This window comes from Podarcis bocagei (genome assembly GCF_964188305.1).
Source record: "Podarcis bocagei genome assembly, chromosome: 7".
NCBI lineage: Eukaryota > Metazoa > Chordata > Lepidosauria > Squamata > Lacertidae > Podarcis > Podarcis bocagei.
The window spans coordinates 69217946-69272450 of NC_138132.1; the positions used below are offsets into that span (position 1 = coordinate 69217946).

Sequence of the window (54505 nt, forward strand, 5' to 3'; positions counted from 1 at the left end):
AATTTATTGGTTGATAACAGTAAGGATATGTATAATTTTATAACATGCAGAGAATAATATGTGTTGAGAAATCAGAGAGAGGACCTGAGGGAAGTCTCGGGGGGGGGGAATAATGAATATGATATGTTTTGATAATTTGTTATGTTGAAATTATTAATAAAAACATTTTTTTTAAAAAGAAAACCTGTAGTTAAAAATATACATTATCCAAAGAAGAAAATAACATTTGAAAATGCATGCCGGCTTAATCCATTTGAGTAATTGTGATGGGTCTAGTTTGAGTGGGACTGAGTTGGATATGGCCCATTTTGCGTTATTGTAACCCACTTTGGGATTATTTTACAATCATGGAGTCGGAAGGGACCACCAAGGTCATCTAGTCCAACCTCCTGTAATGCTGAAATCTTCTGCCCAGCGTGGGGCTCGATTCCGTGACCCTGACACAAAGTCTCATGCCCTACTGACTGAGCTATCCCAGACGAAAAGTGGGAAACAAACAAACAAACAAATAAATAAATAAAACCAAGCAAGATAAAAGGTCAGTTTAAAGAATTATGAAGTGTTTATGGATATACAAGCAAATTAGTCCATTCATTTGCTGCATTTGTTGCAGCAGTTAAGAACCCACAGTTCCCACAAAGTAGCAATCTTACTCATCCTATTAATCACTGGTTTTAATTGCATTTCCCAATGCTAGTCCCACATATGTTTCCCAAACAATGGTGCAACTAATTTAATTTGCAAACAAATCAGGCGTTTGTTTCTTCACACTGTTGTCTGAAAGTAGAAAGGTTCACAGAATTGCAGACCCTGAGAGTCATCTAGTCCAAGTCCCTGTAATGCAGGAATGAAAGGATTACATCACTGGTCCTCAGACATTTTTCTCTGGGTCGCACTTTCAGAATAAGAATTTGCTCATGCAAAACCAATTTTTTAATTGGTAAGAAATATCCTGGAAACAAAAAGAAAAATCTCCTAGCAGTATTTGATTTCGAAAAGATACAGCATCTCTCCATATTCTTCAGCTAAACTAAATTATTTTGACACTACACTATATTACAATGAAATCTTTAAATGTTTCTTTGATCGTTCTTCACCCCTATTATTCTGCCCAGACACTGAGGTCCAGCACCGAGGGCCTTCTGGTGGTTCCCTTGCTGTGAGAAGCCAAGTTACAGGGAACCAGGCAGAGGGCCTTCTCGGTAGTGGCACCCACCCTGTGGAACGCTCTCCCACAAGATGTCAAAGAGAAAAACAACTACCAGACTTTTAGAAGACATCTGAAGGCAGTCCTGATTAGGGAAGCTTTTAATGTTTAACAGACTATTGTATTTAAATATTTTGTTGGAAGCTGCCCAGAGTGGCTGGGGAAACCCAGCCAGATGGGCGGGGTATAAATAATAAATTATTGTTGTTATTATTATTCCTGCCACACTTGCCATCCTCTCTTGCCACACCAGTGTGGTATACCACACACTTTGAGAACTACTGGATTATACATTAGCGTTTGCAGGTAGGCTCTGATGCTCAAGGCAGGCTTAGGACTGATGGATGAATAGCTTATCCCATGCTACCTTAAAGATTCCCTGTATGAACCTGCCCAGGTGATCACCTTTTTTTAGTCCAGTCAACATCAGAGGCACAGTGGGTGGTGACACAAAGGAAAGCTTTTTCTGAGGCCACTCCTGTGTTGCAGAATCCCCTCCCCGAAACGCTCTTAGACCAGTTTGCTCATTGTTATTCTTCTGCTGGCAGGCTTAGACCTCCTTGTTCCAAGAAGCCTTTGGAAACTAAGGAGCAGACAATGCTAACTGCCAGGCTGCTGTCAGGGCAAGTTATAATTTGATTGCTGGTTCTAAATGTGTTCTTTATGTACATTATTTTAATTATTGCTTATAACTAGCTTGTTTTTATTGCTTTGTATTTTATAATGTTTCTCATATGTTGGAAGCTTCCTTGAATCCCAGTTTGGGAGAAAGGCAGATAGGAATATGTTAAAGAAATAAATCGGTGGCATAACTAAGGGGATTTTAGCCAGGAATTTTGCCCGGAGTGAAGCCTTCAGAAGGCGCCATAGCTGCTTTCAGCCTCCCAACTATCTTACTGTCTGGGCTCCTCTTCTGCCCTGTCCTCCCTTCCCAGGCACCCTCCCCTGCGACTCCTATTCACCCCCAAATATCCTGTTGGATATTTTGTTGCTTAAATTATGTTGGAAACCAATAAAAATTGTGTGTGTTTGTGTGTATTCAAATATCATATTACCTACTTTTTATGCCCTTCAAGAACAAACTTGTTGAGCTGTGTGTGTGTGTGTGTGTGTACATGTGCATGCAATCACACATGGGATGGTGCTGATCTGAGTTTTTGACCTGGGTGAAAGAAATCCTTGTTTTGTCCCTGAATAAATAATGCATTGTTTGGTTTATATTATGTTAGCTCAGAGTAGGCAAGATGGTAGACAAATTTGTCTAGCCGGGTTCCACCATAACCAGCAACCTCTCCATCGATGCTTAGCTGGACAAGCATATTGGCAAGGCAATTATGGCACCTCTCCAAAAGGGTATGGGGGAATATGATACTAACATCCAATATCAAGATGAAGGTCTACCAAGCTAATAATAATAATAATAATAATAATAATAATAATAATAATAATAATTTATTAACCCGCCCATATGGCTGAGTTTCCCCAGCCACTCTGAGCAGCTCCCAACCGAGTGTTAAAAACATTAAAGCATTAAATATTAAAAACTTCCCTAAACGGGGCTGCCTTCAGATGTCTTTTAAAAACAGGATAGCTGCTTATTTCCTTCACATCTGATGGGAGGGCGTTCCACAGGGTGGGTGCCACTACCGAGAAGGCCCTCTGCCTGGTTCCCTGTAACCTCACTTCTCACAATGAGGGAACTGCCAGAAGTCCCTCGGTGCTGGATCTCAGTGTCCAGGCTGAATGATGGGAGTGGAGACGCTCCTTCACGTATACAAGACCGCTTGTGTGTTGAGCATGCTGCTTTATGGAAGTGAGTCAAGCAATGCCACAACACCTTCCACATGCACTGTCTCAGGAGGATTTGGGGTATCACATGGCAGGACAGTCCCAAACAAAGTTGTGAAGGTTGGCAACATCAACCCAGCCATGTGATAATCCCTTGCAGACAACCACAGTGCCTGGAGACAGACAGTCAGGTTGTGTCCATAGCAGTGACCAGAGGATGAATGTTCCCTGGGAGGAGCTCAGAGAGAAGAAACACCATGGTGTATCTACAGCAGCACAACCGGATGCCTCCATCTGCCCCAGATGGAACAAAACATGTCTCTCCTGCATCGGTCCCTACAGCCACAGCAGGCACTGCGACCTTCCAACAGTTTGACCTCACAATCAAAGGCACACTCTTCCATTGTCTCCCGAGACAGATGTATGCCAACAATTTGGTTTCTATTATGATAGCCCTACTCGGAGTAGACACACTGAAATTGGTGAGCATGACTAACTTAGGTACATTCATCTCAATAGGTCTACTCTGTGTTGGATTTAATGGGATGCAACCATTTGTAGTACACCATTTGTTTAGGGGGGGGTTGGTGAGTGGCAGGGGGCCTTAGCCAACACCATTTCTTTAGAGATGTAATGTGGGCTCAACATTTCAGGAGAGGGTGGGACAAGACAATTTGTTTCCTTGTCCCTTTGCCTTATAAAGATTTGACAAATTCCACTACACTTTCCGCAATCTGATCTGCCGTCGGAAATGACAGCTTCCCATAGCCGAAACAAGTGACCACCGCATGAAAGCCATTTGCAAGATGGACCCATTTTACAGACACACCATTGTCCTCTAACCGCTTCTTGTACAGAAGCCCGTCATCCCTAAGCACATCAAACTCACAGGTCAAAATGTATGTCTGTGGAAGCTTGCAGATGACAGCATCTTCAGCAAAAAGTGGTGAAAATGTCAACTCCAATAGTTGTTTCATTTCTTCATACACCTTAGGTTTAAATTTACATATTTTGGGGTCTTGCGGTTTGTAGCCCCTGACTTTGAATTCTTCAGGAATGAGGTCTCCATTTACCCATTTCTGGTACTTCAGTCTGATATGCTCAGGAACATGGCAGCCTTCCAGGATGTCATTCACAAGGGAAGTATTCTTATTCAGGTAAAGGCATACAAAATGGCCTACCATCTGCCTGAACAAGATAGGCACCTGGCTGTTCTGCTGATAGGAAGGCAGGTTGAAGTCCATTCCCTGCAGTGCTGGATAAATCAACACCTGGGCACGAACCTTGGGGAGATCTTTTCTGTCCACCAGCAACTGGCAAAGCCAGGCGGCAAAATTGGCCCCACAGCTGTCCCCCCCAACAATAATACGGGAGGAGTCCACATGATAATCAGCAACATTCCTCATGAAGTAGACAAGGGCCCTGAGACATTCTACATACTGGTTTGGGTAAGCGTTCTCTGGACCAAGCCCATACCTGGAGAGAAGAAAAAGGGGTGTCATTGCTTCTTATCATATGTGCAGAAGAATTATTATCCTGTTTTCAATTGGTGGTAAAGGTAAAGGGACCCCTGACCATTAGGTCCAGTTGTGGCCGACTCTGGGGTTGCGGTGCTCATCTCGCTTTATTGGCCGAGGGAGCCGGCGTACAGCTTCCGGGTCATGTGGCCAGCATGACTAAGCCACTTCTGGCGAACCAGAGCACGGAAATGCCATTTACCTTCCCGCCGGAGTGGTACCTATTTATCTACTTGCACTTTGATGTGCTTTTGAACTGCTAGGTTGGCAGGAGCAGGGACCGAGCAACGGGAGCTCACCCTGTTGTGGGGATTCGAACCACTGACCTTCTGATCGGCAAGTCTTAGGCTCTGTGGTTTAACCCACAGTGCCACCTGCATGCCTTTCAATTGGTGGTAGAGGTACTGAACTTAGAACTAGGGGCTGATCCTCCAAGAGCAGTGCAGCCATGGGCATGGAGGTGATCTTGAGTACTCAGAAACATTTGGTCTCTCTTTTAAATAAACATCCTGGTTCAGAAAACATACCATGAACCCAGTAAAGGGGGGGGAGGTAAAGTACCCCTGAATGGTTAAGTCCAATCAAAGGCAACTGTGGGGTGCGACGCTCATCTCTGCTTTCAGGCTGAGGGAGCTGGCGTTTGTCCACAGACAGCCTTTGGGGTAATGTGTCCCGCATGACTAAACTGCTTCTGGTGGAACGGAACACTGTGATGGAAACCAGAGGGCACGGAAATGCCCTTTACTTTCCCGCCACAGCGGTACTTATTTATTTACTTTCACTGGTGTGCTTTTGAACTGCTAGGTTGGCAGGAACTGGGATAGAGCAATAGGAGCTCACTCTGCCAAGGGGATTCAAACTGCCGACCTTCCAATCGGCAAGCCCAAGAGGCTCAGTGGTTTGGACCACAGCACCACCCGCATCCCTAGTAAGGTCTGGCGAAGGCACACATGTTCCATTTTTAAGCTATGAAATAGCAAACCTTGGTGTGAGGAGGGAGATGCAGAAGGCTAGAGAGCGAGTTTGATGGTCACAGCTGGCTCTTACAAGGTAAGAGGTAAAACATGGAGAAAGGTTTTTCTCCCTCTCTTGTGACGCTAGAACTCGTAGACATTCAATGAAACTGAATGTTGGAAGGGCTTTTCACGCAGTGCATAGTTAATCTACGGAGGCAGTGATGGCCACCATCTTGGATGGCTGATCGGCCACCTCACCAGAGTCAACCTACACATGAGGCTGGGTGAGATGGCTGCCTCAGGCGGCAACCCTGAAGGGGCAGCAAACCCATTCCTGCATGCAGCTTTGCCGCTGGTCTCCCTTGTCTCTAGGGGGACTAGCAACAGATGCCTCTGGAACGCTTCCCCTATTGCTGAGGAGAGCAGGGGAGACTCCTTTAGCAGCTTGCATTCCCATTGCAGGTGCAGCAATGGGTGTTTCGCCACAAGTGCTGCAATGCCTTGGGTTTTAAGAGCGTAATCAGGGAGCAATGGCAAGATGGAAATGGCACTTACCTAACAGCTACAACCACCACTCCACATTCCTTGGCAATATGCCGCAATAATCTCTCGTAGCCCTCTAAAAGTGAGACAGTTGCAATACATACAAGGTCAGTCAAACCAACTATAGCCCCTTAAAGAGTTTTCAGAGAGATGCCCAGGTGATCTCCTAAAGTGAGGGGTAGGGGGGTCTTTTATTCTCAGCCCAGGTCCTAGATTCCCTCTTAGGAAACTTTCTAGGAGGCAGCCCTGTTTAGGGAACTTTTTAATGACTCATGTTTTAATGTATGTTTAATCTTTGTTGGAAGCTGCCCAGAGTGGCTGGGTAATTATTATTAGAGGGCACAGGCTAAGGGTGGTGGGGAGGGCCTGATGCAAACATCCAACAACCAGACAAACAAACAAATTAGGTGGAGCAATGGACAAAGATCTTACATTTGTACTGCTGTAGGCTAACACTGACTGGAATGTAGCCTACAGACTTAGAGGTCCGTGCAGATAGTCAAGCAGAAAGCTTCATCACAGTTCAGGACACTTAGGATCATGGAACTGTGCAGCTGGAAGGGACCATGAGTGTCATCTAGTCCAACTCACTGCCCAACATGGGACGTGAACCTGTGACCTTGAGCTTAAGAGTCTCATGCTCTACTGAGTGAGCTATCCCCGTATATTTGAGGAGAGCATGGAGCAGAGCAAGGGAAAGATGTGGCCTAAGGAGAATGGGTGTGGGTTAGGGATAGGCAGTCGATAAGTAATATGCTTCTACAAAAGCAGGGCAGACAAGCAGAATATGCAGGGTGTGAATGAATCATAGAATCATGGAGCGGGAAGGGATCCCAGGGATCAACTAGTTCAACCCCCTGCAAAGCTGGAATCACAGCTAAAGAATCCCTGACAGATGGCCATCTAACCTCTGTTTAAAAACCTCCAGTGGAGAGAAAGAAAGAGTTGGACCTTAAGGGTAGGTCACAACTTTTTCAGCACACCTCTGCAGCCCCCCCCCAACTGAAAAAACTAAATCACCCAAAAATGTAGCACAGCACTGATGGGGTTTCATTTTCGTTTTGACCTAAAAAGAACACTCTGTAATTTTGTTTGCTCAGTTGGCATATAAAGAAGCCTTTTTTTCTTACCAGGACTTCCAAAGACACCAGACCCTCCATGAATATAAACAAAAGCTTTCCTTTTCCCAGTAGTTGTTTTCTTAGGCTGATAAACCCTGACCGGCACCTCGTCAAACTGCTGGTTCTGAATTAGAAGGGATGCATCTGGGGAGAGTGAGGTTCCATTTGCTATAAGTCTCCAAAGATCCAAAACAGAGAACAGTCCCAGTTTCTTCCCAATTGCTCCCTGTTTGCAAAAAGAAAAAGAAAGAAAAAGATGTGAACTATTTGTTTGAGAAGGTCAGATGACTATAGAGTTGCAATAAATGGAACCGCCGCTGCTGCAACATCTACATGGAAAGTTGGGAGAGACTCTGGAAGGAAGACATCAAAATTACAGCATGTTATGATTTAACATGCAGGTGGCGCTGTGGGTTAAACCACAGAGCCTAGGAATTGCCGATCAGAAGGCCGGCGGTTCGAATCCCCGCGACAGGGTGAGCTCCCGTTGCTCAATCCCTGCTCCTGCCAACCTAGCAGTTCGAAAGCACGTCAAAGTGCAAGTAGATAAATAGGTACTGCTCTGGCAGGAAGGTAAATGGTGTTTCCATGCGCTCCTCTGGTTCACCAGAAGCGGCTTAGTCATTCTGGCCACATGACCCAGAAGCTGTATGCCGGCTCCCTCGGCCAATAAAGCAAGATGAGCGCCACAACCCGAGAGTCAGCTATGACTGGACCCAATGGTCAGGGGTCCCTTTACCTTTACCCTTCTATGATTTTAAAGAAAATTGCATGAAAATGCTTTCCAGGTGGCATCTAATGCCTGTTAAGCTTGCCAAAATGTTCAGATCTAAGACAAATGCTTGCTGGAAATGCAGGGAGGCTGAAGGCACATGGATCCACATGTGGTGGAACTGTAAAAAGATCAGACAATTTTGGGAAATGATTTATTTTTTTTATAATGCATTTTTATTGAAGTTATACACAAAAAACAAATATATATGAAAATACAGAGAAAAAATTACAAAGAAAAAAAAGAGAAGAAAAAAAAACCACACATCCGAAAAAAGAAAGACACACAATCTGAACTTCCCTCCATCCTTTTGATAAGTATCAAATATCTCCTTCCATTACGTATTTGATTTTCAATGTATAGTCTTAAATTCACTCGCTGGTCGTATTGTTCTAACCCCGTCAATTCACTTTAAGCATTTATTCCAATATATTTCCAAAATTTACTCCAATTTTTCAGAAATTTCTGTTCATCCTGATCTCTTATTTTACCTGTTAGTTTGTCAAGCTCAGCATAGTTTACCATTCTAATCTGCCAGTCCTTTATGTTGGGGATGGTTTCCACTTTCCAATATTGTGCCAACATAATTCTCGCTGCTGTGGTGGCGTAGAGGAATATCGTCCTATCTTCCTTTTTAATTTCTTTATCCATCATTCCCAACAGGAAGGCTTCAGGCCTCTTGGGAAAGGTATACTTAAATATTTTTTTAAGTTCATTATAAATTAATTCCCAAAAGCCTTTCACCTTTTTACATGTCCACCATAAATGATATAGGTCACCCTCCACCTCGCCACATTTCCAGCATCTCTTATCCTTTAATCTATACATTTTGGCCAATTTCACAGGGGTGTGGTACCATCTATATAGCATCTTCCAGATATTTTCTCTCAATGCCATACATGCTGTGAACTTTATGTTACAATTCCAAACTTCTATCCACCTTTCAAAATCAATGTTATAACCAAAGTCAATTGCCCATTTAATCATTGCCTCCTTCACCTCCTCATCTTTTGTGTACCACTCTAGTAATATATCATAAATTCTGGACAGGGTTTTATTTTTGCCTTCTATTACTTCTATACTAAATTTTGATTTTTTATCATCAAAACCCGCCTTCCTCTTATCCTCTTTTAACAAATCATTCACCTGGTGGTATTGCAGCCAACCAGTGAATAAATTTTTTATTTCTTCATAAGGTCTGAGTTTGGGCCCTTGGTCAGTTTTTCTTAACATTTCTTCATAGGTGGCGTTTATCTCCTCCATATTTATTTTCTTAATCGTTAAGGCCTCTATTGGTGAAATCCACCATGGGGTCTTTCTTTCGAGGAGGTTTTTGTTCCTTTCCCATGCTTGATATAATGGTCCCCTAAAAATATGATCTAAGAAACTCTTGTGAACTTTCACTTTCCCATACCAAAGGTACGAATGCCATCCGTACCAATTATTAAAGCCTTCCAGGTCCAGTAGCTCTCTATTCTCCAGTTTTATCCAATCTTTTACCCAATATATACAAGCCGCTTCATAGTATAAACTTAGGTCCGGGAGAGAAAAACCCCCTCTTTCTTTTTTGTCTATCAAAATTTTCATTTTTATCCGTGGCCTTTTCCCCTGCCAAATATACTTTGCCAAGGCTCTCTGCCACTCTTTACATTGTTTTAGGCCTTTAAGTATGGGGATGGTTTGGAATAAAAATAACATTCTAGGCAGAATGTTCATTTTAACAACAGCTATCCTCCCCAAAAAGGAGAGTTTCATCCTCCCCCAAATTTCCATGTCTTTCTTTATACTCCTCCAGGTGGCATCGTAATTATCCTTGTATAAATTTATGTTCTTAGCTGTAACCCAGATCCCAAGATATTCACTTTCTTAGCTACCACAATTTTGGTCTTTCTTTCTAGATCTATCACTTCTTCCTTTGTTAAATTTTTAACTAACATTTTGGTTTTGTTTTTATTTACCTTAAGTCCTGCCACGGCTCCAAATTCGTCAATTTTTTGTAAAGCTTCTTTTACGCTGTTTTTTGGGTCTTCTAAGGTTAGTACAATGTCATCTGCGAAGGCCTTGATTTTGTATTCCCTCTTTCCTACCCTGACTCCTGTGACTTCTGTTGCCCCCCTCAGTCTCTCGTTTAGTATTTCTAATACTGTTATAAACAATAGAGGGGACAGGGGGCAGCCTTGTCTAGTTCCTTTATATATACTAAAATATTCTGTTGTGGTGTTGTTTATTACCAATTTTGCCTTCTGTTCCTTATATATAGCTTCTATGCCTTTTCTAAATTTCTCTCCCATTCCCATCATTTCCAAACTTTTCTTCAAGAAATCCCACGAGATGTTATCAAACGCTTTCTCAGCATCTATGAATACCAAGGCCGCTTGTCTATCTATACTCATATCCAAATATTCAATAATGTCTATCAAGTTCCTTACATTGTCCCTTAGTTGTCTCCCTGGGAGGAAGCCCGTTTGATCTTTATGTATTCTGTTGTTCAAAACCTTTTTTAGTCTTTCTGCCATTATATCTGCAAATAGCTTGTAATCATTATTTAGTAGTGAAATTGGCCTATAGTTATTCACTTCCAAAGTATCTGCCTCTTTTTTGGGAATCAAAGTAATATATGCTTCCTTCCAGGTATTCGGGATCCTTCCTTCCTTTAATATATTATTCATCACTTCGCCTAACACTGGGGATATTTGGTTACTTAGTGTTTTATAATATTTGGCTGAGAGCCCATCTGGGCCTGGCACTTTCCCGTTTTTCATCTTTTTAATCGCCTTCTTTATCTCTTCTTGGGTAATTTCCTGGTCTAATATCTCTTTTTCTTCTTTTGGGATTTGTTTTAAATGATGTTCTTGCAAAAACTGCTCTATTTCTTGTTTTGTTTCCTTTCCTCTTTTATATAAGTCCTTATAATATTTTTGAAATATCTTCCTTATTTCTTTTGGCTCTTCCACAATCCTTTCTCCTTCCCTTATCTTACTAATCGTATTTTGTTTTCTTCTTTCTCTTATTTGCCACGCCAAATATTTGCCTATCTTGTTTGCGGATTCAAATGTCCTCTGGTTCATCATTTTAATTTTCCATTCTACCTCTTGATCAATTATTGTAGAAAGTTTAGCTTGTAATATCTTTATATTCTGTTTTGCGATCTCCTCACTGGGGTTGATGGTTAATTTTTTTTCATTTTCCATAATCTGTGTTAGGATCTGTTCCTTCTTTAACTCTTTTTCTTTTCTTACTTGGCTGTTTTTCTGTATTAAAAAGCCCCTCATAACTGCCTTTCCTGCGTCCCACACCGTCTCTATAGCAGTTTCCCCGTTTAGATTCCATTTAAAGTAATCTTCTATTGTCTCTATTGCCTTATTTACAATCTTCTGATCATTAAATAGAAATTCATTCATTCTCCATCTAGTTGTTTTAATATCCTTGCCTTTCAGCTCACTGTAAACCGCATTATGATCGGATATAATTCTTGGGAGAATTTCTGATTTAATTAAATTCTGGGTTAATTCCTTCGAGATCCAAATGCTATCTATTCGCCCCCAGCTCTGATTTGGGTTTGAGAAAAAAGTGTATTGTTTTGTAGTGGGGTTTTTGAGTCTCCATGCATCAATTAATCCCAGATTATTTACCATGTCAAAAAAAGATCGCGGTAATTTACCTTCCTTCTTTTCTTGTTTTTTTGTTAGCTTATCTAAATTTGGAGACACCACCCCATTAAAGTCACCCATTAAAATCATTTTTTGATCCATCCATTCCATCAATTTATCTCTTAATTCAGAATAGAAAGCAGATTTTTTATCGTTTGGAGCATATATTCCAATTATTTTTTCTCCCTGAAACACCATCTGAACAATGATTACTCTCCCTTGATCATCTTTATATAATAGTTGTGGCTCATATTTTTCCTTAATATATAGTACCACCCCTCTTTTCTTCACTCTATCTGATGTCACAAAGTCTGCTCCCAGTCTCTTATTACATAATAGTCTCTTATGCTTATTTATTATATGCGTCTCTTGGAGGCATATTAAGTCATAATTCTTTTTCAATAATACATGTGTAATCTGGTTCCTTTTGTTTTTATTGTTCAGTCCATTCACATTCCAGTTTAGTATTTTTAACGTCATCTGTTCTGTAATATAAGTTAACTTATCAAACCTATGCGCAATCTACTGTTCTTTGTCTCCTTTCTCTAGTTCTTCTCCTTCTCCTTTTGAGCTCTCCTCTCTTTCTTCTTCTTCACTCCCCCCATTTTCTTCCCCCTGCTGGTTCCCCACCTCCTCCTCTCCCATCATTTTCCCCAGATCCTTCTCATATCTCCTTGCGAATTTTTGTAGTTCTGAGATGGTAGACAGTTTGAACTTTTTTTCTTTGAAATAGAATGAAATGCCTTCCGGAAACTCCCATCTGTACAGGATCCCATTTTTCTTCAATTGATTTGTTAATTTTTTATATGGGTCCCTCCTTCGAAGAAATCTCGAAGGAATCTCTTTATAAATAATAATTGGGTTTCCTCCAATATATAACCTTTTAACATAATTCTGTTTCAAAATTTCATTTCTTATCTCCAATGAATTAAACATGGCTATTACATCTCCTGGCAATTTTTTCCCTCTGGCTTTTGCCGATTTTATTCTTATTCGGAATATGTTTACCAGACCATGGTTTATCTCTTCTTCTTTTCTATCTAACCATATTGCCAGCTCTTTCACCACTTTAGCTCGGATATTCTCATTTAAGTCCTCTGCTATTCCTCTAAATTTTAAGTTAGATTGATTCTGGCGCATCTGTGTCATAGCCATGTTGTCCAACAACTCTTCCTGTGTTGCTCCTATCTCTTTAACTTCTAGTCTAATCCTGTCCATCTCTTTCTTACTGTCTTTCGCGTCCTTTTGCACCCTCTTCACTGAATCCTCCAAACCCTTAGTTCTTACCGAGAGATCCTTAACCTTTCCTGTCAATTCTCCCACCACTTCCCCCAGTTTCTTATCTAGGGTATCTTGAACCTCTATCAATTTTCTCTCAATATACTGTTCATTATTTTTAAATTCCTTTCTTATTTCGGCCATCAAGCTATCGTAATCTCTGATTTCTCTTGCCTCCTTCCCCTCTTCTTGTCTTGAAGGCCTCCTTTCCGCTGGTGTTGCCACCCCCTTCTTAGAGCCGTTCGGCATTTGTATATTTGAGTTTAAGTCTTCCTAATATACTATAGGGGTAAGGTATAGAGGTAACCAGGCTAGCGTCCCTCGGATAATTGCAGCGAGGGTCCAAAATTAATTAGATTGATACAGTGCAAAAGTTAACTCTTATATAAGGTCAGGTAATAATAATACAATACAATAATAGTACTATTTTGACTGGACCTAAGTCAAAACAGGTGTTTGAGTCCTCAAAGTCTTATGATTAGATATGGTAAGCACCTGGACCACCAAAGCACGATTCAGGGGATTCTCATGGGTAGGGGTTCTGCAAGGACATATTCTTTAACTTTGCATTCCGGGGTGTATGTCTCTTTAAGTCCCAAAAAGAGACAAGAGAGTCACAGCCGTCTCTGAAGACCAAGAGCGTAATAATAGTACGATTTTGACTGAGTCTAAGTCAAGACAGATGTTTGAATCCTCAAAACCTTATAATTAAATATAGGAAGCACCTGAACCACCAAAACGTCTCCAGATTCAGATGCTTCTCATGGGTAGGGTCCTGCAAAGGCGTAGTCTTTAACTTTGCCTCCCGGAGTGTATGTCTCTTTAAATCCCAAGGAGAGACAAGAGAGTCACAGCCGTCTCTGAAGATCAAGAGCGCTCTTGGGAAATGATTTATAATGAGCTCAAGAAAATGTTCAATTGCTCCTTCCCTAAAAAACCTGAAGCCTTCCTGCTAGAAATTATGGGTAATGAAATCCCCCAAAAGTTCAGGAGAGTCTTTATGTATGTTATAGTTGCTGCTAGTATGCTAATTGCAAAAGGCTGGAAGGAAGAGATTCCATCTAAATTAGAATGGCAAAACAAAATAAGAGAGTACACTGAGCTGGTGAGATCAGAAAGGTTAAGAGATGTTACAGATGAAAAATGTATCCAAGAGTGGGATACATACAGAGTATATGTAAAAGAACACTGTCAAAAAATCAGTTGGCAGGTCTTGTTTGAGCTTTGGGGTGTAACTAGGTTAATTTTATAAAATAAATTTTATAGTAAGTCAAATAACATAGAGAAAATAAAGTTTAAGTGCGTATTTAAGGAACTTAATTTGGGAACGCAAGGGGAAGATTGGAGGTCTTGTCAAATCTACAAAGCAAATATTAGTTAAAGAATGAATAATTGTTTATTTGTATTTCTCATTTTGCCTGTAACATCTATTGCATGTTTCCATTATAAAGTTTTCAACCAATAAAGCATAAAAAAGAGTTGCAATAAATGGAAAACTGAAACAAGCAGAATCCTGTTTGTGTTTTGCCATCAACTTGCACTCCCTTTCATTTCCATTATACAAATCAAATTTGGGGAGCCAGTGGCAGGATTTCAACTCAGATCAGTTGCAGCCAGCATGGCTGAAGGTTGCAGATGATAGGGGTTGTACTAAACAGGTAAGGTGACAGGTAAGGACACAAGAAGACTAGCTCGCTGGTTCATCCGGTCCTCTGTCTTGTACTGGAGAGTTGTAGTGGGACCACAATACGTGGTCAGAGGGAGAAGAGGGAGCAGAAGAGGTTGGGAGCTGAAGAGGTAACAGGGTTTGGTGAGCAGGAAGAGTCCAGAAGCAGAGGTAGAAGCAAAGGCTACAAGGGAGGGAGGCCAAGCAGGCTGCTGAAGAAGACAGCGAGTCTTCTCCTCCTGCTGCAATCAGCTTCCTTCTCTCCTGGTTTCCCAGGACCAGAAGAGGTATGAAGGGAGCAGAGCAGAGACAGATAAGGCAATGGAGTCTCAGATTGCTTGAGAAGGACCTGGGTGGGGGAAGAGACTTAGGGATCTGTGGGAAGGCAGGGACCTTCAGTCCTCACAACAGCTTCATTGGGGCAAGAACTTCCCCTCTTTGGGGAAGAGTTGCTGTGCTCACTTGGCCTCCTGAGCTTCTTTGAATAAAGAGGATTAACTTCACTGACACTAAGAATGAGCAAATGAGCTAAAAAAATATGCATGAAGTTTTTTGAAAACATTTCTAAAAAGAACAAGCAAACATGCACCAGAAACTGAGGCAAAAGTAGAGTGAAGTTAAGATTGGAAAGGTGAGGGAAAAAAATTGACAGTTCCTCCCATTCCAGTTCAGACCAAGAGTACATCTAGTTCAACCCTACCCTGCTAATGTTCTCAAATAGTTAATAGGCACTGCTAGACTTTCCCTGACCCTGGAGGCTGTAATACCATTCCGCAATAGGCTTAGGAGTGCAGGAATGTTTTGCCCAACATGGGGCTTGAACCTATAACTCTGAGATTAAGAGCTTCTGAGTACTCAGAATTAAGGAACACTTACCAGAGGGAACAAGGAGATGAATATAATATGACAAAGACGGAGCTTTAATGGCTGGTCAATTCCAGGAGGCAAGACAGCTTGGGCAAAGTGGGTGACAGTGGAGACCAGAAACAAGGCTGGATAGATGCAAACTGTAACAAGAGCAGATGCTACGAACCTGCCAAAGGACATCCTTCCACTTTGCTGTGGACAAAGCAAATGCTGTGGTTATGGCAGCTCCTCCTGCCGTGTCAACCAGTTGTTTCTTTATGTAGGCGATGAAAGAGCTCCGACACATATTTGTCATAGGGCAAAAGGTCTGGTGGACAAATTAGAATAGACAGTATCAGCCTGGCTCCACCTCTGCCCATGATGCAAAACACCCATATGACAACAAAGAGTTACTCATCAATAAATCAAAGGAGGTTGCAATGGGGAGCAAGTTAGATAGGAAAAATGGACTTCATTTCTAAGGAAATTAATATCCCAACTTTATTATTTATTAAATTTGCACTCATATGTTTATATAGAGAAATAGACAGAGTTATGAAGAGGGCAGGGATGGGGAACCTGTGGCCCTCCAGATGTTTTTGGACTACAACTCCCATCGCTCTTGGCCATGCTGGCTGGGGCTCATGGGAGCTGAAGTCCAAAATCATCTGCAGGGACACAGATATTGCTCATCCCTGCTTAGTCTAGAAGAGTGTTTCCCAGACTTGGGTCTCCAGCTTTTTTGGGGATACAATTCCATCATCCTTAGTCACTGGTCTTGCTAGCTAGGGATGATGGAAGTTGTAGTCCAAAAACAGCTGGAGACCCAGGTTTGGGAAACACAGGTCTAGAAAGTGTGTGTCTCTCTGTATTTATACATGGACATCACCATTAGTGTGCAGGTTGCTTTATAGAAGACAAGAGAACAGATCCTTCTCATGAGGTCATTTCAGCATAATAGGTTGCAGCCAACATTAGTCCTATTCAGAGTAGACCTAGTGAAGTCAAGTGAGATCTAAGGAGGAATTAGTAGGATCCCAACCTAAAATGGGCACTGTCGTGCTGTTTAGATCCATTCCAATCCAGCCTGGCCATAGAACTGAATTGGCCTTGGTCACCCTGATGCAGAGAGCGGGACTACTGGAGTGCAACCTTGCTCCTGCTTCTTACTCTCTCATCAGCATTCAATATCATCGACCATGGTATCTTGCCTACGCAGGATGCACCCACCTGAAGGAGCAGGTTCACAGTTTGGGGTGCTTCTGCATCCAGCTCTGTCACTGGAAGCTCAGGTAGTCTCCGTGGCTAGAAGTGCCTTTGACCAAGTGTGGATGGTTTGACAGCTTCAGCCATTCCTGGACCTGTAAAGCCTTGCCACAGGAGTTCACACACTGGTTACAAAAGGACCGGATTCCTGCATGCCCTGAACCCCAGCGTACCTGGCAACCAGTCCCACTGATGTACACAGTCCCAAGAGCAAATGCTAGTGAGTGGTCCAGCAGTCTAGCAGGTCCAGGTTCAATACAGCCAGCCACGTCAGGCCAGGTACCCGCCTCTGCAGCCAATCCAGGATCAGGGAACCTGGAGTTCAGTCCCCCAAAGCACAGTCCCATAGAATTTTTAGGCCTGAGAAAGAGGACGTCTCTGGGAAAATCTGGACGTATGGCAACCCCACACCACTTTGGGGGTGACATAATACCCAGTCTGCAATTGTTTGTTTGTTTTTTAATATTTTTTATTACATTTTCAGGTACAAAAAACAGAAAAGAAGAAAGAAAAAAAGAACTCCAACATTTCAAAACATTTTTTCATAACCGACCGGACTTCCCCACATCTCCCTCACCCTGCATTCTTTACAATAAAGATATCAGCAAATTATTACCTTGTTTCCAACATTCTTTTGTACTTTTCGAATATTATATTTTGGGTTTTTAATACTTATTATCAATTTACTTATACCTTAAATTGAATATAATATTACTTTAAACTTTAATCCTTTCATACTCATAACCTAGGTTCCTATATCTCTAAATCCTGGTTGCGGAAGCTAGATTTTCCAAATCATGCAGATTCTTAAGATTCATATAGCTTATAATATTTTTGTAAATAGTCCTTAAATTTTTTCCAGTTCTCCTCCGTTGTCTCCTCTCCCAAGTCTCGGATTCTGCCAGTCATTTCGGCCAATTCAATGTAGTCCATCAATTGCATCTGCCATTCTTCCAGTGTGGGCAAATCTTGTGTCTTCCAGTGCTTTGCGATGAGTATTCTTGCTGCTGTTGTTGCATACATAAAAAACGTTCTGTCCTTCTTTAACACTTTCTGGCCGACAATGCCCAAGAGGAAGGCCTCTGGTTTCTTAGGGAAGGTATACTTAAATACCTTTTTTAGCTCATTATAGATCATTTCCCAGAAGGCCTTCACCCTCGGACAGGTCCACCAGAGGTGAAAGAATGTCCCTTCAGCCTCTTTACATTTCCAACATTTGTTATCAGACAGGTGATATATTTTTGCAAGCTTGACTGGGGTCATGTACCACCTATATATCATTTTCATAATGTTCTCCTTTAAGGCATTACATGCCGTAAACTTCATTCCGGTGGTCCATAACCTTTCCCAGTCCTCAAACATAATGTTATACCCAATATCCTGCGCCCATTTTATCATGGCTGATTTAACTGTCTCATCCTGGGTATTCCATTTAAGCAGCAAGTTGTACATTCTCGAAAGTACCTTAGTCTTTGGTTCAAGCAATTCTGTCTCTAACTTAGATTTCTCCACCTGGAATCCAATTTTTTTGTCCATTTTAAAAACCTCTTGAATTTGAGCATAATGTAACCAATCTCACACCTTATTCTTTAATTTGTCCAGGCTCTGCAACCTCCAATTGTCTCCAATTTTTTCTATTATTTCCCAATATTTCGGCCAACCGGCTTCCATATTGGGTTTTTTCCGGGCCTTAGCCTCCATTGGTGATAACCATCTCGGGGTCTTGTTTTCTAATAAGTCTTTATATTTTGTCCAGACAATAAATATTGCTTTTCTGACAATATGGTTTTTAAACATTTTATGAGTCTTTACCTTGTCGTACCACAGATATGCATGCCATCCTAGAGAGTTATTAAACCCTTCCAGATCTAGGACATCAGTGTTCTCTAAAAGTATCCAATCCTTCATCCAACAGAAGGCTGCTGCTTCATTATATATCCTTAAGTCCGGCAGGGCAAATCCCCCTCTTTCTTTTGCATCTGTTAGAATTTTAAACTTAATCCTGGGCTTTTTGCCCTCCCAGACATACTTAGAAATATCCTTCTGCCATTTTCCAAAACATTCCACTCTGTCCACAATCTGTAGGGTTTGAAACAAAAACAACATCTTTGGCAATACATTCATTTTTATAGCTGCAATTCTACCCAACAAGGAAAGTTTCAATCCTGACCAAATTTCTAAATCCTTTTTAACTTCTGACCAACATTTTTCATAGTTATCTTTAAATAAATTCAAATTTTTGGAAGACAAATTGACCCCTAGGTATTTCACTTTTTTAACCACGTTTAACTCTGTCTCTTTCTGAAACCCATCTGTTTCTAAAGGTGTCAGATTTTTTCCCAAAACCTTGGTTTTTTGTTTGTTCAACTTAAATCCTGCCACCCGACCAAACTCATGAATCAGTTCTAAAACTCTTTTTGTACTAGATTCTGGCTCCTGTAATGTTAAAACCAAATCACCCCCCACACCACTTTGGGGGTGACATAATACCCAGTCTGCAATTGTTGAGTGTCGCAGCACCTGCACTTTGGAACTCCCTGTCTATTGAGATTATAGGTGCCTTCACTGTACTATTTCAGTTGCCTTCTTCTTTAGACAAGCCTGCCTAGATGCTTAGGAAGTTGAGGTAATTTTAATCTGTTTTAGTATATTAACTATTGTATTTAAACCACGGCATTGTTTTAAAATATTAGGTACCCCCCTCCACGCCTTGATTTTCTTCTTTTATCTTTTTGCAAACTGCTTTGAGGTTGGTGTGTGTGTTTAAAACACAACAATACAAGCATTTTCTGAAAGAAACGATAAATAAATACTGCCTGTGTGGCAGTGTTCGTTGTTTACAACAAGAAAGTAATAATAGTAGACCTGTGCTAGTGAGCTAATGGATTCTCCATAGAATGTAGGACAAGTCAGATCAAAGGAGCATTTCTGTAGTATTAGAGCAGTTGGCTTATTTCTCCTAACTACAACCTGCTTCTGGATGTGGAATGACCAGGTGATGAGTCCTGTCCACCCACCACATAATTACCATGACAAAGAGCAGGCTCTGTTGGTGGAATGTTCCTTGGCTCAACAGTGCCAGGAATGGAGCCCATCTGATATAGCTACAGCATAATGTTTGATAGAGCTGGCTGTAAACATTCAGAAACATCTGGATGTTGGAAAATACTGTCTGGATTAAAAGATTTCCTTCTTCATGCTGTGCTTAGTTATGTCAGTTTGCATGTCTTAATACAGAAAGTATTGATCTGATGTGTAGAGATCTTTCCTATTCTAATTAATTCAAGAGGGTTCTAGAAGCCTCTGGAAGCTTCTCTGTGTGAAAGAAGCAGGCAGAAGGTTTGTGATGTTTGGTTTATTCCTTCAGAGAAGCTGAGTACAGCTGGCTTAAACTGGTTCCCTTATCTCTTTCTGTCAAGGTCATGCTGACTATAAAAGGAAGGCCAGAAGGAGCCTGGGTTTCACTTTCTCATTCTATCTCTTTTCCTTCTGGTGTGGCATTCTGTACATAGTATGCTTAGTGTTAGGGTTTAGACTTATTATAAGTTATTGTAAGTTTAAGTTAAGTCTGCTGCAACTGGATTTCTTATGGACAGTGCCAATCCTGAATGTATTGGATTTGTGACCATTATGCTCATTTGCCTTCAGTGGGAGTAAAGCTCTCCTGGATGAAATGCAATTGCCTCTGGTCTATAGTTTGGGAATCCTTTAACATGGTTAGGTTGTTATTCTGCTAACTATACATTGGAATCTACTCTGGATCAATATTGAGTAGAATTCCACAAGAAGTTAAATCATGGAACTCGCTCCCTCAGGAGGCAGGGATAGCTGTAAAAGAGAATTAGGCAAATCCATGGAGGAGAAGACTAACAACCACTACTAGCCACATTGGCTGTGCTTTGCCTCCATAGCTGGCGTCAGCAATGGCCTGAATGCTAGCTGCTGGAAGCCACAAGAAGGGAGACTGCTTTTGGACTACAATTTCCATCATCCTTGACCACTGGTGCTGCTAGCTAGGGAGGGTGGGAGTTGTAGTCCAACAACAGCTGAAGACCCAAGTCTGGGAAACTGTGGTGTACCTGAAGATGCTGGGGATCGAACCTGGGACCTTCTATATACAAAGCAGATGTTCTGCAACTGTACTACTGCCCTCCTCCTGAACGGTACATGTGAAGACTAATATCATGCTCCCATTAGATGACAAGAAGTCCTAGATTGCAAAACACACCAAGCCATGTCATTATCAGGCCAAACAGTCTTAGAAAGGTGTTGTATTTGCATATGTGCCTATCAGTTCTTAATCAATGAGGCCATGCGTAAACCAAGCCAAGGATGAACTACAGTCCTATGAACATGTCCTCTCTCAAAAGCCACAATGAGTTCAAGCGTGTTCTACAAACCAGTGAGTGTCTTTAAGTCAGGGGTCAGAAACCTGTGGCTCTCCAGATAATAATAATAATAATAATAATAATAATAATAATAATAATAATAATAATAATAATAATAATATCTTTATTGTCATTGCCCCCTTCGGGGACAACGAAATTTCTTGACTGCTCCATAAAAACACTAATTAAACAATACAGTATAATACAGCAAGGGAGATTAGATGACTTTCAAAGTCCGGGCTTCCCATTCAGGGCCAAGATCGCTCTGGAGAAGAAGCTGTTCTTAAGACGGCTCGTTCTTGTCTTCATCGTCCTGTATCTCCGTCCCGACGGCAGGAGCTCGAAGAGACAGTGACCAGGATGCGATGGATCTTTTACTATGTCCAGTGCCTTCCTATGGCACCTTGTGGCATAAATCTGCTCTAAGGTGGAGAGTGGGCAGCCAACAATGCTCTCTGCTGCCTTAACAACCCTGCACAACCCCATCCTGTCCTGGGTAGTACATCTTCCGTACCACACACATAAGCCATAGGTGAGCACGCTCTCAATGGCACAGTGATAGAAGGCAAGCAGCAGTTTCTGCGGAAGATGGTTTTTCCTTAGTATTCTCAAAAAGTACAGTCTCTGCTGCGCCTTCTTCACAAGCCCCCTTGTGTTGACACTCCAGGACAGATCCTCTTGTAATTCAATGCCCAAAAATCTGAACATTGTTACCCTCTCCACACAGACCCCATCAATCAAAAGTGGCTGGACGTTGCTCTTCTGTCTCCTGAAGTCCACCACAAGCTCCTTTGTCTTCCTTGTATTTATGAGCAAGTTGTTAGCTCTGCACCACTCTGTCAGCCGCTCTGTCAGATGTCTGACTTGCAAGTCTCATCATCCCCAGCCAGCCTGGTCAATGAGTAGGGACGATGAGAGTTGGAATCCAACCACATTTAGAAGGCTACAGGCTGCCTATTGCTGTTTAGACACATTGCATTCTTAGGGTTCATCTACTCAGAGTAGCCCCCTTGAAATTAATGATTTCAATGGGTCTACACTGAGTAGGACACACCCTTTAATGAGTATTTGTTCTGGTGCCTTTCCAAGATCATTTCAGTTTCAGCCAAAGTTGTGCTTTAAAAAACAAAACAAAGTCTGGCAACCAAGCCTTGTGAAGAATGATTGAGGGAGTTGGGTATGTTTAGTCTGGAGAAGGGAAGACAGAGGTTTTCTTCAAATATCTGAAGGGCTGCCACATGGAAGATGGAGAAGGCTTGTTTTCTGCTGCTGCACAGCTTAGGACCTGAAACAATGGACTCAAAGGACAAAACAGGAGATTCTGTCTAATATTAGGAAGAACTTTCTGATGGTAAGAGCTTTTAACAGATTCCCTCGGAAGGTGATGGGATCTCCTTCCTTGGAGGTTTTCTTAAGCAGAAGTTGGATGGCCTCCTGTCAGGGATGCATAGTTGAGATCCCAGCATTGCCAGGGGGTGGACTAGATGGTCCTTTAGGGTCCCTTCCAACTTTTCATACCTCACAGTACTGTTGTGGGAATGAAAATGGGAAGGGTAAGAACCTTGGAAGAAAAGTACCGTATTTTTCGCTCTATAAGACACACTCAAAAACTAAGGGGAAATGTTTGTGCATCTTATGGAGCGAATGTGTGGTCCCTGGAGCTAAATTGCCAGAGTGCGGCATGCTCCTGAGCTGCTCTTTGGGGCTGGCGGGGGAAACCCGGGCTTCCCCCTCGAGCCCTGGGAGCAGCGGGCAGGCTGTGCGCAGATGTCCTGCACTCCTGAGCAGCTCTGGGGTAGCCCGCAAAGCCTCTGCAGGGCAGTGGGATGAAGGCTCCCCACTGCCCTGCGAAGGCTTTGTGGGCTACCCCAGAAGCCAGAACAGCTAGAGGGAGTGCTGCGCAGTGCTCCCTCTAGTTGTTCTACCTTCTGCCTTAGCGGCGTGAAGCCTCCACAGGGCTGTGGGGAGCCTTCATCCTGCTACCCTGCGGAGGCTTTGTGCGGCTATCACTGGCTTTTGTGGGAGGTGGGGGAAGGGACAGAGCATGCGGCTCTTGTGGGAGGTGGGGGGGGGAGCCAGGAGGCTTGCTTTCGCTGAAGCCAGGAGGGCAAGAGGGGTGGGTGTGCACCGATCCCGCTTGCTCTCCTGGCTTCAGGGATAGCCCCGCAAAGCCTCCTGAGCAGAGAGGGAGGCGCGCTCCCTCTTCACTCATGAGGCTTTGTGTTGCTTTCTTATTTCTTGTTATCCTCCCCTAAAAACTAGGTGTGTCTTATGGTCCGGTGCGTCTAATAGAGCGAAAAATACGGTAGGCTATAAATCAATAAAACAAGATGTGTCATCACAGCTTCCCCACGTATATGTTTCATAGTTAATTACTGTTTCCGTACCTATGCTTAATGACCATGGTCACATCTGATACTTTAATCACAAGTTGAAAGCCATAAGGAACAACTCTTGCAAAACCCAGTTGAATTACACAGAGTTTGCACACGTGAGGCTTCTGGTAAATAGAACTTCCTGATATCATTGCACTCAGGAACTTCCTGGCGCTGCTTTCCCTCCCATAAATAATCTCTTGGCTGTAAACTCTGATAATGAATGATACCTTGATTTTAACAAGCTGATTCTAAGTTGCTGGAAGGAGGTGTAAAAGGTGACATACGACCATCTTAGGGACTCCACTCAGAATTTGTGTAGGGTTTACTCCTTAGTCTTTTCTTCTCCCAAAGATTTCCTGAAAGGCAGCTTAGGTTTAGTCCCAGAGTTTTCCTTCTACTAGATGGGTTAGCGTCCTAGATTGATGTGCCCCACCTGCCTCTCACTTCCTTCAACAGCACATGCAGAAGCCAGCTCCTTGACCGCTGGGCCCAGTATTGGTATTGTTTACTCAATCCGCTGGAGCCTGTCTTCTCATGCAGGTGAAGTCCCTAATTCACCGAGGGTTTGGTTTAGCTGGCCTGTCACCTAGTTTAGCTGGCCTGTCTAAGGTGTTTATAAAAATTAATGGGCATGGCTAACATGTGGTCATTATAGAAATTTCCCTGGGCATCATTGTGGCTTGGTTGCAGAGTTGGGATATTAGCCCTGGGCAAAGGAGAATAATACTTCCTCCACTGTTGTAAACTAGCAAGTGTGACCTAGGCATAAGGAATCTTCACTATCAGAGTATCTATCCAGAACCTCCCAATCCCAGATCTGAATCTTATTCATTCTTCCACCAGCACTCTTATGCTTTGACCTGACACGTACAAGACCTAATCAGTATAATACAGAACAGATAATCCTAGTTCACCCTGATGACCTCAGCGGTTAGTAGCGATCAAAACTTTGTACCCTTCTCAAAGGCAGATCGTTCTGAAATACAACAAAACAACACCACCACAAACTGGCTTATAAGTATAAAACCAAATTTACTAGAATAATAGCTAGACTAGAGATAGACTTATAACCATTCAAACAACAAACATCCTAAGGTGCCATGTGCAAGACAAAGCCTGGAGATACTGTAAACATGGAGTGGATAAATGTACAACTCTATCTTAACAAGTTACATGTGCAGTAAACGTTATACAGACTGGATAAATGAGCCGTTCAACAAGTAGCGTAAGTCCAGTCACAGAACGGCAACCCCGTGCCGCCACAACGGCAAGGGTAGCACACTGGAGAATATGAAAAAGTTTTTCAAAGCTGTTTTTCAAAGATTGAACTGGATGAGATGTTTTTCAATGGGTCTTGAGTTGGAAACACAAAGCCGTGTGCATGGATCAATCACGGGAAGGCAAATCAAAGCCACCACCCTGGTGAGAATAACCCAAGTGGGCAAAAGGAGACCTGTTCTCCGGATATATTACAGGTTTCGCTACACGCTTCATCAGTCTGCATGATACAAAATAGCACTCCAATTACAATGTTCTGAAAGGCATTGTTCAGGCACTCTGTTGTTATCCATCAGCAGCGTATTAGGTTGATCAACAATTACCCTAGAGAACATAAGGGGATAAGAATGCAACCTTTTCCTGTCCCCTTTCTTCCATATCTCCTCCCCAACACCTTATGGTCAAGTTAGAAAAATAGCAGGAGTGTATGCGGGCATCGGGTCATTCATTGTTGAGCACTTTGCTGATATTTTCATAGAATCATAGACATAGAGTTGAAAGGAACCTCAAGGGTCAACCCCCTGCAATGCAGGAATACTGCCCACAGCTGTCCCTGGGTGGGCTCAAACCACCAAACCTCTAGCTAACCATCAGACGCACTGACCCATTGCACCTATTTGCTTTTCCTTAGTCCCCGGTCCCCTCCTCTCTAAACCCCATGAGATCTTTTACTGTGGGAGTCATAGCCACGGTAAAGGCTTGTAATATTGCAGGGTGCCCCCTGACCTCGGCTGACCAGCACTCTGAGCTTTACAATGTATTGGAATGCATTGACCTTATAAGGAGTTATGCCCCCCCCCTCTGGGCAGTGTAACCCTATATCGTTTGTGGGTGGGTTAAAGCCTTGACCGGATGTAGGTAACGTGAGACATTGGAATGCAGCCATGCGGCTGGAGAGGAACAAAGAGTAATAAAAGGACTGGAGGGAGAGGAGAAGTCTGAAATGAGCTGTCCTCCGTCTATGGAAATATTGCTGGCTTCTGTGTCTTTATTTTATGCTTAAAAAGCACCATTTGTAACAGTGGGCTCCGACAAGTGGTGCCCCGTGTGAGGCTAACTTAAAAGAAGAGGCAGCTTAAAGAAAAGAGGCAAAACTTAAAGCAAACAGTCTGAGGCAGACTAAGAGGATTTTTGCAAGAAACCGTGAGAGGTTTTTCTATCCAAGCAGTGGATATCATTGGCTTACCACGCCCGGCAAGGGTTGCACAGCGCTGAAGCATCTTAGGATCCCTGGTGAGTCCGATCCCTTCTCTTATATTATATTGATTTTTGAAAAATGGGCAGCTCTTTGACTACTCCCCAACAGAAATTTTTAAAAGACTTAAAATTTCTCCTCTCCTCCAACAAATTGGAAGTTCCTGAGGGTGATTTGATACAGCTCATTCTGGCTATTGATGAACATTCTCCCTGGGACTTGGGTGTAATTGCAAATGGGACTTGGGAATTGAAACTTTGGTACAAGATTGGTGAACATTTTCATGGGCTCCCCAGCATCAGTACTCGGATTTTAAATGCATGGTGCAAGGTTCATTACGCCATGGGCTCTTTATCACCAAAAAATATCTCCCTGGCTGCATTGCCAACACAACCTCCAGCTTCCTTAATCCAGCCTGCTGTGTTCGAGTCTGCTGTGTTAGCCTTTGTTCCAATACTTGCCCTGCCAGCAGCTCCAGACCCCAAATCTCCAGACTACAGTTCCTCACCAGAGGACCCAATCCTGCAAAAATACCGTGGTCTGGCTGGAAATAATCCAAATCTTTCAGAGGCAGGACCAGCTACCCCTTTTCAACGTGCAGTCCTTGCCTGTTCCTTAATTCAGGATACTATGGCATTCCCTGTTATTGTGCCCCCTGCTGGTGCTCCAGCGGGAACTCAACCTTTTGAGCACAAACCTTTTGACTTTAAAATCTTGAAAGAGCTTCAATTGTCAGTAAGGACAAATGGACTTCAAGGCCTATTTACACAGGCTCTTTTGGAAGCCACATTAGCCCAGCCTTTGGTTCCAGATGACATCAAGCTTTTGGCACGTACAGTTTTACCCCCATCAGCTGGTGTTTTGTTTGCCCACGAATGGGAAACTGCCTGCAGTGCTTATGCTCCAGCCTTGTTACAACAAATCAGGGGAAATAATCCAAATATTACCCTCGCAGACGTCATGGATGCCATGATGGGGCGTGGCCCTATCGCTCAGGCTTCAGTACAAGCCACACTGCTGCAGATCTTATTGAGGGATACTGCTCTTGCTGCTCAACAAGCAATGAAAAAAATCCCAGAACCCACCAGTATTCAGTCAAGGTGGGGTTCAATCAGGCAAGAGGCAAGAGAATCATATTCTTCCCTTATGGACAGGCTGCTTACAGCAGTGAGTTGCCAAATTGAAAATCCTGAAGCCAAACAAAAAATTATCAAACAATTGGCCTTTGAAAATGCCAAAGAGGATTCTAAGGCTGCGTTACAACCGATAACACACAATCCTGCCACAGACACAGCAGCCATGCTTCGCATTTTTCAGTCTGTTGGTACAGCCACCCACAAGGCCCATTTGCTGGCAGCAGCGCTCAATGAAAACCAGCCTGTAGCCACCGATACAACGTTTCCAGCGTGGCAAACCAGGATCACCGATACCTTAGTGTGGGTAGAACGGTGGCCTCCACCAAAAGAAAAATCCGCAGCAATGGCACCATCTTGTTTCTGAACAGCTTATTTCTGAACAATTGACTTTCAGCCACATTGAACCATCTTCATCCCACTGGCTCCAGCAGACAGGGAACAGTTTGCTTTACATTGCCAGTATATCACAATTCGCAGCGATATCAGTGGATTGTCCTCAAGGCATGCGGAACTCCCCTACACTTTGTCAACATTTTGTGAGTGAAACATTGAAACCTTTCCGCATGCGCCACCTAGAGGTGCTGCACACGAGCTGCACCTGGCCGTATTTGCTACACAGTTGTTGCCAACAGGAATTTTATATGCTCAGGCGGAACAAGAAGAAGACTATCTGCATTATAGAATGGCTACAACTACCGCACACCCCATCAAAGAACATTTATTCCATAATTGAATCCACATCAGACATTGTTATCAAAGGACGTTCACGAGCAATAGGTTTAAGCGGTTATGATGTTGCATCAATATATCTTCCTTTCTCACAGACTGAACAGCAGCATTTATTGATCACAAATGCTGCCGTGCAAATTGCTTTAGCTGATTTTATAGGTGTCATCATTTTTAACCCTCCAAAGGATGACCGTTTGACATTTCTGACATAAGTCACCTATGTTTTGGCTACCCCCTTGTCTCTCACACCTCTCCCCTCTGCATTGACCCTTTTCACGGATGGAACAAGAAGTAGGGGAGTAGTGACGTGGGAGGAGGGAGGAAAATGGAAATGTTTATTTACCCCTCCACAGTCTTCTGCTCAGCGAGCTGAGCTAGCAGCTGTGATTCTTGCCTTTCAATCCTTTCCTACTCAACCTTTCAATCTTATTGTGGATACTCAGTATGTATATCGCCTTTTTGCTATTTTACCAATATCTTATATAACTCCTTCCTTGGATTCTGACTTGTTTTCCTTGTTTCTTACCCTGCAGACCTTACTTCAGCACAGAGAGTTCCCTTATTATGTTGCACATCTTCGCTCCCACACATCGCACCCAGGGTATTTAGCAGAGGGTAATGCAAGAGCAGATGCGGCTTTGAGGGACATTTCTGCTTTTTCTCTCTTTTCTGATCCTATACTAGGTCATAACACCTTTCACCTTCCTGCGAAAGCATTGGCAAAGCATTTTTCTATTCCTTTGGCCCAAGCAAGGGATATAGTTTCCCAATGTGCTTCTTTTTCTAAATCTCAGCTGGCCATTCCTTTTGATGCTGTCAATCCTAGGGGCACGTCTGCATTGGCGTGTTGGCAGATGGATGTCACACACACACACCTGTGTTGGCTCCACTCTCCAAGGTTCACCTCACGGTGGACACCCACTCTGGATTCATATGGGCTATGCCCATGATGGGGGAAACAGCTCGGCATGTCATTCAGCACACTATCCGCTGTTTCTCAGTCATGGGTAAACCTGCGCGTATCAAAACTGATAATGGTCCAGCATATATTTCTAAAACATTTTCAGAATTTTGTATGTTGTGGAATGTGAAATTAACTCATGGCATACCCTTTAACTCCACAGGTCAAGCTATAGTGGAAAGAGCACACCTGACGTTCAAAACACTATTGCTTAAACAGCTTGGCGGCCGAAGTATACCAACAGCAGATATCCCTTCAGCTGTTCACCAAGTTCTTTTTGTACTTAACCATCCCTTTATATCCACATCTTAGGACCCATACCCCCGCTGAATTGCATTTTAGGAAGGAGGAGGCACTCCCCCGCCCCTTGGTGGTGTACCGATGTTTGCCTGATCCCTCGTGGCATGGACCTGTCCTGCTGATCATGTGGGGACGAGGGTACGCGGCAGTGGACGTCGAGGACAAGCCTTTGTGGGTTCCAGCTCGATGCGTGCGGCCATGGCGAGCCTCTTTAACCGCGGATGCGTCTTCCTAACCAATTGCCTTGCCATCCTTTGCTGCACCGTTATACAAGGAGAAGCAGACGACCCAATACAGTTGAAACCACCATATTTCACCTCATCAGCTGGCAAGCAGTTGTCAGCTTCCTACTCTGGCTGGCAGCATCCATGGCTCAGCCACTTTCGAACTATAAGAACAGCATTGTTGAATAAGACTTTTAGGGTAGAAAATTATCATAAGATATGGAGGAATAATATTTTTGTACAAGATATGATTAAGTTTACCAGTTTATTGCATGCTTCTAAATGTTGGTTATGTATGCACATGCCCCCTTTTGCGAGTCATTCAGGCATAATGCTTCATGGTGTGTCTGTCAATGGATCTTTTCAATTTACTAATATTATATCCCCTAAGCAATCTTTTTGGCCTCCAGTACACTTGGCCCTCCATGAGCCTGCCCCCATTTATTTTCAAATTAAGGAGGGGAAAGAATCATGGGGCATATATCCAAACTGTCAATATACATTGAAATTCACTTTTAATAGCTCTTGTTCTTTTACAGGAACATACAATGACCAATCTCAGTGCTATAGAAGTGACACCAGTGCATGGCTAATAAACTAGAAAGGAAGCCTACCATGTAGCTTGGACTCAGAATTCTTATATTCTTGGCTTCCGGATGGAAGTTGGCTTCGACATTATTGATTTTAGTGATCATTATAGTAGTTATTTGCATTATTTTGTGTTGCTGTATACAATGTATTCCTTCTTTAATTTCTGTATGTACTGCATGGTTCTCCAGTCCGCGGCCCGCTTCCGGTCTCACAAGAGTCGCCTATCGCTCTCGATATAACCATATTGGTACTGATTAATTAAATAAAGAAAGAGGGCATGTGGGAGTCATAGCCACGGTAAAGGCTTGTAATATTGCAGGGTGCCCCCCTGACCTCGGCTGACCAGCACTCTGAGCTTTACAATGTATTGGAATGCATTGACCTTATAAGGAGTTATGCCCCCCCCTCTGGGCAGTGTAACCCTATATCGTTTGTGGGTGGGTTAAAGCCTTGACCGGATGTAGGTAACGTGAGACATTGGAATGCAGCCATGCGGCTGGAGAGGAACAAAGAGTAATAAAAGGACTGGAGGGAGAGGAGAAGTCTGAAATGAGCTGTCCTCCATCTATGGAAATATTGCTGGCTTCTGTGTCTTTATTTTATGCTTAAAAAGCACCATTTGTAACGGCGGGCTCCGACATTTCACCTCTGTCATTGGCACTCTACCTTCATGGAGTTCAGTCCAGAAGGTGGCCTTCAGTAGCAATGGTGGACAACGTTGATAAAGTACAGGTAGTGCGCAACTTACACACGTTTAACATCTGTGATTTCAACTCTTCGTGGTTGAAGGCCGGGTGGTTGAAATGTGTGCTGCACCAAAAGTGAACTGTTCCGGAAGCTGTGCTTACACCATCTTGGCACTCAAGATAGCTCTGTAATTAATTTGTGGTTGCTGTAGCTAGGGACGACAGAGAATGAGATGGTTGGATGGTGTTCTTGAAGCTACCAGCATGAGTTTGATCAAACTGCGGGAGGCAGTGGAGGACAGAAGTGCCTGGCGTGCTCTGGTCCATGGGGTCACGAAGAGTCAGACACGACTAAACGACTAAACAACAACAACAACAACAACATAGCTAGGAGCTCACAGTTTAAGTAAAGTCTGCTGCAACTGGATTTCTTATGGACAGCGCCAAACCTGAATGTATTGGATTTGTGACCATTATGCTCATTTGCCTTCAGTGGGAGTAAAGCTCTCAAGGATGAAATGCAATTGCCTCTGGTCTATAGTTTGGGAATCCTGCAACATGTTTAGGTTGTTACTCTGCCTTAGAAAGCACTGCAAATAACAAGGCCAGTGGAAGTGATGGTATTCCAGCTGAACTATTTAAAATTTTAAAAGGTGCTACACTCAATATGCCAGCAAGTTTGGAAAACTCAGCAGTGGCCAGAGGATTGGAGAAGACCAGTTTACATCCCAATCCCAAAGAAGGGCAGTGCCAAAGAATGCTCCAACTACTGCACAATTGCACTCATTTCACACGCTAACAAGGTTATGCTTAAAATTCTACAAGGAAGGCTCATCAGTATGTGGACTGAGAACTCCCAGAAGGGCAAGCTGGATTTAGAAGAGGCAGAGGAACCAGAGACCAAATTGCAAGCATGCACTGGATTATGGAGAAAGCTAGAGAGTTCCAGAAAGACATCTACTTTTGCTTCATTGACTATGCAAAAGCCTTTGACTGTGTCAACCACAGCAAACTATGGCAAGTTCTTTAAGAAATGGGAGTGCCTGATCACCTCATCTGTCTCCTGAGAAATCTCTATGTGGGACAAGAAGCTACAGTTAGAACTGGATACGGAACAACTGATTGGTTCAAAATTGGGAAAGGAGTACGACAAGGCTGTATATTGTCTCCCTGCTTATTTAACTTATATGCAGAATTCATCATGCGAAAGGCTGGGCTGGATGAATCCCATGCCGGAATTAAGATTGCCAGAAGAAATATCAACAACCTCAGATATGCAGATGACACAACCTTGATGGCAGAAAGTGAGGAGGAATTAAAGAACCTTTTAATGAGGGTGAAAGAGGAGAGCGCAAAATATGGTCTGAAGCTCAACATCAAAAAAATGAAGATCATGGCCACTGGTCCCATCACCGCCTGGCAAATAGAAGGGGAAGAAATGGAGGCAGTGAGAGAATTTACTTTCTTGGGCTTCATGATCACTGCATATGGTGACAGCAGCCACGAAATTAAAAGATGCCTGCTTCTTGGGAGAAAAGCAATGACAAACCTAGACAGCATCTTAAAAAGTAGACACATCACCTTGCCAACAAAGGTCCGTATAGTAAAAGCTATGATTTTCCCAGTTGTGATGTATGGAAGTGAGAGCTGGACCATAAAGAAGGCTGATCGCTGAAGAATTGGTGCTTTTTAATTATAGTGCTGGAGGAGACTCTTGAGAGTCCCATGGACTGCAAGAAGAACAAACTTTTCCATTCTTAAGGACATCAGCCCTGCGTGCTCACTGGAAGGACAGATCCTGAAGCTGAGGCTCCAATACTTTGGCCACCTCATGAGAAGAGAAGACTCCCTGGAAAAGACCCTGATGCTGGGAAAGATGGAGGGCACAAGGAGAAGGGGACGACAGAGGACGAGATGGTTGGATAGTGTTCTCGAAACTACCAGCATGAGTTTGACCAAACTTCGGGAGGCAGTGGAAGACAGAAGTGCCTGGTGTGCTCTGGTCCATGGGGTCACGAAGAGTCGGACATGACTAAACAACTAAACAACAACAACAACAACTGCTAACTATACATTGGAATCTACTCTGGATCAATAGTGAGTAGAATTCCATGAGAAGTTAAACCATGGAACTCACTCCCTCAGCTCATAGCTGTGCCTAAACGGCCTCAGCCCTGTATACCTGAAGGAGTGGCTCTACCCTTGTTATTTAGTCCGGACACTGAGGTCCAGCTCCGAGGGCCTTCTAGCGGTTCCCTCACTGTGAGATTACAGGGAACTAGGCAGAGGGCCTTCTCGGTAGTGGTGCCTGCCCTGTGGAATGCCTCCCATCAGATGTCAAACAAAGACATCGAAAGGCAGCCCTTCAGGTATTTTTTAATGTTCGGTGTTTATAATGCTTTTATATTTGCTGGAAGCTGCCCAGAGTGGCTGGGGCCACCCCATAGATGGGTGAGGTACAAATCAATTATCATCATCATCTTCATCATCATCATTGGTTTGCTTGGTAATTACTAATTGCCACGAGGTACAAATCAATTATCATCATTATCTTCATCATCATCATCATCATTTGTTTGCTTGGTAATTACTAATTGCCAGAGCTCTTTTTCTAGAAAAAGAGGTGCAGGAACTCCCACTTTTGGCAGACAACCCTAAGTTGTCCACAGCCTCCGACACAAAGCCACGAGTGGCATGCCACTATACAGCTGCTTCTACGCAACAATGAGCTTTGTATCACAAATATAAAAACAAAAAATCCAGGATCAAAACAAAAACAACCCAATAACCCACCCGCCCCCATTTAATTTTATTTTTAAAAGGGACAACCCAAAGCACAGATACCTGGGGTGTTTGTCTTGGTGAGGTCAAACAAAGCATACTGGGGAATAAATAATAGAATTATACTTATTCTTATTATTTTATAAAGGAAACGTGTCACTTTCAATGCATTTCAAGCAAAGTCAACTGTTCAGTGTTTTATGGAAAATGGGGCCCCGATCTGGCAGAGTAAGCCGCCATGAACCACATACAATGCCTCTCTCATGAGCACAAAAAACAATGATATAGTTAGAAAGAAGACATCATGAAATATTTGCAAGACCAAAAGGCAGTTCCGTTTTGAGAACAGGATTTGAGATGAAATTGAACAGCAAGCAAAATTTACTCTTATCAGATGCAGAGTACAAAACTATCAAAAGAAGGAAGGGAGTACAAATGAATGGCTTATCCCATGCTACCTTAAAGATTCCTTGTATGAACCTGCCCAGGTGATCACCTTTTTTTAGTCCAGTCAACATCAGAGCTACCGTGGGTGGTGACACAAAGGAAAGCTTTTTCTGAGGCCGCTCCTGTGTTGCAGAATCCCCTCCCCGAAACGCTCTTAGACCGGTTTGCTCATCATTATCCTTCTGCTGGCAGGCTTAGACCTCCTTGTTCCAAGAAGCCGTTGGAAACTAAGGAGCAGACAATGCTAACTGCCAGGCTGCTGTCAGGGCAAGTTATAATTTGATTGCTGGTTCTAAATGTGTTCTTTATGTACATTATTTTAATTATTGCTTATAACTAGCTTGTTTTTATTGCTTTGTATTTTATAATGTTTCTCATATGTTGGAAGCTTCCTTGAATCCCAGTTTGGGAGAAAGGCGGATAGGAATATGTTAAAGAAATAAATCGGTGGCATAACTAAGGGCATTTTAGCCAGGAATTTTGCCCGGAGTGAAGCCTTCAGAAGGCGCCATAGCTGCTCTCAGCCTCCCAACTATCTTACTGTCTGGGCTTCTCTTCTGCCCTGTCCTCCCTTCCCAGGCACCCTCCCCTGCGACTCCTATTCACCCCCAAATATCCTGTTGGATATTTTGTTGCTTAAATTATGTTGGAAACCAATAAAAATTGTGTGTGTTTGTGTGTATTCAAATATCATATTACCTACTTTTTATGCCCTTCAAGAACAAACTTGTTGAGCTGTGTGTGTGTGTGTGTGTGTGTGTGTACATGTGCATGCAATCACACATGGGATGGTGCTGATCTGAGTCTTTGATCTGGGTGAAAGAAATCCTTGTTTTGTCCCTGAATAAATAATGCATTGTTTGGTTTATATTATGTTAGCTCAGAGTAGGCAAGATGGCAGACAAATTTGTCTAGCCGGGTTCCACCATAACCAGCAACCTCTCCATTGATGCTTAGCTGGACAAGCATATTGGCAAGGCAATTATGGCAATGGCTCACCTCTCCAAAAGGGTATGGGAGAATATGATACTAACATCCAATACCAAGATGGTCTACCAAGCTAATAATAATAATAATAATAATAATAATAATAATAATAATAACAACAACAACAACAACAACAACAACAACAACAACAACAATAATAATAATAATAAATAATTAAGAATAATAATTTATTATTTATACCCCGCCCATCTGGCTGAGTTTCCCCAGCCACTCTGGGTGGCTCCCAATCAAGTGTTAAAAACAATAAAGCATTAAATATTAAAAACTTCCCTAAACAGGGCTGCCTTCAGATGTCTTTTAAAAATAGGATAGTTGTTTATTTCCTTGACATCTGATGGGAGGGTGTTCCACAGGGCAGGCACCATTACCGAGAAGGCCCTGTGTCTGGTTCCCTGTAACCTCACTTCTAACAATGAGGGAACTGCCAGAAGTCCCTCGGTGCTGGATCTCAGTGCCCGGGCTGAATGATGGGAGTGGAGACCCTCCTTCAGGTATACAGGACCGCTTGTGTGTTGAGCATGCTGCTTTATGTAAGTGAGTCAAGCAATGCCACAACACCTTCCACATGCACTGTCTCAGGAGGATTTGGGGTATCACATGGCAGGACAGAGTCCCAAACAAAGTTGTGAAGGTTGGCAACATCAACCCAGCCGTGTGATAATCCCTTGCAGACAACCACAGTGCCTGGAGACAGACAGTGCCTGGAGACAGACAGTCAGGTTATGTCCATAGCAGTGACCAGAGGATGAATGTTCCCTGGGAGGAGCTCAGAGAGAAGAAACACCATGGTGTATCTACAGCAGCACAACCGGATGCCTCCATCTGCTCCAGATGCAACAAAACATGTCTCTCCTGCATCGGTCCCTACAGCCACAGCAGGCACTGTGACCTTCCAACAGTTTGACCTCACAATCAAAGGCACACTCTTCCATTGTCTCCCGAGACAGATGTATGCCAACAATTTGGTTTCTATTATGATAGCCCTACTCGGAGTAGACATACTGAAATTGGTGAGCATGACTAACTTAGGTACATTCATCTCAATAGGTCTACTTTGTGTTGGATTTAATGGGATACAACCATTTGTACTACACTATTTGTTTAGGGGGGGGGGGTTGGTGAGTGGCAGGGGGCTTTAGCCAACACCATTTCTTTAGAGATGTAATGTGGGCTCGACATTTCAGGAGAGGGTGGGACAAGACAATTTGTTTCCTTGTCCCTTTGCCTTATAAAGATTTGACAAATTCCACTACACTTTCCGCAATCTGATCTGCCGCCGGAAATGACAGATTCCCATAGCCGAAACAAACGGCCACCGCATGAAAGCCATTTGCAAGATGGACCCATTTTACAGACACACCATTGTCCTCTAACCGCTTCTTGTACAGAAGCCCGTCATCCCTAAGCACATCAAACTCACAGGTCAAAATGTATGTCTGTGGAAGCTCGCAGATGACAGCATCTTCAGCAAAAAGTGGTGAAAACGTCAACTCCAATAGTTGTTTCATTTCTTCATGCACCTTAGGTTTAAATTTACATATTTTGGGGTCTTGCGGTTTGTAGCCTCTGACTTTGAATTCTTCAGGAATGAGGTCTCCATTTACCCATTTCTGGTACTTCAGTCTGATATGCTCAGGAACATGGCAGCCTTCCAGGATGTCATTCACAAGGGAAGTATTCTTATTCAGGTAAAGGCATACATAATGGGCTACCAGCTGCCGGAACAAGATAGGCACCTGGCTGTTCTGCTGATAGGAAGGCAGGTTGAAGTCCATTCCCTGCAATGCTGGATAAATCAACATCTGGGCATGAACCTTGGGGAGATCTTTTCTGTCCACCAGCAACTGGCAAAGCCAGGCGGCAAAATTGGCCCCACAGCTGTCCCCCCCAACAATAATACGGGAGGAGTCCACATGATAATCAGCAACATTCCTCATGAAGTAGACAAGGGCCCTGAGACATTCGACATACTGGTTTGGGTAAGGGTTCTCTGGACTAAGCCCATACCTGGAGAGAAGAAAAAGGGGTGTCATTGCTTCTTATCATATGTGCAGAAGAATTATTATCCTGTTTTCAATTGGTGGTAAAGTTAAAGGGACCCCCGACCATTAGGTCCAGTCATGGCCGACTCTGGGGTTGCGGTGCTCATCTCGCTTTATTGGCCGAGGGAGCCGGCGTACAGCTTCCGGGTCATGTGGCCAGCATGACTAAGCCACTTCTGGCGAACCAGAGCATGGAAATGCCGTTTACCTTCCCGCCGGAGTGGTACCTATTTATCTACTTGCACTTTGATGTGCTTTTGAACTGCTAGGTTGGCAGGAGCAGGGACCGAGCAACGGGAGCTCACCCCGTTGTGGGGATTCGAACCACTGACCTTCTGATCGGCAAGTCCTAGGCTCTGTGGTTTAACCCACAGCGCCACCTGCATGCCTTTCAATTGGTGGTAGAGGTACTGAAATTAGAACTAGGGGCTGATCCTCCAAGAGCAGTGCAGCCATGGACATGGAGGTGATCTTGAGTACTCAGAAACATTTGGTCTCTCTTTTAAATAAACATCCTGGTTCAGAAAACATACCATGAACCCAGTAAAGGGGGGGGGGTAAAGTATCCCTGAATGGTTAAGTCCAATCAAAGGCAACTTGTGGGGTGTGGCACTCGTCTCTGCTTTCAGGCCGAGGGAGCTGGCGTTTGTCCACAGACAGCCTTTGGGGTAATGTGTCCCGCATGACTAAACTGCTTCTGGTGCAATGGAACACTGTGACAGAAACCAGAGGGCACGGAAACGCCCTTTACCTTCCCGCCACAGCGGTACTTATTTATTTACTTTCACTGGTGTGCTTTCGAACTGCTAGGTTGGCAGGAACTGGGATAGAGCAACAGGAGCTCACTCTGTCAAGGGGATTCAAACTGCCGACCTTCCAATCGGCAAGCCCAAGAGGCTCAGTGGTTTGGACCACAACACCACCCGCATCCCTAGTAAGGTCTGGCGAAGGCACACATCTTCCATTTTTAAGCTATGAAATAGAAAACCTTGGTGTGAGGAGGGAGATGCAGAAGGCTAGAGAGCGAGTTTGATGGTCACAGCTGGCTCTTACAAGGTAAGAGGTAAAACATGGAGAAAGGTTTTTCTCCCTCTCTTGTGATGCTAGAACTCGTAGACATTCAATGAAGCTGAATGTTGGAAGGGCTCTTCACGCAGTAGATAGTTAATCTACGGAATGCTATCCCACAGGAGGCAGTGATGGCCACCATCTTGGATGGCTTTAAAAGAAGATTGCACAAATTAATAGAGGAGGGGGCTATTGAGGGCTATGCTCCAAGATGTCTCCGCTTTGCTTCCATAGTTGGACGTAGCAATGCTTCTGAATAGGACTTGCTGGAAGACCCACAGAAGGCCAGAGTGCTTTTATATCCTCAAATCCTTCTTGCTGGTTCCCACAGACATCTGATCGGCCACCTCACCAGAGTCAACCTACACATGAGGCTGGGTGAGATGGCTGCCTCAGGCGGCAACCCTGAAGGGGCAGCAAACCCATTCCTGCATGCAGCTTTGCCGCTGGTCTCCCATGTCTCTAGGGGGATTAGCAACAGATCTCTCTGGAACACTTCCCCTATTGCTGAGGAGAGCAGGGGAGACTCCTTTAGCAGCTTGCATTCCCATCGCAGGTGCAGCAATGGATGTTTCGCCACAGGTGCTGCAATGCCTTGGGTTTTAGGAGCGTAATCAGGGAGCAATGGCAAGATGGAAATGGCACTTACCTAACAGCTACAACCACCACTCCACATTCCTTGGCAATATGCCGCAATAATCTCTCGTAGCCCTCTAAAAGTGAGACAGTTGCAATACATACAAGGTCAATCAAACCAACTATAGCCCCTTAAAGAGTTTTCAGAGAGATGCCCAGGTGATCTCCTAAAGTAAGGGGTAGGGGGATCTTTTATTCTCAGCCCAGGTCCTAGATTCCCTCTTAGGAAACTTTCTAAGAGGCAGCCCTGTTTAGGGAACTTTTTAATGACTCATGTTTTAATGTATGTTTAATCTTTGTTGGAAGCTGCCCAGAGTGGCTGGGTAATTATTATTAGAGGGCACAGGCTAAGGGTGGTGGGGAGGGCCTGATGCAAACATCCAACAACCACACAAACAAACAAATTAGGTGGAGCAATGGACAAAGATCTTACATTTGTACTGCTGTAGGCTAACACTGACTGGAATGTAGCCTACAGACTTAGAGGTCCGTGCAGATAGTCAAGCAGAAAGCTTCATCACAGTTCAGGACACTTAGGATCATGGAACTGTGCAGCTGGAAGGGACCATGAGTGTCATCTAGTCCAACTCACTGCAGGAATCTTTTGCCCAACATGGGACGTGAACCTGTGACCTTGAGCTTAAGAGTCTCATGCTCTACTGAGTGAGCTATCCCCGTATATTTGAGGAGAGCATGGAGCAGAGCAAGGGAAAGATGTGGCCTAAGGAGAAGGGGTGTGGGTTAGGGATAGGTAGTTGATAAGCTTCTACAAAAGCAGGGCAGACAAGCAGAATATGCAGGGTGTGAATGAATCATAGAATCATGGAGCGGGAAGTGATCCCAGGGATCAACTAGTTCAACCCCCTGCAAAGCTGGAATCACAGCTAAAGAATCCCTGACAGATGGCCATCTAACCTCTGTTTAAAAACCTCCAGTGGAGAGAAAGAATGAGTTGGACCTTAAGGGTAGGTCGCAACTTTTTCAGCACACCTCTGCAGCTCCCCCCCCAACTGAAAAAACTAAATCACCCAAAAATGTTTTGACCTAAAAAGAACACTCTGTAATTTTGTTTGCTCAGTCGGCATATAAAGAAGCCTTTTTTTCTTACCAGGACTTCCAAAGACACCAGACCCTCCATGAATAAAAACAAAAGCTTTCCTTTTCCCAGTAGTTGTTTTCTTAGGCTGATAAACCCTGACCGGCACCTCGTCAAACTGCTGGTTTTGAATTAGAAGGGATGCATCTGGGGAGAGTGGGATTCCATTTGCTATAAGTCTCCAAAGATCCAAAACAGAGAATAGTCCCAGTTTCTTCCCAATTGCTCCCTGTTTGCAAAAAAAAAAGAAAAAAAAAAGATGTGAACTATTTGTTTGAGAAGGTCAGATGACTATAGAGTTGCAATAAATGGAACCGCTGCTGCTGCAACATCTACATGGAAAGTTGGGAGAGACTCTGGAAGGAAGACATCAAAATTACAGCATGTTATGATTTAACATGCAGGTGGCGCTGTGGGTTAAACCACAGAGCCTAGGAATTGCCGATCAGAAGGCCGGCGGTTCGAATCCCCGCGACAGGGTGAGCTCCCGTTGCTCAATCCCTGCTCCTGCCAACCTAGCAGTTCGAAAGCACGTCAAAGTGCAAGTAGATAAATAGGTACTGCTCTGGCAGGAAGGTAAATGGTGTTTCCGTGCATATTCTTTAACTTTGCATTCCGGGGTGTATGTCTCTTTATGTCCCAAAAAGAGACAAGAGAGTCACAGCCGTCTCTGAAGACCAAGAGCGTAATAATAGTACGATTTTGACTGAGTCTAAGTCAAGACAGATGTTTGAATCCTCAAAACCTTATAATTAAATATAGGAAGCACCTGAACCACCAAAACGTCTCCAGATTCAGATGCTTCTCATGGGTAGGGTCCTGCAAAGGCGTAGTCTTTAACTTTGCCTCCCGGAGTGTATGTCTCTTTAAATCCCAAGGAGAGACAAGAGAGTCACAGCCGTCTCTGAAGATCAAGAGCACTCTTGGGAAATGATTTATAATGAGCTCAAGAAAATGTTTAATTGCTCCTTCCCTAAAAAACCTGAAGCCTTCCTGCTAGAAATTATGGGTAATGAAATCCCCCAAAAGTTCAGGAGAGTCTTTATGTATGTTATAGTTGCTGCTAGTATGCTAATTGCAAAAGGCTGGAAGGAAGAGATTCCATCTAAATTAGAATGGCAAAACAAAATAAGAGAGTACACTGAGCTGGTGAGATCAGAAAGGTTAAGAGATGTTACAGATGAAAAATGTATCCAAGAGTGGGATACATACAGAGTATATGTAAAAGAACACTGTCAAAAAATCAGTTGGCAGGTCTTGTTTGAGCTTTGGGGTGTAACTAGGTTTATTTTATAAAATAAATTTTATAGTAAGTCAAATAACATAGAGAAAGTAAAGTTTAAGTGCGTATTTAAGGAACTTAATTTGGGATCACAAGGGGAAGATTGGAGGTCTTGTCAAATCTACAAAAGGAAATATCAGTTAAAGAATGAATAATTGTTTATTTGTATTTCTCATTTTGCCTGTAACATCTATTGCATATTTCCATTATAAAGTTTTCAACCAATAAAGCATAAAAAAGAGTTGCAATAAATGGAAAACTGAAACAAGCAGAATCCTGTTTGTGTTTTGCCATCAACTTGCCCTCCCTTTCATTTCCATTATACAAATCAAATTTGGGGAGCCAGTGGCAGGATTTCAACTCAGATCAGTTGCAGCCAGCATGGCTGAAGGTTGCAGATGATAGGGGTTGTACTAAACAGGTAAGGTGACAGGTAAGGACACAAGAAGACTAGCTCGCTGGTTCATCCGGTCCTCTATCTTGTACTGGAGAGTTGTAGTGGGACCACAATACGTGGTCAGAGGGAGAAGAGGGAGCAGAAGAGGTTGGGAGCTGAAGAGGTAACAGGGTTTGGTGAGCAGGAAGAGTCCAGAAGCAGAGGTAGAAGCAAAGGCTACAAGGGAGGGAGGCCAAGCAGGCTGCTGAAGAAGACAGCAAGTCTTCTCCTCCTGCTGCAATCAGCTTCCTTCTCCCCTGGTTTCCCAGGACCAGAAGAGGTATGAAGGGAGCAGAGCAGAGACAGATAAGGCAATGGAGTCTCAGATTGCTTGAGAAGGACCTGGGTGGGGGAAGAGACTTAGGGATCTGTGGGAAGGCAGGGACCTTCAGTCCTCACAACAGCTTCATTGGGACAAGAACTTCCCCTCTTTGGGGAAGAGTTGCTGTGCTCACTTGGCCTCCTGAGCTATTTTGCTTCTTTGAATAAAGAGGATTAACTTCACTGACACTAAGAATGAGCAAATGAGCTCAAAAATATGCATGAAGTTTTTTGAAAACATTTCTAAAAAGAACAAGCAAACATGCACCAGAAACTGAGGCAAAAGTAGAGTGAAGTTAAGATTGGAAAGGTGAGAAAACAAAATTGACAGTTCCTCCCATTCCAGTTCAGACCAAGAGTACATCTAGTTCAACCCTACCCTGCTAATGTTCTCAAATAGTTAATAGGCACTGCTAGACTTTCCCTGACCCTGGAGGCTATAATACCATTCCGCAATAGGCTTAGGAGTGCAGGAATCTTTTGCCCAACATGGGGCTTGAACCTATAACTCTGAGATTAAGAGCTTCTGAGTACTCAGAATTAAGGAACACTTACCAGAGGGAACAAGGAGATGAATATAATATGACAAAGACGGAGCTTTAATGGCTGGTCAATTCCAGGAGGCAAGACAGCTTGGGCAAAGTGGGTGACAGTGGAGACCAGAAACAAGGCTGGATAGATGCAAACTGTAACAAGAGCAGATGCTACGAACCTGCCAAAGGACATCCTTCCACTTTGCTGTGGACAAAGCAAATGCTGTGGTTATGGCAGCTCCTCCTGCCGTGTCAACCAGTTGTTTCTTTATATAGGCGATGAAAGAGCTTCGACACATATTTGTCATAGGGCAAAAGGTCTGGTGGACAAATTAGAATAGACAGTATCAGCCTGGCTCCACCTCTGCCCATGATGCAAAACACCCATATGACAACAAAGAGTTACTCATCAATAAATCAAAGGAGGTTGCAATGGGGAGCAAGTTAGATAGGAAAAATGGACTTCATTTCTAAGGAAATTAATATTCCAAACTTTATTATTTATTAAATTTGCACTCATATGTTTATATAGAGAAATAGACAGAGTTGTGAAGAGGGCAGGGATGGGGAACCTGTGGCCCTCCAGATGTTGCTGGACTACAACTCCCATCGCTCTTGGCCATGCTGGCTGGGGCTCATGGGAGCTGAAGTCCAAAATCATCTGCAGGGACACAGATATTGCTCATCCCTGCTTAGTCTAGAAGAGTGTTTCCCAGACTTGGGTCTCCAGCTTTTTTTGGGATACAATTCCCATCATCCTTGGTCACTGGTCTTGCTAGCTAGGGATGATGGAAGTTGTAGTCCAAAAACAGCTGGAGACCCAGGTTTGGGAAACACAGGTCTAGAAAGTGTGTGTCTCTCTGTATTTATACACGGACATCACCATTAGTGTGCAGGTTGCTTTATAGAAGACAAGAGAACAGATCCTTCTCATGAGGTCATTTCAGCATAATAGGTTGCAGCCAACATTAGTCATATTCAGAGTAGACCTAGTGAAGTCAAGTGAGATCTAAGGAGGAATTAGTAGGATCCTAACCTAAAATGGGCACTGTCGTGCTGTTTAGATCCATTCCAATCCAGCCTGGCCATAGAACTGAATTGGCCTTGGTCACCCTGATGCAGAGAGCGGGACTACTGGAGTGCAACCTTGCTCCTGCTTCTTACTCTCTCATCAGCATTCAATATCATCGACCATGGTATCTTGCCTACGCAGGATGCACCCACCCTGAAGGAGCACGTTCGCAGTTTGGGGTGCTTCTGCATCCAGCTCTGTCACTGGAAGCTCAGGTAGTCTCCGTGGCTAGAAGTGCCTTTGACCAAGTGTGGATGGTTTGACAGCTTCAGCCATTCCTGGACCTGTAAAGCCTTGCCACAGGAGTTCACACACTGGTTACAAAAGGACCGGATTCCTGCATGCCCTGAACCCCAGCGTACCTGGCAACCAGACCCACTGATGTACACAGTCCCAAGAGCAAATGCTAGTGAGTGGTCCAGCAGTCTAGCAGGTCCAGGTTCAATACAGCCAGCCACGTCAGGCCAGGTACCCGCCTCTGCAGCCAATCCAGGATCAGGGAACCTGGAGTTCAGTCCCCCAAAGCACAGTCCCATAGAATTTTTAGGCCTGAGAAAGAGGACATCTCTGGGAAAATCTGGACGTATGGCAACCCCACACCACTTTGGGGGTGACATAATACCCAGTCTGCAATTGTTGAGTGTCGCAGCACCTACACTTTGGAACTCCCTGTCTATTGAGATTATAGGTGCCTTCACTGTACTATTTCAGTTGCCTTCTTCTTTAGACAAGCCTGCCTAGATGCTTAGGAAGTTGAGGTAATTTTAATCTGTTTTAGTATATTAACTATTGTATTTTAACCACGGCAATGTTTTAAAATATTAGGTACCCCCCTCCACGCCTTGATTTTCTTCTTTTATCTTTTTGCAAACTGCTTTGAGGTTGGTGTGTGTGTTTAAAACACAACAATACAAGCATTTTCTGAAAGAAACGATAAAGAAATACTGCCTGTGTGGCAGTGTTCGTTGTTTACAAAAGAAAGTAATAATAGTAGACCTGTGCTAGTGAGCTAATGGATTCTCCATAGAATGTAGGACAAGTCAGATCAAAGGAGCATTTCTGTAGTATTAGAGCAGTTGGCTTATTTCTCCTAACTACAACCTGCCTCTGGATGTGGAATGACCAGGTGATGAGTCCTGTCCACCCACCACATAATTGCTATGACAAAGAGCAGGCTCTGTTGGTGGGATGTTCCTTGGCTCAACAGTGCCAGGAATGGAGCCCACCTGATATAGCTACAGCATAACGTTTGATAGAGCTGGCTGTAAACATTCAGAAGCATCCAAGAAAACTGGATGTTGGAAAATACTGTCTGGATTAAAAGATTTCCTTCTTCATGCTGTGCTTAGTTATGTCAGTTTGCATGTCTTAGTACAGAAAGTATTGATCTGATGTGTAGAGATCTTTCCTATTCTAATTAATTCAAGATGGTTCTAGAAGCCTCTGGAAGCTTCTCTGTGTGAAAGAAGCAGGCAGAAGGTTCGTGATGTTTGGGTTATTCCTTCAGAGAACCTGAGTACAGCTGGCTTAAACCTTATCTCTTTCTGTCAAGGTCATGCTGACTATAAAAGGAAGGCCAGAAGGAGCCTGGGTTTCACTTTCTCATTCTATCTCTTTTCCTTCTGGTGTGGCGTTCTGTACATAGTATGCTTAGTGTTAGGGTTTAGACTTATTATAAGTTATTATAAGTTTAAGTAAAGTCTGCTGCAACTGGATTTCTTATGGACAGTGCCAATCCTGAATGTATTGGATTTGTGACCATTATGCTCATTTGCCTTCAGTGGAAGTAAAGCTCTCCTGGATGAAATGCAATTGCCTCTGGTCTATAGTTTGGGAATCCTTTAACATGTTTAGGTTGTTACTCTGCTAACTATACATTGGAATCTACTCTGGATCAATATTGAGTAGAATTCCACAAGAGGTTAAATCATGGAACTCGCTCCCTCAGGAGGCAGGGATAGCTGTAAAAGAGAATTAGGCAAATCCATGGAGGAGAAGACTAACAACCACTACTAGCCACATTGGCTGTGCTTTGCCTCCATAGCTGGCGTCAGCAATGGCCTGAATGCTAGCTGCTGGAAGCCACAAGAAGGGAGACTGCTTTTGGACTACAATTTCCATCATCCTTGACCACTGGTGCTGCTAGCTAGGGAGGGTGGGAGTTGTAGTCCAACAACAGCTGGAGACCCAAGTCTGGGAAACTGTGGTGTATCTCCTACCTGAAGTTGCTGGGGATCGAACCTGGGACCTTCTATATACAAAGCAGTCGTTCTGCAACTGTACTACTGCCCTCCCCCTGAACGGTACGTGTGAAGACTAATATCATGCTTGCATTAAATGACAAGAAGTCCTAGATTGCAAAACACACCAAGCCATGTCATTATCAGGCCAAACAGTCTTATAAAGGTGTTGTATTTGCATATGTGCCTATCAGTTCTTAATTAATGAGGCCATGTATAAACCAAGCCAAGGATGAATTACAGTCCTATGAAGATGTCCTCTCTCAAAAGCCACAATGAGTTCAAGCGTGTTCTACAAACCAATGAGTGTCTTTGAGTCAGGGGTCAGAAACCTGTGACATGCAAGTCCCATCATCCCCAGCCAGCCTGGTCAATGAGTAGGGACGATGAGAGTTGGAATCCAACCACATTTAGAAGGCTACAGGCTGCCTATTGCTGTTTAGACACATTGCATTCTTAGGGTTCATCTACTCAGGGTAGCCCCCTTGAAATTAATGATTTCAATGGGTCTACACTGAGTAGGGCACACCCTTTAATGAGTATTTGTTCTGGTGCCTTTCCAAGATCATTTCAGTTTCAGCCAAAGTTGTGCTTTAAAAAACAAAACAAAGTCTGGCAACCAAGCCTTGTGAAGAATGATTGAGGGAGTTGGGTATGTTTAGTCTGGAGAAGGGAAGACAGAGGTTTTCTTCAAATATCTGAAGGGCTGCCACATGGAAGATGGAGAAGGCTTGTTTTCTGCTGCTGCACAGTTTAGGACCTGAAACAATGGACTCAAAGGACAAAACAGGAGATTCTGTCTAATATTAGGAAGAACTTTCTGATGGTAAGAGCTTTTAACAGATTCCCTCGGAAGGTGATGGGATCTCCTTCCTTGGAGGTTTTCTTAAGCAGAGGTTGGATGGATTCCTGTCAGGGATGCATAGTTGAGATCCCAGCATTGCCAGGGGGATGGACTAGATGGTCCTTTAGGGTCCCTTCCAACTTGTCATACCTCACAGTACTGTTGTGGGAATGAAAATGGGAAGGGTAAGAACCTTCGAGGAAAAGCACCGTATTTTTCGCTCCATAAGACGCACTCAAAAACTAAGGGGAAATGTCTGTGCATCTTATGGAGCGAATGTGTGGTCCCTGGAGCTAAATTGCCAGAGTGCGGCATGCTCCTGAGCTGTCTTTTGGGGCTGGCGGGGGAAACCAGGGCTTCCCCCTCGAGCCCTGGGAGCAGCGGGCAGGCTGTGCGCAGATGCCCTGCACTCCTGAGCAGCTCTGGGGTAGCCCGCAAAGCCTCTGCAGGCCAGTGGGATGAAAGCTCCCCACTGCCCTGCGGAGGCTTTGTGGGCTACCCTAGAAGCCAGAACAGCTAGAGGGAGTGCTGTGCAGTGCTCCCTCTAGTTGTTCTACCTTCTGCCTTAGCGGTGTGAAGCCTCCACAGGGCAGTGGGGAGCCATCATCCCGCTACCCCGCGGAGGCTTTGTGCGGCTATCACTGGCTTTTGTGGGAGGTGGGGGAAGGGACAGAGCGTGCGGCTCTTGTGGGAGGTGGGGGGGAAGTCAGGAGGCTTGCTTTCGCTGAAGCCAGGAGGGCAAGAGGGGTGGGTGTGCACAGATCCTGCTTGCTCTCCTGGCTTCAGGGATAGCCCCGCAAAGCCTCCTGAGGGGAGAGGGAGGCGCGCTCCCTCTTCACTCATGAGGCTTTGCGTTGCTTTCTTATTTCTTGTTATCCTCCCCTAAAAACTAGGTGTGTCTTATGGTCCGGTGCCTCTAATAGAGCGAAAAATACGGTAGGCTATAAATCAGGGGTCTGCAACCTTTAAGACAAAAAGAGCCACTTGGACCCGTTTCCGAAGAAAAAACAACAACTGGGAGCCGCAAAACCATTGCGACATTTAAAACAAATATATCTCCGGAGCCACGATCTGACAGCGGGCAGGAAGGTGACGTCGGGACGGTGCGTGACTAACACATGCACCGCCCCCATGCGATGTCACAGCCAGTACAGCGCCCGTCACAGTGAGGAGTGTCGGGGCGCACAATGCGCCTCCTCCCCTCGCTAGTATCCGCCCCGGAGCCGCAGAAAAGATGTAAAAGAGCCACATGCGGCTCCGGAGCCGCGGGTTGCAGACCCCTGCTATAAATCAATAAAACAAGATGTGTCATCACAGCTTCCCCACGTATATGTTTCACAGTTAATTACTGTTTCCGTACCTATGCTTAATGATCATGGTCACATCTGATACTTTAATCACAAGTTGAAAGCCATAAGGAGCAACTCTTGCAAAACCCAGTTGAATTACACAGAGTTTGCACAAGTGAGGCTTCTGGTAAATCGAACCTCCTAATATCATTGCACTCAGGAACTTCCTGGTGCTGCTTTCCCTCCCATAAATAATCTCTTGGCTGTAAACTCTGATAATGAATGATACCTTGATTTTAACAAGCTGATTCTAAGTTGCTGGAAGGAGGTGTAAAAGGTGACATACGACCATCTTAGGGACTCCACTCAGAATTTGTGTAGGGTTTACTCCTTAGTCTTTTCTTCTCCCAAAGATTTCCTGAAAGGCAGCTTAGGTTTAGTCCCAGAGTTTTCCTTCTACTAGATGGGTTAGCGTCCTAGATTGATGTGCCCCACCTGCCTCTCACTTCCTTCAACAGCACATGCAGAAACCAGCTCCTTGACCGTTGGGCCCACTATTGGTATTGTTTACTCAATCCGCTGGAGCCTGTCTTCTCATGCAGGTGAAGTCCCTAATTCACCGAGGGTTTGGGACTCATCAGCTACCCTCACCTGGTTTAGCTGGCCTGTCTAAGGTGTTTATAAAAATTAATGGGCATGACTAACATGTGGTCATTATAGAAATTTCCCTGGGCATCATTGTGGCTTGGTTGCAGGGTTGGGATATTAGCCCTGGGCAAAGGAGAATAATACTTCCTCCACTGTTGTAAACTAGCAAGTGTGACCTAGGCATAAGGAATCTTCACTATCGGAGCATCTATCCAGAACCTCCCAATCTCAGATCTGAATCTCATTCATTCTTCCACGAGCACTCTTATGCTTTGACCTGACACGTACAAGACATAATCAGTATAATAGAGAACAGATAATCCTAGTTCACCCTGATGACCTCAGCTGTTAGTAGCGATCAAAACTTTGTACCCTTCTCAAAGGCAGATCGTTCTGAAATACAACAAAACAACACCACCACAAACTGGCTTATAAGTATAAAACCAAATTTACTAGAATAATAGCTAGACTAGAGATAGACTTATAACTATTCAAACAACAAACATCCTAAGGTGCCATGTGCAAGACAAAGCCTGGTGATACTGTAAACATGGAGTGGATAAATGTACAACTCTATCTTAACAAGTTACATGTGCAGTAAACGTTATACAGGCTGGATAAATGAGCCGTTCAACAAGTAGCGTAAGTCCAGTCACAGAACGGCAACCTCGTGCCGCCACAACGGCAAGGGTAGCACACTGAAGAATATGAAAAAGTTTTTCAAAGCTGTTTTTCAAAGATTGAACTGGATGAGATGTTTTTCAATGGGTCTTGAGTTGGAAACACAAAGCCGTGTGCATGGATCAATCACGGGAAGGCAAATCAAAGCCACCACCCTGGTGAGAATAACCCAAGTGGGCAAAAGGAGACCTGTTCTCCGGATATATTACAGGTTTCGCTACACGCTTCATCAGTCTGCATGATACAAAATAGCACTCCAATTACAATGTTCTGAAAGGCATTGTTCAGGCACTCTGTTGTTATCCATCAGCAGCGTATTAGGGTGATCAACAATTACCCTAGAGAACATAAGGGGATAAGAATGCAACCCTTTCCTGTCCCCTTTCTCCCATATCTCCTCCCCAACACCTTATGGTCAAGTTAGAAAAATAGCAGGAGTGTATGCGGGCATCGGGTCATTCATTGTAGAGCACTTTACTGATATTTCCATAGAATCATAGACATAGAGTTGGAAGGAACCTCAAGGGTCAACCCCCTGCAATGCAGGAATACTGCCCACAGCTGTCCCTGGGTGGGCTCAAACCACCAAACTTCTGGCTAACCATCAGACACACTGACCCATTGCACCTGTTTGCTTTTCCTTAGTCCCCGGTCCCCTCCTCTCTAAACCCCATGAGATCTTTCACCTCTGTCATTGGCACTCTACCTTCATGGAGTTCAGTCCAGAAGGTGGCCTTCAGTAGCAATGGTGGACAACGTTGATAAAGTACAGGTAGTGCGCAACTTACACACGTTTAACATCTGTGATTTCAACTCTTCGTGGTTGAAGGCCGGGCGGTTGGAATGTGTGCTGCACCGAAAGTGAACTGTTCGGGAAGCTGTGCTTACACCATCTTGGCACTCAAGATAGCTCTGCAATTAATTTGTGGTTGCTATAGCTAGGAGCTCACAGTTTAAGTAAAGTCTGCTGCAACTGGATTTCTTATGGACAGTGCCAAACCTGAATGTATTGGATTTGTGACCATTATGCTCATTTGCCTTCAGTGGCAGTAAAGCTCTACTGGATGAAACACAATTGCCTCTGGTCTATAGTTTGGGAATCCTGCAACATGTTTAGGTTGTTACTCTGCCTTAGAAAGCACTGCAAATAACAAGGCCAGTGGAAGTGATGGTATTCCAGCTGAACTATTTAAAATTTTAAAAGATGATGCTGTTAAGGTGCTACACTCAATATGCCAGCAAGTTTGGAAAACTCAGCAGTGGTCAGAGGATTGGAGAAGACCAGTTTACATCCCAATCCCAAAGAAGGGCAGTGCCAAAGAATGCTCCAACTACTGCACAATTGCACTCATTTCACACGCTAACAAGGTTATGCTTAAAATTCTACAAGGAAGGCTCATCAGTATGTGGACCGAGAACTCCCAGAAGTGCAAGCTGGATTTAGAAGAGGCAGAGGAACCAGAGACCAAATTGCAAACATGCGCTGGATTATGGAGAAAGCTAGAGAGTTCCAGAAAGACATCTACTTTTGCTTCATTGACTATGCAAAAGCCTTTGACTGTGTCAACCACAGCAAACTATGGCAAGTTCTTTAAGAAATGGGAGTGCCTGATCACCTCATCTGTCTCCTGAGAAATCTCTATGTGGGACAAGAAGCTACAGTTAGAACTGGATACGGAACAACTGATTGGTTCAAAATTGGGAAAGGAGTATGACAAGGCTGTATATTGTCTCCCTGCTTATTTAACTTATATGCAGAATTCATCATGCGAAAGGCTGGGCTGGATGAATCCCATGCCGGAATTAAGATTGCCAGAAGAAATATCAACAACCTCAGATATGCAGATGACACAACCTTGATGGCAGAAAGTAAGGAGGAATTAAAGAACCTTTTAATGAGGGTGAAAGAGGAGAGCGCAAAATAGGGTCTGAAGCTCAACATCAAAAAAACGAAGATCATGGCCACTGGTCCCATCACCTCCTGGCAAATAGAAGGAGAAGAAATGGAGGCAGTGAGAGAATTTACTTTCTTGGGCTCCATGATCACTGCATATGGTGACAGCAGCCACAACATTAAAAGACGCCTGCTTCTTGGGAGAAAAGCAATGACAAACCTAGACAGCATCTTAAAAAGTAGACACATCACCTTGCCAACAAAGGTCCGTATAGTAAAAGCTATGATTTTCCCAGTAGTGATGTATGGAAGTGAGAGCTGGACCATAAAGAAGGCTGATCGCCGAAGAATTGATGCTTTTAAATTATGGTGCTGGAGGAGACTCTTGAGAGTCCCATGGACTGCAAGAAGAACAAACCTATCCATTCTTAAGGAAATCAGCCCTGAGTGCTCACTGGAAGGACAGATCCTGAAGCTGAGGCTCCAATACTTTGGCCACCTCATGAGAAGAGAAGACTCCCTGGAAAAGACCCTGATGCTGGGAAAGATGGAGGGCACAAGGAGAAGGGGACGACAGAGGACGAGATGGTTGGATAGTGTTCTCGAAGCTACCAGCATGAGTTTGACCAAACTTCGGGAGGCAGTGGAAGACAGAAGTGCCTGGTGTGCTCTGGTCCATGGGGTCACGAAGAGTCGGACACGACTAAATGACTAAACAACAACAACAACAACAACAACTGCTAACTATTCATTGGAATCTACTCTGGATCAATAGTGAGTAGAATTCCATGAGAAGTTAAACCATGGAACTCACTCCCTCAGCTCATAGATGTGCTGACCTTTAAAGGCCTAAATGGCCTCAGCCCTGTATACCTGAAGGAGTGGCTCTACCCTTGTTATTCAGTCCGGACACTGAGGTCCAGCTCCAAGGGCCTTCTAGCGGTTCCCTCACTGTGAGATTACAGGGAACTAGGCAGAGGGCCTTCTCGGTAGTGGTGCCCGCCCTGTGGAATGCCCTCCCATCAGATGTCAAACAAAGATATCAAAAGGCAGCCCTTCAGGTATTTTTTAATGTTCGATGTTTATAATGCTTTTATATTTGCTGGAAGCTGCCCAGAGTGGCTGGGTCCACCCCATAGATGGGCAAGGTACAAATCAATTATCATCATCATCTTCATCATCATCATCATTGGTTTGCTTGGTAATTACTAATTGCCACGAGGTACAAATCAATTATCATCATTATCTTCATCATCATCATCATTTGTTTGCTTGGTAATTACTAATTGCCAGAGCTCTTTTTCTTGAAAAAGAGGTGCAGGAACTCCCACTTTTGGCAGACAACTCTATGTTGTCCACAGCCTCCGACACAAAGCCATAAGTGGCATGCCACTATACAGCTGCTTCTACGCAACAATGAGCTTTGTATCACGAATATAAAAACAAAAAATCCAGGATCAAAACAAAAACAACCCAATAACCCACCCACCCCCATTTAATTTAATTTTTAAAAGGGATAACCCAAAGCACAGATACCTGGGGTGTTTGTCATGGTGAGGTCAAACAAAGCATACTGGGGAATAAATAATAGAATTATACTTATTCTTATTATTTTATAAAGGAAACGTGTCACTTTCAATGCATTTCAAGCAAAGTCAACTGTTCAGTGTTTTATGGAAAATGGGGCCCCGATCTGGCAGAGTAAGCCGCCATGAACCACATACAATGCCTCTCTCATGAGCACAAAAAACAATGATATAGTTAGAAAGAAGACATCATGAAATATTTGCAAGACCAAAAGGCAGTTCCGTTTTGAGAACAGGATTTGAGATGAAATTGAACAGCAAGCAAAATTTACTCTTATCAGATGCAGAGTACAAAACTATCAAAAGAAGGAAGGGAGTACAAAAAAACAACAACACACAACACCCACCAATGATTGGACAGCACCTGAAGCCTTAGACAAATTTTCTGCAAGAGACAATTTTAGGATAAATTCATTTATCCCTGTCATGGTAGTTCTGGAAGCCAACCTAGACAGAAGAGCAACAGTGTAAAGGAGTGCGGCTGGCAGTTTTTTATTTTTGATAAACCTGCAACAACCAAGGAACAGGTTCACAATGGCATCGAGATGTTGATGCAAGAGTATTCAAATGGTGTTGATTTTGTTCTGGCTGATGAACTCTTGCTGTTCCACTTGTACACCAAGCAAGCTCAACCTGAAAAATAAAATTTCAGCCCCACAAGATATGTGTCAAATAATATTCCAGGAGAAAATTTGCAAATGTGGAAACAATGTTCAGATTGTTCCTGTTACAAGTTGTACTGGCAAAAGATTGTTGTTTAGACAAAAAGGGATAAAGAATGATCTACAGTCAACAATGTCCCCAATGGTTGTCTTATATAAGCACTCTCTGCACTGAAAATGATAACATGTGGCTTAATGATTTTAATTGTTAAGTTTGCATCCAAATGAGCTCGGAAGAAACTGTTCTGAGTTTGTATACAGAGTAACGCTATGACGTAGCTATGATTCCCCAATCAATGCTGTTTGTGTATGTCTTCATTAACTCAGTACATTTGTAAACTTATTATAGGTTATAAATTTACAAACAATTTTTTTTTGCCGTGCAAAAATTTCAGCAATATTCTGCTTTCATTGAGTAGATAGAGAAGAGAATGAGGTTTTGTGTTTCATGATCACAAATACAAAATAGGACAGTGCAGAATATCTGGAAAAGACTTAAATCAGGCAGGTAGAGAACTTAAGACCATCAGGAAAGCCATGTTGAGAAGGAGTCCAGTGTGTCTGCATTTGTTGTGTGTGTGATAAAATCTGACCAAGCAGCCTATAATTTTTTGAGATTTTCCAAGCCTTGGTCAACATGTAGTTTATGTGTTATTTTTCAGCTAGTGCGAAACGCCACATATTTTTAACCCAGAGCGAATGTTGCAATTCCTGTAAGTTTTCCATTTGGGGTCAATTGAAGTTCTGGCACTCATCAGCACCCACATCAAGAATTCCTGAGAACTGAAACCTTTCAGTTGATTGTCCCAAAGATTTAGTAAACAAATCTGCAGTGAAGCTGGAATGGAATATTGAAGTATTTTGGTTGTTTCTTAACAAATCATTGTCCAGAATTCAAATACAGTGGTACCTCTGGTTGCGAACAGGATCCGTTCCGGAGCCCCATTCACAACCTGAAAGGAACACAACCCGTGTCTGCGCGTGCGTGGGTCACGATTTGATGCTTCTGGGCATGCGTATGATGTAATTTTGCATGTCTGCGCATGCACGAGCGGCGAAACCCGGAAGTAACCCTTTCCGGTACTTCCGCGGGACACAACCTGAAAAGACGTAACCTGAACCGAACGTAACAAGAGGTATGGATGTACCTGTCTTTTGAATTGTTTAGACTTTCCCCAAATGTGTCATATAGGAAGCAAATTTCTCAAGTGTACACAATTGCTGCTTCTCTCAACCTCCACACCGATACGAATCAGTAAAGAGAGCTTAATTGAAATGAAACCTTTAATAAACTCTGGCTTGTATCATGGTCATTGTATAGCTATACGTCATGTGTTCAGCAATACATGTTATAGAATGCAGTTGTTGTGGATGCAACAAAGGTGGTGTGTTGGGAAAGTGGCCTTCCATGCTGCAGAATCCAAAAGTTAGCAACCACAACAACAACAAAACTGAGCAACAGT

The 54505-nt window shown here is 43.6% G+C and overlaps 2 protein-coding genes and 2 long non-coding RNA genes across 6 annotated transcripts; all 4 read right to left on the minus strand.

The window, feature by feature from the left end:
• Positions 1-539: 539 nt before the first annotated feature.
• LOC308591062 (arylacetamide deacetylase-like 4) lies at positions 540-15654 on the minus strand. Of its 2 annotated transcripts, none has more exons than XM_081201619.1 (4): positions 15532-15654; positions 7142-7358; positions 6024-6087; positions 540-4471 (listed from the first exon to the last, which is right to left on the minus strand). In XM_081201619.1, the coding sequence occupies exons 1-4, from the start codon at positions 15649-15651 to the stop codon at positions 3691-3693; spliced, it is 1182 nt and encodes a 393-aa protein (XP_081057745.1). In that variant the 5' UTR covers positions 15652-15654; the 3' UTR covers positions 540-3690. The 2 variants fall into 2 exon arrangements, with proteins under 2 accessions (XP_081057745.1, XP_081057744.1); XM_081201618.1 differs by having other exon boundaries at positions 15375-15630.
• LOC308591200 lies at positions 540-34860 on the minus strand. Its single transcript, XR_014010053.1, has 2 exons — positions 33905-34860; positions 540-1763 (listed from the first exon to the last, which is right to left on the minus strand). It is a non-coding gene; the product is annotated as an uncharacterized lncRNA (long non-coding RNA).
• Positions 25901-30292, minus strand: LOC308591852. Its single transcript, XR_014010291.1, has 2 exons — positions 26601-30292; positions 25901-26525 (listed from the first exon to the last, which is right to left on the minus strand). It is a non-coding gene; the product is annotated as an uncharacterized lncRNA (long non-coding RNA).
• A 915-nt stretch (positions 34861-35775) lies between the features above and the next one.
• Positions 35776-42446, minus strand: LOC308591034 (arylacetamide deacetylase-like 4). 2 transcript variants are annotated; one of them, XM_081201569.1, is made up of 4 exons: positions 42306-42446; positions 39567-39783; positions 38472-38535; positions 35776-36719 (listed from the first exon to the last, which is right to left on the minus strand). In XM_081201569.1, the coding sequence occupies exons 1-4, from the start codon at positions 42432-42434 to the stop codon at positions 35939-35941; spliced, it is 1191 nt and encodes a 396-aa protein (XP_081057695.1). In that variant the 5' UTR covers positions 42435-42446; the 3' UTR covers positions 35776-35938. The 2 variants fall into 2 exon arrangements, with proteins under 2 accessions (XP_081057695.1, XP_081057696.1); XM_081201570.1 differs by having other exon boundaries at positions 42149-42398.
• Positions 42447-54505: the final 12059 nt, after the last annotated feature.

What these genes read in the sequence shown, in the direction of transcription:
- LOC308591034 (XM_081201570.1), bottom strand. Translation starts at nt 42,319, where the DNA reads ATGTCCTTTGGCAGGTTCGTAGCATCTGCTCTTGTTACAGTTTGCATC. An exon ending in TCATCTCCTTGTTCCCTCTG is followed by an intron (nt 39,784 to 42,148) that starts GTAAGTGTTCCT and finishes TTTTGCAAACAG; the next exon opens with GGAGCAATTGGGAAGAAACT. An exon ending in TGGTGTCTTTGGAAGTCCTG is followed by an intron (nt 38,536 to 39,566) that starts GTAAGAAAAAAA and finishes TCTCACTTTTAG; the next exon opens with AGGGCTACGAGAGATTATTG.
- LOC308591062 (XM_081201618.1), bottom strand. Translation starts at nt 15,545, where the DNA reads ATGTCCTTTGGCAGGTTCGTAGCATCTGCTCTTGTTACAGTTTGCATC. An exon ending in TCATCTCCTTGTTCCCTCTG is followed by an intron (nt 7,359 to 15,374) that starts GTAAGTGTTCCT and finishes TTTTGCAAACAG; the next exon opens with GGAGCAATTGGGAAGAAACT. An exon ending in TGGTGTCTTTGGAAGTCCTG is followed by an intron (nt 6,088 to 7,141) that starts GTAAGAAAAAAA and finishes TCTCACTTTTAG; the next exon opens with AGGGCTACGAGAGATTATTG.